Source organism: Hippopotamus amphibius, chromosome X (genome assembly GCF_030028045.1).
Source record: "Hippopotamus amphibius kiboko isolate mHipAmp2 chromosome X, mHipAmp2.hap2, whole genome shotgun sequence".
NCBI lineage: Eukaryota > Metazoa > Chordata > Mammalia > Artiodactyla > Hippopotamidae > Hippopotamus > Hippopotamus amphibius.
In genome coordinates, this window is record NC_080203.1 from 8804721 (window position 1) to 8876809 (window position 72089).

The 72089-nt window shown below is 37.0% G+C and overlaps 2 non-coding genes across 2 annotated transcripts; one reads left to right on the forward strand and one right to left on the reverse strand.

Annotated features, from left to right (window-relative positions):
• Window positions 1–26438: 26438 nt before the first annotated feature.
• On the reverse strand, window positions 26439–26510 carry TRNAA-UGC (transfer RNA alanine (anticodon UGC)). The gene has a single exon. It is a non-coding gene; the product is annotated as a tRNA-Ala (tRNA).
• Window positions 26511–47501: 20991 nt separating this feature from the next.
• Window positions 47502–47608, forward strand: LOC130842823 (U6 spliceosomal RNA). The gene has a single exon (XR_009050596.1). It is a non-coding gene; the product is annotated as a U6 spliceosomal RNA (small nuclear RNA).
• The last annotated feature ends 24481 nt before the right edge of the window (window positions 47609–72089 follow it).

Genomic DNA, 72089 nt, shown 5'->3' on the forward strand with positions numbered 1-72089 from the left:
ATTTCATTTTAAAATAGTAAGATGTCCATTTTCATAGCACTTTCGAGCTGAAGTTATTTTTGGCACTTATTTTCTTCTCATAAAAATCCTGTGATACACATAGGACAGCCCCACTTTTCAGCTGGGAAAACTGGGGCTCAAACAGTCAGGATCAGTCTTGCAAATCCAGTGATTTTTTTCATTTATTTCAAATTCAGACATCATAAATCCAGAATAAAGTAGGAGAATCATTCAATATAATGCTGGAACTTCTAGGCTGGGTATAGAGTGACAGGGTACCTAAAGCGCACATTATAGCGATAATAAATGCATCAGCAATAAATTAGTTTGTAATTTAATTTGCTTTGATCCAATAACATTAATACTATCATTTTTCAGAAATATTTGGTGAAAAATGGAAAAACAGATACAAAAAAGGTTAATACAGTGTGGAAGGATTTAACATCTCTCATATGCAGTAGCAGAAACGGACGGCAAAGCTGGCATGTGTCAGACTCACTGATTTCATTCTCATGGTAATGAAAAATGAAGAAATTAAATGCTTTCATTTGTTAATCTTCTACCTAAAGGTTAAGCATGTCCTCACAATTTATAGATAATAATAATATCCCACTGAGAAATTTCTATCTAAATCACATGTACCTATAACTTGATTTCCATCTCAAGAAAGCTCTTGGACATAGAGAACACACTTGTGGTTGCTAAGGGGGAGGGGGGTGGGGGAGAGAAGCATTGGGAGTTTGGATTAGCAGATGCAAACTAGTATATACAGGATGCATAAGCAACAAGCTCCTACTGTATAGTGCAGGGAACTATATTCAATATCCTGTGATAAACCAGCATGGAGAAGAATATGAAAAAGAATACATAAATTATATATATATATATATATATATATATATAACTATCACTTTGCTGTACAGCAGAAATTAATACAACATGGTAAATCAACTATACTTCAATAAACTTTTTTTTTTTTTTTGAGATCATCTGTCATTACACTTTTTTTTTTTTTTTTTGGGGGGGGTACACCAGGTTCAATCAACTGTTTTTATACACATATCCCCGTATTCCCTCCCTTCCTTGACGCCCCCCCTCGAGTCCCCCCCACCCTCCCTGCTCAATAAACTTTTTAAAAAAAATTTACAATAAAAAAAAATAAAGCTCTTGAAGTTAGATCCAAATCTATGTTGGCTTTTGCCTGACTGCAGGCAATAAAGAACTTTTTGAAATCCTGGCATTTTCTATGCAGTAGTTTTGTGTTACATTTTAAGCTATCTGTAATCATTCTTCACAGATTACTATTAACTAACTATGGTTAGAAGCACACTGTACCAGCATCTATACCTTTTTTTTTTTTTTTTGAAGTGCTGTAAAAATTTCTGAGAACAGTAGGAATCATTTCTAACCTAATTTTAGTCGGATCATATACACTAATAAAAAGGTCAACCAGAGCATTTGAGTAGATAGTGTACAAATGAGTGGGTTGACATTTTGTGGTACTATAGATATATCTATCATTTTGCACACTTCAATTTTTTGAATTCTGAGCATTTGGAGGGAAGGAACAAAGGTAATTCATAAACTTGGAAATAACTGAGGTAACTGGTCAAAGGCTTAAGAATTAACGCTTCAAGAGGTGAAATATTGATTTGGGTTCCTTCAATACTTAGCATTAGCTGAAAAGCATGTATGATGACAACTTGAACTGCCATTCATTCATACATCTACAGACTCGTTCGTGTATCTCATGAACATAACCCAAACACAAGGCACTTTGATGTGTGGCCAAATAATATGCTATAAATAAAATGTACTTTAAAACATAGTTAATACAATCAGAAATTCAAGCACATCTCTTGCAAAATCACTTAAATATTAATACACAAAGTAAGCAGGGCTACATCATTCCACGAGGGAAGATGTGAAAAGGAAAGCTGTGAAAAGAGAGACAGCCAGTTATTGTGGGAAGGATACCGCGGAAGGATATGGCAAGTGAAATTAGTCCAACCCTTGGTTCAAATGCTAACTCAATTGCCTTCAGTTGAAAACACATATTTGTCCCCTCTATCAAAATAAGGTTGTTATGAAGAAGAAAAATGGAAAAAATGTAGAATGAAGACATTCTATACACCATAAGTCAGTATATAAATCTCTATTAATGTGATGCTTTGGATAGTGCATTAAAAATAGGATATGTTAGTATCTTGACATCAGAAGCAAGATTATTAAAAAGGGATGATGAAACATGATCCATTGAAGTGGGATCAAGAAAGAAGACATATCTCCATCCAGTGTCTAATACCCTGGGTGCTGTGGAGCCAATGTTATGGCTCATAGTTTTCTACTAGGTTCAGATTCTCTATATTCTTATTATATAAATAATAATAGTAATACCTATTATTTTGTGATGTTTAGTGAATAAATTTGTGCAAGTAATATAAAAATATAGCATGAAAAATAAATCCAATTTGTTTAAATAGTGAAAAAGTAACAATTCAACAACGATTTAGGTCAATGGCTCAGTTTTGATTTTAAGAGGCACCAAAATGTCATGGTTAAGCACAAACTCAAGCCAGAGTGCCTGGGTTGAAATCTGACCTTCACTACTTAATTTCTCTCTCTGCCTTGATTTTCTCATCTGTTATGTAACAGATAAAAATAGCCCTACCCCTACTGGGTTATTATAAAGATTAAGTGAGTTACTGTTTGCAAATTGCTTAGAATAGTGCCAAACAATACTAAGTATTATGAAATGTTTAGCTATTATAATTTTATTATTTTCCAAAATCTTAGATATGATTTAAATCTGATGATAGTGGATAAATATACACATTCTTATTTAATATTATCAAAGAGAAAATATTCTACCTTCCAAGAGTAATAATTACTTTTGAGTTACTATATTAATTGACATATACAGGGAGCCACTGGTACCAACTAGGTGTAAAAAAAAATATTTCCATACCTCCAAGTATAGGTCAGGAGAAAATGGTGACATCACTGAAATCTTTCATACTTAGATAGAGTGCAATTAGACTGAGTTGTGGTATACAATACATACCACTGATTACTCTATGCACTTGTGCAAGGTATTCTCTGATGCCACCATCTGCAGTTTAATGAGTGGCCATCTGCCTCTATTCTAAAGTACTTGGTCACGTTTGAGAAAGTGAATTAGTTGCCTCTCTGCAGATTTTGAAAATGTTTGCAGAGTGTGTGTCCCTTTAGTAGACAGTATTTAGAAAACCCTGATGTAAGATTGTACCACACCTATAAACTCAACATATGTTTCTTTATTGTAATGTCCTGAATGAAATCAAGGATTTGATATATACTATAATTAAAAATAAAATGTTGTGACTGTCTCTAAAATATAGTTAATAGGCAGAACAACTAAACTCATATTTCCTTACCTTCCAAAGTTGTTTGAGAATTCACGTATATGCTGATAGTTAATTTTAAGTAGCACCATTCTCTAAGCAGAACTCCAAAATTAGGAACTAAGGGAATATCTTAACCCTCTACCACAGAAAGTGCATGTTCTCAATGCAAGCAGGAGATTCCGGTCAGCCTGGAGTAGACAAAAAGTAGTTCCTGTGACAAAAATACAGTGACAAGGAAGAAGTCACTTCTTTTGTGTGTGCAGATCATCCAAGCCTCTATTTAGACAGAATTTCTGCAATTTGAAGAAACTAAATTTTACAAGCACAATATTTCTATTTACATTGAAAAACAGAATTTTCAGACAAATCAGGACTTCACTTTGAGATGGCTTGCAAATTACTCAACCAACATACAGATGATATTATTTTTTGGTGAGCAGATTCTTCACCTGAAGAATGGTAATAAAAAAAGGGTGTCTTGACTAACTAATGATCATAGGCTGTAAAACCATGATATAGCAATAAAAAAGAGACATGATAGTCCAGAACGGACATCACTTGAATGAGTCTTAGAGGGGACCCAAGAAAACTTGTCTATCCTTTTTCCAAGTTTCAAACAATTTCTTTAGATATTCTAAGCTCACAGATAAGGCTCTAACCATAAACTTGTTTCTCCATAAACTTGCTTTCCCTGCTTCTAGTCCAGAAAGGATTTTGTAACAATGGTGACGTTTGCAGTGATTTCATGCATTGTGTGTTAACTGCAAATTAATTTCCTTTGACTTTTATATAAAGATGACAGTCAAGAAGTCCTCAATTCTCAGATGAAATATTTGTAGAATCACATAAAGATATCTAAAACTATACTAGAAATGCAAGTCAAGAATATTAATTGAGGTCCTGATAGATCCCCCAAAAATATTCCACAAATAAAACATGCATGGGGGACCCATACATAAATAATACAGGACAACAGATGACGAGAAGAGATTCCCATTTACAATCCACAAAGTACATATTCCATTGACTAAGGAAATTTGCACAAATAAGTAGGCAACTCCCTGATCTATACTATCAGAACTGCTTTCTGAAGAGGCATAAGGCATTTTTTCTCTTAGCTTCCATCATGACCATTAATATTTCCCCCTTTATGTTTTTCAAATGCAGTGAAATAGACAGCAGAACATATAGGATATAGCTTATAGCATTCTCAAATTAAAAGTTTCTTCTGCAAATGTGTTGACAAGACAAATTCTGGAGGAAGGGCAATCTGTGTTGTAGTTTGTCTTCCATGGCTTTCTTTGACGGAAAAATTATGGACTATTTCAAAGTATCCAGATATTAATATTCCTTTGTAGAATCAGATAGCTGCGGCTTAGAAGTTAATATCCCTTTGTAGAATCAGATAACCAGGCACTAGAGGGAAATAAGATACCTCCCCCTCAGTCTAGCAGTACCAAGCTATTAAAGTATACCAGACTTCAGAAATAATGGTAAACAGCTAAGTATCTCAAGCAAAACTCAAATGTAATATCAGAAAAGGATGCTAGGAGCTCGCAAGTAGAAGCTGAGGGTAATCAAAAGAGATAATCTCTATTGTTTAATGGAAAACCATAGATGTGAATGAAACTCATTATTTCAAAATTAATGAAAGAGAAACAACAATAATGAGCCTTTGAAAAGATTTCATGGTCAAGGGATAAAGAAAACACCTATGCTTGAGAAATACTTTTTTCTAATTAATAAGGAAATTTTAGAGATCATCTGCTTTGTATAATCACTATCAAGAAAAAAGGAACTTAGATAAGCAAGTGATAAAATGAAATAAATGCACAAGAGTCTAAGGTGGAAAACTCACGTCAATGTGCAGAGTATTAAAGAAAAATGGATAAGATATCAGAAGAGTATAAGCAAGCCAAATAAAAATGCTGGAATAAAAATTTGTATCCAAAACCAGAAAGAAGAAAAATGAGTCTATAGGTTGTCAAATCACTGATGTAACATTCAAATCTGAGAAAGTAACATTACTAATAAAGTATTTTGATTCAAAAAATGTTGATAAGAATTTAAAGTTGTATAGCATTTTGGAAGGCAATATGGCTATGTCTATTCAAGTCTTCTGCCCTTCTTTGATTGTGTTGTTTGTTTTTTGGTATTGAGTTGTATGAGTTGTTTATAGATCTTGCATATTAACCCTTTGCTGGTCATATCATTTGTAAATATTTTCTCCTATACCATAGACTGTCTTTTGTTGAAGATTTCCTTTGCCATGCAAAAGCTTTTAAGTTTAACTAGGTCCCATTAGCTTGAGATACTTTGCTTTTATTCCCATTGCCTTGGGAGACTGACCTAAGAAAACATTGGTAAAATTTATGTCAGAGAATGTTTTGCCTATGTGCTCTTATTTAAGTCTTTAAGCTGTTTTGAGTTTCTTTTTGTGTATGGTGTGAGGGAGTGTTCTAATAACTTCCTTGATTTACATGCAGCTCTCCAGCTTTCCCAACACCACTTGCTGAAGAGCCTGTCTTTTCTGCATTGTATATTCTTGCCTCCTTTGTCTCAGATTAATTGACTGTGTGTGAGTTTATTTCTAGGCTCTCTATTCTGTTCCATTGATCCATATGTCTGTTTTTGTGCTAATGCCACACTGTTTTGATTACTGCTCTGATCTTTATTATTTCTTTTCTTCTACTATCTTTGGGCTTTGTCCTTTTTCTAGTTCCTTTAAGTATAAGGTCCTTTCCTTTATAGTCTGTGTGTCTTAAGGTCTGAAGTGAGTCTCTTGTAGGCAATATATATATGGGTCTTGTTTTTATATCTTTTCAGCCACCCTGTGTCTTTTGATGGGAGCATTTATTCCATTTACATTTAAAGTAATTGATAAGTGTGTACTTAATTAACATGTAAAGTAATGATAGGTGTGTACTTATTGCCATTTTGTTCATTGTTTGGGGGTTTTGTGGGTCCTTTTTGTTCCTTTCTTCTTTTGCTCTTGTTCCTTTGTGATTTTTTTTTTCAACTTCAAATATCTCATTTTATTTTTTTTTCCCTTGTGATTTGATGACTGTCTTTAGTATTATGTTTGGATTCCCAAACAGGAGGTTGGAGCACTTTTTCTCTGGGGAAACTGACAGACCTAAGAAAGATACCTTGTTTATAGCCTGTGCTACTAGACAGGGTTTTCACCTGTGTTTGTTGTGCTAATTCAGTAATCTCTCCATCTTGCAAAATTTTTAACAATTAATTTTGGGGATCATGTTCTCACCCACATTGTCCATATTTTTGTATTTGAATATTTCTGTTCTTTTATTCTAATTTTAGTCGAACTTGGATAGGAGGAGAGTTAATAGTGATGCTTAATCTGTTATATTCAACTGCATTTTCTACTATAACCAGAAAAATCAAAGGTTAGGTACAATTTTTAACCCTCAGTGTTTCAGTGCCTTGTTAATGATATTCTTTATGTGGCTTAGTTAGTACCTTAATTTGCCTATATGGGTTATGACTTCCTTTTTTTCTGCTATGATGCAGAGAAGAGCCATGCTAACCATATTTTTCTGATTCCTGCCTCAGAGAGAGAAACAGTTAGCAGTACTGACCTGATAAGAAACATCACTGGGGGCTGCAGGTACTTTTAATGATTGTACTAAATTCTTTATAAAAATTATTTAGATTGTGCTGCTATTCATATGTTGGCTAATTTACAAAAACACATATATGTTGTTTTCCAATATAATTTGTGTTAATGGATTTTTTCTGTTCATGTGAGTACATTTTAACCTAGGCATCCAGATCAAAAAATTGTATCTGAAGGAACAAAACAACTAAGTTTCTCTACATGTTCAAAATGAAATCCTTAACTTCAAAAGAGGGGAACTGATAGACAATTGTAGTATGTTTCTGGTCCAATCTATTGTCCAATTTCCAACCTTTAATGTTACTGAGTGAATAATGAAATAAAGCTGAGATGACATCATTCCTTGATTATAAATAGCATGGGAGAAATATTGGAAGATATTAAACTGTATGAATGTTATTGTTTATATGAAATTTGATTGCTTTATAATTGTTCAGAGTCCTGATAGTACTTGAGAAAATGAAAGCCATGAAAGATTACATATCTTGCCCAAGATCACAAAAGTAGTATAATGGTAGATGCCAAACCAAAACCTTCTTTCCTAACTTCAAGTGTTTTATCCCATACCAATGTACTACATTCTAAACTGCTTTGCATCCAGACAAAGATAAGTCTCAATTCCAAGATTATATTTTATAGCTGTATGGCTGCAGGCATCTAACATTAATTTCAGTTCACTCATTTTAAAAAATGGAAAGAAAAATAACTACTTGAAAGCATTATGCTGAAGATAACATACTGTGAAGTACCACCCATAGTTGTTATAATATTTTAAGTGGTTCATTTAACACTTACTAAGACCCAGACACAATGCTAGATGTTGAGGCTTTAATGCTGAGCAAGACATATGTAGTATTCTGTCCACATAAAACTTAAAACCCAGTGAGAAAGAGGTAATAAAAACAATTCCTATGAAGAAGACAAATGGATTGCAGTAGTAGAGAATAATTGGGTGGGTGGGGGACAGCAGGGAATGGCTACTGATATAGAATGGTTCAAAGGAGTAACTGAAATAGTTGATGCTATAACATAGGCATGGGCTTATTGACCAGTCTAATTTGAAACCATTACAGTTTGCATTGGTATGTTGATAATGAGGATAGAGAATTGACAGATAGAGGTGAGTTTGGTAAATAGGACAAACATGATTTCTTGATGGACTGAAAGTGAGAATGAAGAACAGTGGATAAGTCCAATTTCTGGCTTTATTATGGGTAGATTTTTGAGATCCCTATAAAATGTGCAAGTGGAGACCTTTGAGAAGCCTTTTGTATTTGAATGTGTAACTCAGTGAAGAGATAAAGCACAGAGATAACTTTAGACACCCATTAACATACAGATGGTATCTGAAGCAACGGAGATGGATAAGATCACGTAAGGATGGAGAGCATAAAGTATGAAGAGGGCTCAAGATGTAGCCCTGGAGCATTTGAATTATGAGACAGAAAAAGAAAGAAAATCAGTGAAAGACAAATAAAGATTTGATGAGGTTGACATCACTTTAACCAGGAGAAGATCACTTCTAGAGGAGGTGGTTCTCTGTATTTAATGATCTTCAATGTTTTTAATCATAGTGAAAACAACGTTTGAAACTTATGTTTATTTTCTTCTTGCCAGGACAGTTGGCTAGGTCTCTTCCTCATGGGCTCCATTTGTCTATTTGGCCATTAGTTAAGGAAACAAAGCGCCCACCAATGATTTGAGAGTGAGTGATATGGGGAAAAGTTTCCATTCCTCCATAAAAATGGCTTCTTTCACTGCATTTTTTTTTATTGTGGTAAAAACACATAAATTTACCCTTTTGACAACTTCTAGTTGTGCGTTAAAAACTGTTAACTATGCACGTTATTGTATAATAGATCGAGAATTTTCATCTTGCATGACTGAAACTCTGTATCTGTTGAACAATTCCCTATTTCCCCCTCTCCCAAGCCTCTGGGAGCCACCAGTCTACTTTGCTTCCGTGAATTTGACTACTTTAGATGCCTTGTAAGTAGATTCATACGGCATGTGCCTTTTGTGACTGGTTTATTTCACTTAGCATAGTGTTTTAAAGGTTCACCCATGTTGTGGCATGTGACAAGCTTTCTTTAAAGCTGAGTAACATCCCAGTCTTTGTATACATACCACATTTTCTTTACGCCACATTTTCTTTATACATTTATCTAGTGATGTTTCAGAGTTGTCTGGGTCATCTCATGGTAATTTTAATTCTACTTCCCTGATGCTTAGTGATGTTGAGCATACTTTTATGTGCCTTTGGTCATTTGTATATCTTCCTTAGAGATATGTCTATTCAAGCCCTTTCCCTGGTTTTTAATTTGGTTATTTGATTTGTTAGAGTTGTAGGGGTTCTTTATATATTCTGGATATTAATCTCTTATCAGACATATGGTTTTCAAATATTTTCTCCCATTCTGTAGGTTGCCTTTTCGCTCTAGATTTTTTTCCTATGCTAAGTTTTTAAGGTTGATGTAGTTCTACTTAATTTATTTCACTTTTGTTACCTGTACTTTTGATGTCATATCAAAGTTTTACTAATCAGTTTTTAATCTATTAATATTTCGCTAAGTTTTTGTTTTTACTATATAGAAAATGAGGACACAAGTGTTAAGTTGACATGTTCAATGTACTTTTCATCTCTATTGAGCAATCGCAATAAGATTTTAGAGTTTGTGTACAGTACAGGGTTTCAGAAATCCTTGGCCATAAACCCAGGCCTGTCTGGCTTACTCTAGCACACCATATGGCCTGCTTAATTAATGGCCACTCTGTGGTGACATCAATAACATGTGCTCTACAATTCAGTGACTTCACTGACCAACAAGATTTTACTGAGATCAAGGGATCAAGGACTGATTAAAATTGAAGTATGAAAAATGAATTAGAAAAAACTCTGAACTAATATCACTTGTAGATGATAGGATTTGTCTTTCAGCAAATCCAAAGAATAAACTAAATCTACTACAACAAAAGTGTCCATCAAGGTGACTGTCTTCTTAACCAGCACACAGAAATCAATAGTTTTTCAATCGATAAGCAATAACTAGCTTAAAAATTAAATAAACCTCCAATTTCCAACAGCCACAAAATGTGAAGCACATAGAAGTAAACTCAGTATGAAATGCACAGATACTGTATGAAGAAAGCTATAAAACGTAGGTAAGAGACACAAAAGAAGACATGAGTAAATAGAGAAACATACTTTGCTTTTAGATAGGAAGATACAATATAGTAATAGTGCCAATTCTTCCAAATCAAACTATAAATTTTATGCAATAGCACTTGAAATTTAAACCATTTGGGGACTTGATAAAATGACAGTAAAATTTATGTGGAAAATAAACATTAGAGATTACCCAACAAAATTCTGAGAAAGGAGAGTAATCGGGCATAGCAGCCCTACTAGATATTAAAATTTATTACAAAGCTGCAATAATTAAGGCAGTATGTTACTGGCTCAAGAATAGACTGACAGATTGTTGTAACTGAAGAGAGTACAGAAATAGGCTTTGCTTTAAGTATAGAATTATTTAAAAATAAAAACTTGGGTTTTACCTGAAATTAAACCTCTTAGAGACTCGAGGAAGACTGAATTAAAAACCTAACTTCTTGGTTGGCTAATAGCCCAAAACTTAATTAAGGCAACCCTTAATATTAAGTGGCAATCCCTACCAAAGTACTTATAATCCCTCCCACCCAATACAATTTTTATTCCCATGGGCTTACATCTAGTTTTCACCCATATGCTCTGTTTATATATATTTTTTACACAGTTGCAAGAATGTAAAAAGTATGTTCAACAACATTTCACGAACACTTTCCTGTTTTTCTATATAACCTTGATAATGAATAATTTAACAATGTTCTTTATCATTCTGGAGTGAAAATGCTTTTAAAATTTAGTTTGTTGTATATTTAATTTTTGTTCACTTTATTGTATAAACAGCATAGACCTATTAGTCCATCTTTTCAATTATTCTCTTGTAATATATTCTATAACAAATGTTTTCGTAGATATAAATTGCCTTCTTAAAGATGGTATGAATGAACATTGCAGTAACTGTTTAACTACGTTCTTGTGATGTATTTACTTTTTCCATTTCCATAGTGAAAAGATCTTCATTATATCTTAATCTGAGCTGCACAAATTGATGGTGATGCTGACGATTTTTGTGTGTATTATATGTATGTACATAATTGTTTTAATTGATGATTCCCTTACCCACATATGCATTTGCTTCTCTGTATATCAGAAATTAAGTACAAATCATTCACTGTTAATCCAGAAACTCTAGCCATGTTATATCTTATAGCAAACTTTTCCATTAACCAGTGATGAGCCCAATATAAATTAAGTAACTTTATAGACAGTAAGTATTAATGGAAATTAGATATTTCCAATAAATATGCAAAGGCTTTTTTTAAAGATCAAACAACAAAGCTAAAAATACCTGAGAGATGCTAACATAGGAGGAAAACAGGAAGAGAAAAAGGAGCTTAGGTAAAGGGTTCTCAGGAGTAGCCCTGATAGTTTGTCTTTATAACAAAGGGACATCTAGGAAAGAGGAGCAAGAGAGCAAGCTGTTTTGTAGAAAAAGATGAATTACCAACACTGACTCAAGGAGAAATAGAAAACCATGAGACGTATAATCATTGAAAATTTTCATTAGTATTCAAGGATCTATAATAAAGCACCAGGTTATTGTTAACAAACATCCTAAGGATAAATAATTAGTATAGGATAGAGTTTAAGAGGGGAGACCATGAAGAGCTGCCATTTTGTGAAGCCAATTCAACCTCCATACAAAACCAGGGAAGGATAATCTAAGAAAGGCAAATCATAGGCAAATTTCACACTAATTGAACATTTTTGCAGAAACCTAATATGCAGAATACCCAGTAACACATTTATGTAAATTTTGGCCATAAACCAAATATAGGAGTATTTGTTCTATGTATAAATGCTTATATAATACATATATTTTAAAATGTGTATAAGGAGGCACATCCTAGCTTCAGGAGAGTGGTCCAATTTGGATAACAGATGGAGAAAGGGATCAGGGAGGGTAATAAAGTAGGTTTCAACTGTGTATCTATTTTTTTAATATATAAAAATCTAAAGCAAAAACTGCAGATATTAACATTTGTTCATTGTGAGTTTAGTCACGTATGTGTATTATTCCCCGAGCTTTTCTACAAGTTTGAAAACTTTCATGATGAGAACTGTGAATACAGACAGATACGTACAATTGGTCTCCATAGCAGGAGCAACTTCCAGTGATTTCTCTCCAGAACCCATTCCAGTCAGGTTAAGAGGAAGAGAAATTGGAGATGGCAAGTATAAATAATGATTTCAAAAAGTTTTAATCTAAGAGGGGGAACAGAGCAATGTGGAAATAGCTGGAGGGAGATATAGGGTCTCAAAGAAGGTTTTGGAAACATGACAGATATTATAGCATATTTTATGCTCAAGGGAAATATGTAATAGTGAGAAAGGTAATTCAAGGGGGAAGAGTTTCTGCAAGTATGTTCTCAACTAGGTGAAGGGGAATGGGACTTACTTTAGTAGACAGGTTCAACTTTAGTAACCAGAGAAAACAGTATAGAGTCTCAGATGTGGGTAGTTTGCTAACGATGTTGCGGGCTTGTAAAAGTTGTCTTCTGATTGCTTGTCTTTTCTTGGTGAAGTAGGAATATGTAGAGGAACTTGGCATATGGAAAGATGGTAGTCCTTCCAGGCAGCATTAAAGGTTCCCTTGAGGATAGGTGTTATGAATTTTAACTGAGATCCGTTGGTATGGTGAAGTGTTTTCCACCAGCCACGTTCAGCTGTATGAGTGTAGGCGGGGAATAGCCTAAGTTAAGGACTTTGTTTTTTCCTGGATGGCTAGAAAGGGTGAGGGGAACAAAGAAGTTGAGAGTATAAGCAAGTAACTGATTATAATGACAGACCTTGGAATTGAAGCTGAGTCATGAGGGAAATAAGAACATGAGGGGGTGAAGGATAAGGAAAAGGTAGCAGGATCAGTGGATTAGAGGTTCCAACGAGGGCTAACTGCAGGTAAAAGTGTGTAGTCAAGAGGGTGTCCTGAAAAGACAGAGGTTGTTAGTCACAGATTGAGATTTAGGAAATGGAGTTTATGGAGGGGTGGCAGTTTACTGGCAATGATACTCTCTAGGATAGCATTATGGGAGTGAGTGGCAAAGGCGGGGTGATGGACGAGATCCTTTGGTGAAGACATTAAGAAACTCAGGCCTGGGACTTCCCTGGTAGCACAGTGATTAAGAATCCACCTGCCAATGCAGAGGATAACGGATTCGATCCCTGGTCCAGGAAGATCCCACATGCTGAAGAGCAACGAAGCCCCTGCACCACAACTACTGAGCCCCTGTGCTGCAACTACTGAAGCCTGTGCACCTAGAACCCATGCTCCATAACACAGAAGCCACCACAATGAGAAGCCCTCACACTGCAACAAAGAGTAGCTCCCGCTCACTGCAAGTAGAGAAATTCTGTGCACAGCAACGAAGACCCAACACAGCCTAAATAAATAAATAAATTTATATATATATATAAAAAAGAAACTCAGGCCTGGGCATTGGGAATATCACCCATGGGGATATTAAAATCAAGGATTATGACAGGAGCCGTGACAGACTTCTGGTCCTAGACAAGATGAAAGATCCCCATATTCCAGGTCTCCTCTCTGACAACTAAAAAAATCCCACAACAAAAGGAAAATAGAAGGCTTTAAAAGACTGAAAAAAGAATGCATAGAGGCCTTGAGATTTGAGGAATGACACGGCAGTGTGTTCCCTCAGTTTCCTACTGTTTCCATGTATCCTGAACAGCGTACTTAAAAAGTCTTCAACCCAAACCAACCACGGGCACAGATAAAAATGATTTTTCAAAAGCCTGTTCCCCCGAGCCAAAGGATTTGAAAAATAATGGCTTAAGAACAGAAAATCTTTTTGACAATACCCATCTGGCTCCAGCCAGACACCAGTGGCACATGCACACCCTCTCTCTGGTTTCATCTTGCCTAGGCAGGAAGCTGATATTCCCAACATTTCCCCCCAACCCCACAGAAACAGCCAGTGAGTGTCCTGGTTCCCCCAGTGGTGTAGTGTTGGTGTAACCCAGAGGAGATCTGATCATCCAGCCCGTGCTTAGAGGCAGGTGATGGTCTGATTGCCCGGCTAAGTTAGTGTACTTTCAGCTGAGCAAGGACCTGATCGTCTATCCCCTACTCAGGAGAATCAGGTGATACTCTGTCAGCAAGATTCAGCAAGCTGAGCTTCAACTCCCACTTAACAGCAAGGAGACCTCATGAGGATGTGTGAGTCAGAGCGAATCTGCACTCTTCTTCCCTCCCGCCTATCCCAGGTATCAACAGGACCCAGAAGGTAGCTGAACCTCCACCTTCAATAGGCAGCAACACGATGCAACAAGGTGGTGTGAGTGGAGTGGACATGATAATTTCCCCCACTGCTGGTGTCAGTGGGGCCCAATGGGGAACTTAACATCCACACCCAACTGGCGGCAACAGACTGAACAACATGGTATGAGGCAGTGCTAGTGGGTAGGAGACTGGGTATCCACACCCAAGCAGCATCAATGAGGTATAAGGAGGTGTTGCAAGATGGGTTAACTTTACTTCCCCCTTCCCTCAGTGGCAGTGAGCCCAGTATGGAGCTGAGCTTACACCACAAAGAACAAGGCATTATGACCCCAACTTCTGTGAAGGGGTCAAGGCCAAGGGGTAAGCTGAACTTCTCACTCCACCCATGTGTAATGAGGCTGTATGAGTCATGACCCCACTTTTGCTGGAGAGGTGTGGGTGAGGCCCAGGGGGAAGCTGAACTCACGCACCCACCAGAACCTTGCACAACACCTTAACAGGGGAATTCCCTGCTAAGAGCGAATATTAAATATGATTCATAGTATTAGAATTCGACATCTTTCTTAGTCTGTTCAGACTGCTATGACAGGAGACCATAGATTAGCTGGCTTATAAACAATAAGAATTTCTCACCATTCTGGAGGCCAGGAAGTCCAAGATCAAGGTGCCAACAGATCTGGTGTCTGGTAAGGGCCTGCTTACCGGGGTCGTAGACAGCAGTCTTTTTGCTGTGGTCTCACGTGGAGGAGGGGGCGAGTGATCCCTCTGGGGCCTCTTAATAAGGGCATATATCTTGTTCATGAGGGCTCTGCCCTTATGTCCTAATCACCGCCCAAAGGCCTCACCTCCAAGTACCATCACATAGGGGATTAGGTTTCAACATATGAACTTCCAGGGGATACAAACATTCAGTTTATAGCAACATACCAAAAAGCCAGGCTACAAAAATAAAAATTATCCACCATACCAAGAACCAGGAAGAAAAACAAAAAAATCACAACACAAATCAGAAAAAGCAATCAACAGATCCGAGAGACATACAGTGTGTATTCTCCAACCACAGTGGAATCAAACTAGAAGTCAAAGACAACTGAAAAATCTCTAAGGACTTGAAAATTAAGCAACACTTCTAAATAATCCCTGGGTCAAAAAATAAATCTTAAGGAAAATAGAAATACATAGAGCTCAGTGATAACAAAAATACAATATATCAAATTACACAGGAGGCAGCTTAAGCAATGCACAGAAGTAAATTTACAACATTAAATGCTTGGATTAGAAAGGAAGAAACACTCAAATCAGCAATTTGCTATGTCAAATTAGGAAAGAGCAAAATAAATTCTATGCAAGTAGCAGAAAGTAAACAAAAGTTGCAAAAATTAAGAAATTGAAAATAAAGAGCTATAAAGAAAAGTCAATGAAACAAAAAAGCTGTTTTTTTAAAAACATCAGTAAAATTGACAAACCTCTAAAGAGACCAACAATTTTCAAAAAAAAGAATTCCGACATCAAGAATGGGAAAAGCTCACTACAGATCCTGCAGTCATAATAAGGATAGTAATAAGGATAGTAAGGGAATGTTATAAACAATTCTACACACCCACATAAATTGGAAACTGAGGAGAAATGGACAAATTTCTTGCAAACCACAAACTCACAAACTACTGAAATTCAACCGAGATGAAATAGGCAATTTGAGTAGTCCTCTAACCATTAAAGAAGCTGAATTTGCAATTAAAGAACTCCTGCAAAGATCTCTAGGCCCAAATGGTTCACAGGAGAATTCTATCAAATATTTAAAGAGGAATTGACTCCAAATTTACACAATTTCTTCCAGAAAGTTGAAGAAGAATCACTCCCCAACTCACCTTGTGAAGCTAGTGTTACCCTGATACCAAAACCAGACAAAAGCAGAAAGGAAAAAAGGAAAAGGAAAAAAAAAACTGTAGGTCAGTATCTCAAACAAAGCTGCCAAATTCATCAACAAACTACTTGAAAATCGAACTTGGCAAAGAATAATTACCACGAGCAAGTTGCTTTTATTCTAGGTATACAAAAGTAGTCCAGCATTTGAAATGTCAATTAATGTAATCCACCATGTCAACAAGGTTAAGAAAAACCACATGATCATAGTAATTGTAGAACAAACATCTGAGAAAATCCAACACCTATCATGATTTAAAAAAACAAAACTCAGCCAACCAGGAATAGAGCTTTCTCCATTGTCACACATAGCCCCCTACATCTCAGAACCAGCAATGGTGCATCAAATCCTTCTCACTTTTGGAATATTTCTGACTTACCCTTCTGCTGCACTGCTCCTGCCTCTTTGTTTGACGCACCTCTGACTTTCTTTGGCCTTGCTCTCCTACTTATATCAGATGATTACGTGTAGCCCACCTGGATGATTCAGGCTCTGCTCCTAATTTAAGGTCACCTGATGACTAACCTAATTACATCTGCATGTCCCTTCACAGCAGTACCTAGTTTAGTACTTGATTGAATAACGAGGTGATGAGAATCTTGGAGATTTAGACTTATGCCTAAAAAATGGCAATAAGTGTCAAATTCAGACAAATCTCCATATGGACAGGGATAGGAAGTCTTAATGGATGAATTCAAGTTTCTTCCTTTCTTTCTATTCCAATATTTACTAAGTATTTACCGAATGAATGATAAGTACTCAGACTGTGCTACGTGAAAGGGATAAAGAAGCGAATAAGAAACAGTCCCTGCCCTCGTGGATCTGGTATTCTTGTGGCAAATACCAAGAGGTAGAATTTGGTGGTGAATCCCAAGAAGTGAAAAGATGGAATGCAGGAAGAAGAGTACATTGGGACGGGTGCTGTGATCGCTAAAAAGAGGGGCACCTGAACCAGACTAAGGGAGAACAAAGTTTACAATCTACAGTTCTCCAATGCAGGGGGAGCTGATGACCCCCACAATCATTTCAGACCTAAGGTTACACCTAAGAAATGGTGTTACCAAGTCCAAGCTTGCTCTGCTCGCTGCCCGACAGGCCAATGAATCGGAGACAAGGTGTTGAGGCAAGGAATACGACTTTATTCAGAAAGCTGGCAGACCGAGAAGATGGCAGACTAGTGTCTCCTAAAAACCTTCTTATCGTGGTCTGGTTGCCAGTCTGTTTTATAGGATCAGAGAGGGAGAGGCTGTGAGAAAGTAAAGGTAAAGGACCATCAGTCTTGCAAAACATCTCAGGGAATGAGGGAATGACTAACCTCAGTGAGGGGATGTGTTAATTTCAGCCATTCACACAGGTGGGCAGGGCAGATTGTCTGCCTGTGAGCTAATCGGAGGCACTTTAACATTCAGGCAGAGGGGCAGTGTTTTCTGAGGCAGGCCATCACGTATGATTATACTAACAAAAGCAGCAAAAAGCAAAGGTTAAAGTCAAAGAAACAGATCTAACATGGAATCAGATTTAGCTCTTCCCGGTTACAATGGTAAGCAGGTATAGAAACCTTAAGGCAGGGTATATGAAGGCTGGTGAGAGATCACACGGATTTCCAAATACTTAAAGAGTATAGCTTTATAGGAGAGGCTTTGATGGGAGGTTGGAAAGGGACCCATAATACTCCAGGTTTCTGGTCCTCAGTAACCATCCTTGCTGTGTTTCTTATTGGAAATATATAAGATAAACATTTGTATTTCACAAGCAATAACTTTCAAAATTATTCTGAGAATAACATGGCAAGAATTGTTGATAAATTTCTTTCTTTCTTTTTTCTTTTGTTCTTTCATTCTTCCTTCTTTTAATTGTTGAAGGAAGAGGGGGATGTTGAAGGTTAGGTAACATTTAGTTGTACAAACAAAACAAATCATTTCCCTATGACCTCCGGGCACTTATGTAAGTGTCCATCATTTACAGGAAAGACTGCAGTGCCCACTTCTACACAGTTCACACTATTGGGATCTTATTTTTCCTCCTAATATGACCTCAATAACCACTTTCCTTTTTATTTTTAACTTCCTTAGGAGGAACAGCTTGGGATGAAGAGACATTTCACTGTGGTGCCAAGTGAAAGGCTCCTGAAGGAAACAGTGGGAGTGACTATTTTGACATTGACCATACTGCCGTAAAATAAGTTTTCGATGGAAAAAAAAATGGCCCATGAAAAGAAGCTCCAGGCCAGCACCAAACATCCTGGTGCCATCTCAGGGAGCCATTGTACTTCGTGCACATATAACCTCACTGGCTATACTCAAAAGGTGCTAGAGAGATTGCTTTAGGCATAATGTGAGTCATAATTACTTTCAAAATGACTTAAGGCTTAGTCACACTTAAGTAGTGCAAAATGAGACAAGATTAGACAGAGACCATCTGAATACTCAATTCAAGTTTTGCCTCTTCCCTGACCTTGCTCCCTTTCAGCTGTTAAAGCTGAGTTAGGCGTTTCTTCCTTTGTCTTACCATAAGGCCCTGTGCTTCTGTCTATTGTAGCATGTGTCTCCTGAAAGTTGGAGAATGCTGATAGTTTCAGATGGACTTCAGCTTCAGGGGATGATGCTCATTTTGTGGCAGGTCAATAGATGTTGCCCAATGCTTGGCATAGACTAAGTATTTAGTAAATAGCTGCTCACTGTCATAAGTGGGCACAGAATAAGGCCCTGAGTTTCTTGACAGGGAAGGAAATAAAGGAGCCATAATTCGAGGACGCTTTTCTGTCTCTTCTTACTTGATCTTTCAGACCCAGACACACAGGAAATCACATCCCCTTTTTGGAAACACACTCCTCTCTCAACCTCTTTGACAATGTACTGTCTTGGTTTTCCCCCACCTCACTGCTTACTCTTTTTCAGCATCGGTTATTTTTTCTTCCTCCTTATAAAGGCTGGAATTCCTCTCAACTCTTTGGCCACATTTCCTTCTCTCTATATTTTTTCCATAAGTGATCTCATTTATTCCCATGGCTTTAAGCATCAGTTACATTCACACATCTCAAAGGTATATGTATGTCCACATCTCTCTTTTGAATTACAAACCCAAATATTCCATTGCCTACCTATATCACTAACTGAATATCTAATATGTATCTAAAAAGTAATATTCAAAATTCAACATAGGACTGCTTATTTCCTTTTCATCCTACCAAGTCTTTTCTCCATCGCCCCAACCTTCTCAATAATAGCAGCCATGAGAATGCTCCTCCCAGACATCTAATTACAATGAACGGAACTGACCAAGTGCTCAGACGTTGAGCTCCGAAATCCATCCATGACCTTGCTCAACATTCCCTGCGCTGCACTGTCTGACATGCTTCCACTCAAACTTCCTTTCTTCCTTCTTTCCTCCACTCTAGGGCAAACATACACTGGTATCTCCCAGCCTTTCTTAGTTTCCTCCTCATTTCTTCTCACAAGTGTTTAATAAAATCCATGCATGTTTAATGCTATCTTGGACTCGGCCTTTTAGAGGACCCAGATTAATAAAAGTGGCACCAAAAATAGGGTGGTCTGAGAAACAGACAAGAAGATGAGGTGTTTTGGTATTGGCTTATCCATTGCCCAACAGATGAAAAGGTGGGGCCTATTCGGTAGGTAAGGCACACGTAGTCTCCAGCACAAGTTGATGACTCAATTGCTAAAGATTTCTCAGCAGGTGATCTGGAAAAATATCCCAGTGGAGAAGACTTTTATGACAGTGTAATGATGTAGGCATTTGAAGAAATGGGAAGTACAATGCCCACAAAAGAGCAGCTGGCTAGTTAGTGTTAAGTTGTATCCATACACTGCAGAAGAACAGTGAGAAACTGAAAGATATTAACAACCAGGTAATAGCTTAGTATGAGAGCCAGAGGCCCTCGTTGATAGATGGTAGCATATAAAGTGGCCCTTATCACCTATAGTGCAAGAGCAGACATAGGTAAACATCAGGTTGAAGACCCAAGTGTGAGAGTACCAAAAGACCCAGAGACGTTTCAGTGGTTAGCCAAGGAAGGTCAGTTATGCAAAGATCAGAGTCCTGGAGTCTTGACACATGGCATGAAGACATACCCTGAGGTATGCAACTACTTGACACCTAGAATTTCTATGCTTGCAAAGGTAGCTCATACCTACCCTAAAAAGAGCTAGTACAGCTGCCACGTTGCAAGATTCACAAGGCAACTGGTACCTCCCTCAGGATCTGCTCCCACCTCCTCTCTTGGCTGCTAGTCCCATAACTAGACTTAAATCCCAGTATAACCTTACTGCAGACATGCTAGGTCTATAAGGAAGGGAAGATGTATATGTGAAGAATTACAATAATCAGCTGGTAAGTACTGGCAGGAGCCAGAGTCATGCCCCTAAAACTGGATTTTGAAGGTACTTGATCCAGGGGAGCAGAATGTGAGACTGGATAGGCAATGATTTGTTACCTTGAGGATACTTATTTGGACATGGGACACCCTAGCCAGGTCCCAGAAGATGGAGCAAACTTGCTGTTGGGGTGGCTATTGGAAGCCAGGAAAAAGCTATGGTCAATACTTAATGGAAATACCTGATTAGCACCGGAAAACAGTAGAGGAAGGAAAAAAGACTGTAAGAACTGGGCATGTGAATCTGGAAGACCAGAGTCTTATGATCCAGGGAAGGCCCGAGTGGACATACTATTGGCCAAGGCCATCAGGAATGTGCTGTGAGAGGGGCTCCAGCATCACTAAGGAATTCAATGCTTATTTTCTTTTGTAGGCCAGGAATGATGGTAGAAAAGGCAGTCATGGAGCTGAGCTTGTTAATATCTATGAGGATGATGGGGCCTCAAATCAAGAGACCACCTAATGCCAGAATCCATGAAACCACAAACACCCTAATGACCAACAAATTCTTAGGGGCAGCCAAGGGGGCTTGGGCCACAGGGAGTCATAGAAATAAGTTGAGCACAGCATCCCTAGAAGCAAAGTAGAGAAGCAACCAACAAAGGTGCCGCTTAACATCTATAAGCAAAAATTTTAAAAAATAAGATGGAGAAGCAAGAGGCTGAGGGTGGTTGACTCAATAAAAAGTCATGATCTCTTGCTTAGACTGGAATTAGTTTTCAGATCTGGAGTCCAATGACTGAAGGGATGGACAGGTCCCTGGGAAGAAGACCCCTAAACACCATGGCATATATATTCCATGATGATTCTCAAAGTCCTTCCCCCAAAGGACCAAGGGTCATTGACTTAGATGACTGTACAGTGAGGACAGGGGAATAATAAGACATTTATAAGATTATCAATCACAGTAGACATTAATACATGGAGACCCTTGATATCATCACACTCTATTCTCCCACTAGACTGGTACCATAGAAGCCAAGTAACAAATGCAGTACTGGCTAAAGCATAGCTCACATTGGGCTCAACAGGTCTAAAAACATACCAGTGGTCATTTTTCCAGTCCCCACATGCACAAATGAAATTGATATAATTGAAAGTTGGAGTAAACCCTACATTGGGCTCCTGGTGTGTGAAGTAAGAACTATCAATATTAGGGAAGACCAAATGGAAACCCCTAAAATCACTGAAAATGATACTAAATGAAAACAATATCTTATCATCATGACAGAGGGTATGGTTGAGATCAGTGACACAATTAAAGATCTAGATAAAGAAGATGTGGTACATATATACAATGGAATACTACTCAACCATAAAACAGCAACATGGATGAACCTAGAGATTATCATACTGAGTGAAGGCAGACAAAGACAAATATCATATGATATCAATTTTATGTGGAATCTACTCATATTCTGTAATGGCCTATATGGGAAAAGGATCTAAAAAAGAATGGACATATGTATACATAGAACTGATTCACTTTGCTGAACACCTGAAACTAACACAACATTGTAAATCAACTATACTCCAATAAAAGTTTTAACAATAATAAAAAAAAAAGGATACAGGAGTGGTAGCCTTTATATCTCTGTTGAATTTTCCAATCTGGACACTGCAGAAAACGGATGGATCCTGAAGAATGACTGTATACAACCACAAGCAGTAATCCTGATTGCAGGTACTGCTCTGGACATGATAGCTTTTCTAGGGCATATTAATAAGCCCTCCGATGCACTGCATGCCTCTGTTGATATAATGGATATATTCTTTTATATTCTAATTATCAGAAATAATTTTCATTTACGTGGAATTAACAGTATTCATTTATAATGTGTCATGGCTATGGTAACTTTCTTGCACTGTGTTATAATATAGTCTGAAGAAATCTGGACCACCTGGACATCCCATAGAACATCACACTGATCCACTGCATTGATAACATCATGCTGATTGGACAGGGCAGGCAAGAAGTGACAATAGACTGGAGGCCTTGTTAAGGCACATGGACTCCAGAGGGTAGGAGATAATCCCTATTAAGTTTTAGGGACCTGCAATTTCAGTGAAATTTTTAGGTTTCCAGTGTTAAGGGACATACTAAGATGTCCCCTCCAAAGTAAAGGACACATTGCTGTATCCATCTTGAATTCCCCAAAACAAAGAAGGAAGCACAGCATTTTGTAGCCAGCTTTGGATTCTGGAGGCCTAGAATTCCATACCTGAGAGTATTGCTCTACCCTATACACCTTCTGACATGGAAATCCACCAACAATGAGTCAGGCCCAAGGACAAAAAGGCAGTGGAGCAGGTCTAAACCACAATGCCATTATCCATGTCACTTGAGCCACAAAATTAAATAAACTCTATAGGGTTGAAGATGTAAGTACTGGGAAAGGATGCAATTTGGAGCATATGCTCCAGCGGGATATTCACAATATAAGCCCTTGGGATTCTGGAACAAGGCTATGCCATTCTTAGAGAAGAATATGACTTTCTTAAGAAACAAATCCTGGAGTATTACTGGGCTCTGAGAGAAACAGAACACTTGATTATGGGTCACCAAGTAGAGATGCATTCAGAGCCGTCCCTTCTGTTGGACTCAACAAGTCATACACTCAGAGATGCCTAGCAGCAGTCCATCATGAAATGGAAATGTACATCCTGTATTAAACCCAAGCAAGACAAGAGCGCACAAGTAAGCCACATGAGCTGGTAGCCCAGAACTTTTGTTACCCAAAAGAGTTACACCAGAGCCCTTCCTTCACTTGCAACTATGGACATGTAGGGACTCCTGCAAGACTGACTGAACTTGTTTTATGGATGGGTCAGCATGCTATGGGAATGCAAGGCAAAAATGGACAGTGGCTGCATTATAGCCACATTCAGGGCTAAGCTTATAAGATAATGGACAGCAAAATCTTCCCAAATGTAAGAGCTGCAAGCACTGCACCTGATTCTCGACTTTGGTAGAGGGAGAAGGGGCCTAAGGTGAAAATATATAGATTCCTGGATAGTGGTCAGTGGCCTAACCTTCTAATCTGGGGCTTGGAAAGACAAAGACTGGAAGACAAAGAAGTTTAAGCAAGAAGCATGTGGATAGACATACGGGAATGGGTATGAAGTATGAAAACATTTATCTCACACATTAGTGCTCACCAGAAAGTATTCATCACAGAGAGGCACTGAAAACCATTTTGATGAAATGACTCAATCAGCTGACATTACTGGCCTTTCGCATCAGCCATCCCAGAAGTAGCATAATGGGCATTTGAAAGGACTGTCCATGGTGGCAGAGATGGACGTACATGTGAACCCAACAGCATGGACTTCCACTGACATAGCTATTGCTATCTCTGAATGTCCAACCTGTCAACAACGTAGACCATTGCTGAGCTCCTGGTATGACTATTCCGCAAGGAGACCAACTGGCCACGTGGTGGCAAGGTGATGACATTGGGCCTGTATATTCTCGAAGGGCCAGCATTTCATTTTCATAAGAATAGGTACTTATCCCGACATGAGTTTGCCTTTCTTCTTACAGAATTCCTGGTCCATAGGCCTGGTATCCCACATACAACATAGCATCTAACCAGAGCATCCACTTTACAGAAAAGGAGATGTAGGTGTGGGCCCATGACCATGCGTTCCATTGGCAACGTCACATACCACACCATCCAGAAACAGCTGGCTGCAAAGAACACTGGAACTACCTTCTAAAGATGCAAGTAAAGTGCCAGGTTGAAAGAAATCCTCTGAAAGGATGAGATGTCATCCTTTGCAATGCAGTGTATTAGAGGGCATTTATTAAATCAGGGCCCTCTATATGGTACTGTGTCTTCCTTATGAAGGTACATGTGTCTGGGAACCAAGGGTTTGGCAGCAAGGTTGGCCCCACACCGCCACTCGCAATGACCCACTGGGGAATTGTGTGCTCCCTGTCCTCATCATTCAGGGCTCTGTGGGGTTGAAGGGTCTAGTTCACAAAGGGGTCACACTCTTGCCAGGGGACATAAGTAATGGCAACCTACTGCTGCCACCAGGGCCCTTTGTATTCATTATTTCCAAGGACCAGCAAGTAAGAGGAAGAGTCGCCACACTGGCATGTATAACTGGTCCTGATCATCAGGTTAAGGCAGGGCTTCTTTGTCCCCGCCAGAGCCGAGAGGATTATTGTGGATCCTAGGTGTTCTCCTGGTACTCTCTTGCCCCACTGTAACTGAATAAACAAGTGCAGCATTCCCAAACTTAGGTCTCAGGGCACTCAAGAATGAAGATTTGATCTATATCACCAGGTAAGTCACCAAGACCTGCTAAGAAGAAACCTCAGGGCAACTTTGTACTTCTCTGGTGGTCCAGTGGCTAAGACCACACTCCCAATGCAGGGGGCCTGGGTTTGATCCCTGGTCAGGGAACTAGATACCACATGCCGCAACTAAGAGTTCGCATGCTGCAACTAAAGATTCCACATGCTACAACTAAAGATCCCGTGTGCCACAACTAAGACCTGGTGCAGCCTAAATAAATAAATTAAAATATTTTTTAAAAAAGATATTTCTATAAAGAAAAAAGATAGCTCAGGGCAACTTCTCCCCCAAGCCCACCACCTCTGGCTCAAATTACTTCCAATCTGTCAACAGACACTGTTGTATTTCTCTCCAAAAATATGCCTTAAAACCATCTACTTCTCTCATTTCTACTCCTCTATGTCAGTCTAAGCTGTAATCATATCACATTTGGGTCACTTGAAGAGCCTCCTAAATTGTTTCCTTTCTCTTATCCTGCTACAATTCACTTACCCTACAACAGACAAAGTGACTTAAAAGAATACATCAAATTTTTTCTATGTGTTTAAAAACGTTCAGTGCTTCCCTACCAATTTTAACAAAAAACTCCTAACGTGTACTACAAGATCCTGCATGATCTGGCCCTTACCTCTCATTCCAACCATATCTGTACACTCTTCGCCATAGCTCATCAACCATTCCAACCTTGGATTCCTTGAAAGTGTTGGAATATGCAATCACTTGTTTACCTCAGGGTCTTTAGCAGTTCTTTTTGCCTGCAAAGGTCTGTTTTCAGATCTCTGCGTGGCAGACTTCTATTTCTCATGCTATTCTCGGTACAAATACCACACATTCACTGATGCCTTTCCTGGCAACTCAGTGTAAAGTACTAAAGTAGGTTTCCCCTACCTCTACAACTCATGGTTATTCTTTCTGAACACCTTTTTATTATTTATTTATTCTTGTGTTTTTTTCTTATTACCTATCTCCTCAAATAGGCTTTAAAATTGATTATATCAAGAAATAATTATACCTTGTTCACCATTAAATGCCAGTGCCAAATATAGTACAAGCAACATGGTAGATGCTCAAAAATTATTTTTCTTTCAGTTTTATTGAGATATAATTGACCTAAAGCACTGTCTAAGTTTAAGGTGTACAGCACAATGGTTTGACTTACATATATCATGAAATGATTATCACTTTAAGTTTAGTGAACACCCATCACCTCATATAGATACAACATTAAAGAAATAGAAAAAAATATTTTTCCTTGGATGTACTCTGTTAACTTTCATGTATAATGAACAGCAGTGTTAATCATACTTATATTGATATAATATTGTTTTAAACGCAGATCTGCACTTGTACTAGCCATGTTTTCCAAGAATTAAACAGAAACCAAGTGGAGATGCTGGGAATTGAACCCAGGACCTCATACATGCAAAGCACGTGCTCTACCACTGAGCTACATCCCCAGGTTGATATAACATTTCTTAATAAACTTTGTCAGTATATAACCAAAGAAACTTGCCTGAATCAAACCATTTTATCTTAAATAAAAAGGCACTATTATGTCATGTGGATGTAATTTTGATAAAGGAAATTGGAGAATATCATAGATAGTAGTTCAACTATGGCTTTATAAGAGATGTGATACTTTATCCTCCATACAGGCAATAAATCCACAATTCACAAAACGTTTTCATAGGAAAAGTGACAGCAGATTATATGCAGAAAACAAAGACAGACGTATGATGGTCCAGGAATCAATTCCCTGATGAGGATCCAATTAAATTATGTCTTATTTATATGTTTGATTATAAAAATTATACAAGCTCATTATTGATACTTTAGAATTTATGTTTATACGATCAGATATAATAACTTTTCCACGTAGGGTCACTAATTTTCCAGTCTTTCTTTTACAGTAAATTGGATATACAGTTCTATATTCTGCTTTATTCTGATTTACATTATGTAACCAACAATTTGCCACATTTTTCCAAATAAAATTTAAAGGCCTGCATTCTACATGATTACATGAATGTGTTGTAATTTATTTGATCCCCTTCCCTACAGTTAAATGTTTAAATTTTTCTATTGTTTTCTTATTATACAATAACTCCAGGAGGGCCACCATTATTTATTAATATACATCTGTATTTATGATTATTTCCTTATAATATAGTCTCCAAAGTATAACTTCTGTCATAATGCTTGAGAATTTTTGAAGGTTGCTATAGATTGCTGTTTCTTTCCATAAGTTTATAAGATTTGTACTAATTTATAGTTCCACCAGTAATATTGGTGCTTGTTTCATAAAACTTTGTCATCCTTGGGTATCAGTATCTTTTATAATTTAATAGGTAACAAATGGTATGTATAACTATTCAGGTTTGTATTTGATTACAATTTTTGATGTTTATTTCATAATTTTAACTTCTAATTTTTGATGTATATGGCCATGACTTTAGTTCCTACTTTTTAAATCAGCATCTTGGTTATCTTATAGCTTTAATTACAAAATAAAAGATGCTTTTAAAATTTCCAACCATTATATAAAGCAAAAAACCCTCTTTCCCCATACGTATCTATTGCTAACACTTTTCTTGATAGTACAATTTTATTTTATTTCACAGAACATTTTTTGAGCAGTAATCAACAATGAATTGACAAGCCAGGGTTCTCATTGCAGACTCCACCATATCTTTTTGTGTGACCTTGAAAATGTAGACAACAGATTTTATTCTAATGCAGAGACAGCAGGTGCCCACCCATTCATCCATTCACTCATTTATTCATTCTTAAGTCTATTATTTTAATGAGTACCCCATGGAGAGAAGTTGGAAATTTTCCATCCCGACGTCTCTCCCAAAGCTGCTGGATGCCTGAAATTTAATGATTAGAGACTCATTTTAGGGACTATTGATCTGGGGACAGAGCTATCAAGAGGTTTAACTATAAAAAGTCAAGCAACAGGCAAATAGCTGCCTCCTTCTATGCATTCCATCCCATTCTTCCACTGCCCTCCAATACACCAAGCAGGGCTTTGGGGAAAATTCCTTCCCTAGAGTTTTTCATTCTTTCTTCTCATTTCACAGCTTTTGATTTATATTGAGAGGATCATGGTGAGGTTTCATGAGATTTATTTGGGGGTAAAGGAGGATTGCTTTCCTGACCAGCTGTAGATAAGAAGCTCAGGGTACAATTTATTTCATGCCTAGTCATCTCATGAGGGATTGGGTTAGGAGTCCCATGACCTTTCTCCTGAATAAGACTATCTTCCTCTTCCGGGTTTTAGGTGGGTTTGGGGCCTAGATGCATCTGTCTCAGGGCCAGGACAGGGGTGACAGGATCGGACAGAGCCTGGGTTAGGATGAAGGAAGTGACTGAGTTATTCAAGTGTAGGGTTGGATCCTATATTTATTTAAAATTTTGTCCATCATAGATTTTTTCATTGATTTAGAATTTTTGAAATATTACATTCAAACAATGTGCATTAAAAAAAAACCGATGTGCATTTTGATTTACTGACTTTTCTGCTTTTGACCACACCATATGTGGGATCCTAGTTCCCCAACCAGGGGTCTAACCTGTGCCCCTGCAGTAGAAGCCTGGAGTCCTAACCACTGCACCACCAGGGAATTCTGATTTACTGATCGAGTGCCTCAGTTGCTTGATCCCGATCCTGGCCCTGATTTTATTTCCTAAAGATGGAGGGGGCTTATCATCACCTGTAAGCTCGATATTAACCAAAGCTGGGTGATGCCCAAATCCATCCCCAGCTGTCACTTTTGGAGAAAGTTTTGGCTTCCTTCCATATCCATCTGCTTTAGCACTGGGTGTATTCCATATGTTTGAGTCTATGTCCTGGTCTGTCTACAACCTGTAACAACTCAGCAATTATTTCTCATTTGGCATTCATCTTGGCTGAACAATAAAACAATAGCAAAAGATACCGTGCACTTCGGAGACCTCCACAGACTTCTTTGTTTCAGGAACTTGGGGTAGGTGGAGTTGGGGATGCTGGGGAGCAGGACATGTTCTTTCAAGACTCAGAAGTGGCGGGGCCTGCAGAAGGTACGCTATTACAGGGATTCTCAACCCTGGCTACATACTACATTCACCTGAAGAGCTTTCAAAAATACCTATGTCTGGGTTCTACTCTAGCTTTTCATTTAACTGGCCTGGGGTAGAGCTGAAACAATGGGTTTTTTTTTAAAGCTCCTCAGATGATATTAATGTGAAACCAAACTGGAAAATCACTATGTCTTTCATCACTCAGGGGCCAGCTGAGGCTTTGAAGGGAATGGGAAGCAGATTGTCATGGATCTGAAGAATCAAGCGAAAAGTTTCTAAGGGTTTTGGTGAAGAAATGTCTTGTACAGCTAAAACTGGTAGCCATGAGAGGGAAGCTGGGGAGAAAGTTTCAGTATTTCCCTAAGATTTGGACAGTGCTATGTCGCAATTCATTGTTGATGCTGGGAGCTGAATAGTCTTTTTCCCATTGACTGCCCAAACTTTTGTTGAGTTTTGTTTTTGACGTATAAGCCTGGTCTGTGCTTACAATCAGATTTGAAGCAGGAGAATCTCACCAATTGAGTTTCTAAATGTATTTTAAACATTTGCCAAGGAGCTTCTTCCAAAATATGTATTCTCTTGGGAGCATACCTGTTGGGTATTTTGGTGGTGTTTTGAACACCTTGAGAGACATGTTTCTGCTGCAAGTTTTAGGGTAGAGTGTGAAATTTCTAGTAGACATCAATCTCAATTTCAAAGCCATCACCCCTTGCCTTCAGAATGTCCCCTCCATTTTAGAGTTGGAAATAAGAGAGCACCGATGTGGAGAGGGGCTGATATTGCTTCTCAGGTCATCAATGACCATAATGACGTGAAGAACTGGAATAGTTTCTATCTTCATTACCCTAATAGGACTTCGAGGACTATTAGGGTAATGAAGATTAATAGTTCCATTACTCTTTCACTCTCGTGCCAAACCAAAGCCACAGATCATTGAGGAGACAAAGGTATCCCAAATATTAGATGCTTGTCATTGACTGAGTACAACAAGGCACTCCATTTGGTTCCTTGCGCTAAGTTTGGTTTCAGTCTTTGCTGGGTAACCAGAACTTTGTGTGGTCTAGATGATACTGCTGAAAATGGTCACCATATTCTCCTCTAGCCTGAGGTTTATTACAAGCAGCTGTTGAGATGTCTTGAGCGTGGTGGAGGGATGGGATGCCAGGGCTGTTTCTCTCTCCTACATTTTAGAATTCTTGATAGAATAATTTTCTGAAATTTTGCATTAAGGTCAAAGGACTTCCACTGGAAAGTTTTGAGTCATGGTAATTACCTAGAGAAATATCAATGTAGTATATTTTTTGTCTTGTTCACAACAGCATAATGGGAATTTACCTGGTTACTTTTCCTAAGCTGCTGCATGAATTGAGGGAGGTCACTTCCCTTCCTGGGGCCTTAGTTTTCATGGCAACACACTGGAGTTGAACTGCATGGTCTCAAATCTCCCATCCTGCTCAAATATTTTATGATTTGGTAATTTCTAACTAAAATTGGGTGAATTAATACATGCAGTTTTTACTTTGCATCTAGGAAGACAAAATAATTTTTCTGACAACAAATTCATCATATCAATGCTGTAATGTTGCTATCTTTATACTTTTTAAACTATTTTTTCTAAAGAGCTTAAAGCACTTTGACATTTCTTAGACTTTATTATCTCTGAAGCTGAGTCTAGGCTTTATTTCATTAATTCTCACCATGTTTGTTTGAACAAAGGTGATAGTAAGGTTATTATCCTTCCTTCACAGATGAAAAAACAAGGCAAGTTAAATTATATTCTTCAAGGTATTGGGGGATAAAAAGGAAAATAGAGACTAGGACTCAGCCTGCATGGTGAAGGGAATAGGGAAAGAAAAAGAGACTGCTGGTAACTGAATTTGGGTATCGGATGTAGGGACAGAGCCTATATGGAGCCTGTTGCCAGGAAGCTACTTGAAAAATAAAGGGTAAGAGGTAGTAGGCAGTAGTGGTCAGATTGGTCATGATTCTGTTTGCCCAGCCCAGACTCTATGAACTTTTCTAAGATTAGATGCAAATAAATAAATAAATGTGAAAGTGGACCTAGCGGGTTTCTAACCTAGTGTTTTACCCAATACCTAATTTTCCTCTAAAAGCAACAATTATTGCTAAGTCTTACACTGCTTGGTATGTCATATGCATTATCTTAGTTAAATATTCATGGGCAGGTACTATTATTATGTCCATTATACAGCTAAAGAAGCTTGAGTCTTGGTCTAGGTCACAGCCTTTAAGTGGTAAAACTAGCACCTGAGTCTGGATCTGTCCCAACTCAAATCTATGCTTTACAGAACTGCACTCTAATGCTTCTCCAATAACTGTTGTTCTAAAAGTTTAAAGTAACATAATTTTTGCCTGCGTACTATATTGTTTTATAAAAATACATTTCAATTTCTTCATGAAAATTTTGAGACCCCTCTCACTTCTACCTAGTTGGAAAATCCTTTGTTTTCTTTCTATGAAAAACATAAGCAATAAAGATGGTGATATTGTAAAAAAAACTACAAACAAATGGTATGCAATGTCTCAGAACGCTACTGAAATTCATTTCAACAAGTATGTAGGAAAGCCTTATTTGTACCACATCATATGCAGAGAAATATGAATATGAAGATATATAATACAGTCTCTATCTTCAAAGAATTTACAGTAATTGAAAAGGCCCATTTCTTGTGCACAGCAACATGGGGGACTGCATTATATCCCACTCGTTTGGAGTGATGGCATGGACGCTGCATCTTAATATTTTTTGTGTCTATGCTAGGAATCCTGTGAGAGGTATCTACAGAGCAGCTTCCTTCTACGGAGGATTTTCTTGGGCAGCCTTCACTGATTGTTTCCCCAGGGCCACAACCACTTTCTGTGGTGGTTGTGGGGAAACATGGAATAAATAATCAGTTGGCAAAGCCCTGTATCAGTGCAGAGAAAGGAGTATGTATGGATGGATGGATGGATGGATTCCAGACATGTGAAATAATATTAGAAACGATTAAGTCCTCAATGGTACATAGTTTCAAGGTTGGCAAGAAGTGGCTACTGATGGGGAGAAAAGTACAGGTGGAGAGAGCAAAGCAATTCTATGGAAATATAAGGAGATATGATGAGAGCAGATTTCTTAAGTTGCGGAATGCCATGCAAAGGCACTTAAATTTTGATATGAACAAAATGGAAAGACAGACATTAATCATTGCAGTTCTGAAATCTGGGATCAGTGCATAGATAGTAGTTTTCTCTAATCCAGTGGTTTCCAAAATGAATCACATTTGGAGCACTTGACTTTTATGGAGTCCTCTCATTAGCCACCCCTGTAGTGTTAATATTTATAAAGTCAGTTCTATCTAGGGTTAAAATAATGTACACATGGAGCTAAGAGCATTTCATAACCAAACACACACAAGGGTTTGATAAATAAAAAGGTAAGATAAATTATTCAAAAGTTACAGGAATTAAAAGCTTCTTATGCAATTTACTTAAACTTTAAATAATTTTTAAAAGCATGGATTATGGATGTCAAATAACATTTCCATCGTTGCCTAAAGGTATATTGTTAAGAGCTGCAAAGCATTCTTTGTTTCAAAAGTCTGTGGCAACAGACAAGATTGATATCAAACTGAATAATTCATCAGCTAAACTTTGCTCATAGCCATTAGCAGCAATTCTGATGGAGATGCATACAGAGAACTAGTTCAAACTTTTCTCCTAATTTTAGCATTGAACTTGAACTGTTCCTGATTCAAATTCCACGTTTGTCAGGATTTTTAATCTCCTCATTAAAAAAAAATCTAAGAAGGATTCATACACTTGAAAAGACACCCAATATTTCTTTTTCCATATGAAATATATATGGATTAAAAATGTTTGGTACTATATTTAACATAAATTTATCAGATCCTTTTAGTAAAAGTACATCTTGAATCCCCAAATTTTAATACCTAATTTCTGGCCCATGGAAAAAGCTTAAGAAATATGTACTACTGAATATTTATAGGTTTACATTATCTGTCTATATCCTATCTCAGTCTTCGCCACACAATATTCCTTAGAAGCAGAGAAATAAGAAGTGTTAGTTGCCTCATTTTTGGATGAAGGTATTAAGACTCCAAGAGTTTAAATGATTATCCTAACTTCACATGAATAATTTAGTGTTAAAACCAGCATGGCATGCAGGTTACCGAATCCAGGTTCAATGCTCTTATGTCAAATCAGAATGTGTTATATGACTCATATTATCAGTTCTTCAAAAATACTTTGAGGCATCTTATAATGGAAGCTACTTATAAACAAATATAACAGAAATAGAAAAAGAATAAGATAATAAATATACATGAACTCATAAGCTAATCTATATCCTGTGGTCAAGAATTTACTGTGGATCTAACTTTCCTTGCAGCAAAATAAAAAGTTAGGTAATTTGCATCATTTGCCAAGTAGAAAAATACAGGCAATGTGATATCATGTCACAACCATGCTAAAAACTCTCCCAATGGCTTTTAATTGCACTTACAGATAATTCAAACTTCACATGCAGCCTACAAGGCACAACCTCCTCTGGCTCCCATTATTTTTCTAGTCTCATCAAGTATTACTTTCCCCACTGCTAACCACATTTTAATTGCTCTCTTCCTTAATATGTCACACTTATTCCCATCTTCAAGTCTTTGGACACACTACTGAATCCACTGGCAATGCTATTCACGCAGATATTCACATGACCAGCTCTTTCTTATTATCCAGTTTCTAGGTCAAAAGTCTTCGCTTCTCCTTATTCAAGCCTCAAACAAATCATAACTGACCATCCCATTTAAATTAGTCATTTCCCCAGCTACTCCCTAATTAATTACCATGGCCTATTTACTTCATAGCACTTGAGCCTCTCTGAAGTCTTCATATTTATCCTAATTTTTGTTTATTTCTCTTCCCCTCCAAGTTGAGTGAAAATATCACAAGAGTCAAACACTCATGTATCTTTTCTTCCCCACTGTTGGATATCCAGCACCAAGGACAGAGCCAATTGGGCACTCAATTGCTAATGAATAAAGTCACTGAGAGAGATGAACTTTTCTTAAAACTTAACCCTAAAACCTCATACATTCTTAAGAAGACTTTGAAAATATGATGTGATGTGGCTTTAGCATCTACTTTTATAATATGAAGCCACCATCAGTAGAGATGGGGTAGAATGAAGAGAGAGTTTATGGCAGAACTTTGAGTAAAACTAATATGTAATTGAAGGCCAACTAAATAAGAGCCTGTGAAGGAGATTAACATGAAATGTCCAGAGACAGGAAAAAAACAGCAAGGTTAGTGTTACAAAATCAAAGTGGCAGGAAGATTTTTAAAGCAAGTCATGAATAGTGTAAATGTCTGAAAAGTAGTCAATGAATTTTTCAACAAAACTCCTAGTGCTAACCTTGGCAAAAGCAAAATCGGGGGAACAGCCATGGTGATGATGAAAGGCATATTGCAGTGGATTCAGGGACAAATATAACATGGAATTTCAACATGAAAAATTAATGGCATGATTTTGTGCTAGACATTTTTAGAGTATATTTGTACTGATCTGATTTGACCTCTTAAAGAATCTCAATTTACCTCTCTGCTCAAGTGTCTGCATTAGAGGAGCACTGCCTTCTCATGAGATACTGAATTGGATATTTGCAAATAAATTGGATTTTTCCCACCAGTCAGGCTTTTAAATATTTGAATACTTACATATTGTATACCTTAAATCTTCTCTTCTGTAGGCTAAATATTTATAGATTCTCCAACCATTCCCCCTTATGACCTGATTTCAGACCCTTTTCTTACATCCATGTAGGCCTTTGACCACTCTAGTTTGCCAATGTCATCTTACAATGTGGTTTCTAGAAATATTTAAGGACACCACTCACCTTTCCAAATACTTGTAATAGTTCCCCATTACCCCATTCATTCTGACTTATAAGACCTTCAACATTGACTTTAGCAAATATTCTTAGTCATTATTTCCCTTTCCCCTCCATTACTTACAATACACAGTCTAGACCAGAGGTCAGCAAACTTAAAAAGGTCCAGATAGTAAATAGGTTTGCTTTGTAGACCATATGGTCTCTGTTGCAGCTACACAACATGTTATAAACAATACAATAGATAGTATCTATACAATAGACAAATACATTGATGACTGACTGACTGTGTTTCAATAACACTTTACTGGAGAAAAAAATAGTCAGCAAGTTGAATATGGCTCACAAGCCATAGTTTGCCAACCTGTGCCCTAGACAAGCAAAGTGCCTTGACATTTCCTTGTTACACCTAAGTTACTTCTGTGGCTTTGTTCATGCCCCCACCCCACATCATTAAAGTAAAGGCTATGCTGATATAACCAAATGACTCAAACAGAGCAGTTTACATGAGAGGAAAGGTTTTCCTTCTTACATACCAGTCTGGCATGAGTGGAACAGATTAGTTCACAGCTCTATTCTATAAGATCATTTCGTACCTGGGCTCCTTGCTACACGTAGCAAGTACTTATTAACTCAAGAGTAATACAGTGACACTAGCACTCTGTCACACGATGATCACTTCCCCTATATATATAGACCTATATATCTTTGTTTTAACTTAAAAAGTACTGGAAAAGATAGTTTTGCAAATGCTTTGACCCTACACAATGTGTGTGTGGGGGGTCCTACTTTCCCAGCCTGGTACATCTTTTCCTATCCATGAAGCCAATGACGCATACTTTAGATTTTTGTTACAGTAGATCCTCTCTTCTGATACCAATTTCTACCTTAGAGGAAGGTAGTGTGTGTTAAATGAACCAGAATATGTAAAAGAAACCAAAGAAGCCCTGTGGCTTAACATATTACAGGTTCATTTCTCATGTATGTAACTGCCAAGGGTGGTTTGGGGTTGTTGAGGGAGATTCTGCTCCACAGGCATTAATGGACCCAGCCTGATGGCCACTCTGCCATACACAACATGTGGCTTAAAAATGCATCGAGGTGGTTGTCAGAAGTTTGCTGGAAGAGGGAAAGAACAAGGAAGAACTCATAAAAAAATCTTTATGGTCCAGGACATCATTTTCTCTCACATTACAGTGGCTATAATTCTGTCATATGGCCACACCTAACTGCAAGTGCAACTGAGAAATGCATTTCAGCTACGTGCCTAGGAGGAAAACAAAAATTATGGTAAACAGCCACTAGTTTCTGTACACCATCTGTCAAAACTCTGCAGCATTGCTTTATTTGTGCTTTCTTCTGAGTCTCCTTTTTCTTTGTATGAATCTCCACAGTTTTGTTTGTACACTTTTCAAGGTACACAAGTTTCTCTACTTGAACTGCAAATACTGGTCGGCTTAACTTTGATGATGATTAAAGGCAGGATCTGTGGAATTCTGCGTTCTGGCTATAGCACAGGAACCTGGAAATGCAGCCTATGGCCTGATGGCAAGGCACAGAAGGGCAGGTAAGCTTTTGTGTGTCTAACTTATCTTTGTATCATTTATTCCTAGCATAGGACATTATAATAAATGGAGACCCAGTTAGTGCACTTGAAATCATGCCTTATCATTTCCCAGTTCCCTTGGCCTTAACCGAAATCTTATTATTTTACTTCAAAACTGCAGTACACTCTTCTATGGGTAAACAACTTTCTTCCCTTGGAAAAATCTTAACACAGAGAGGAAACCAGCATTAATGATTAAATGAACTTTGAATCTGTAACCGTAGCTGAATGATCCATAGACTAAATCTCTACAGCAGGGGTCCCCAAGCCCTGGGCTATGGACTGGTACTGGTCTTTGGCCTGTTAGGAACGAGGCCGCATAGCAGGAGGTGAGCAGAGGTTGAGTGAGCAAAGTTTCATCGGCCGCTCCCCATCACTCACATCACTGCCTGAACCATCCCCTCCTGCTCTCCCCACCATCTGTGGAAAAACTGTCTTCCACGAAACCGATCCCTGGTGCCAAAAAGGTTGGGGACCACTGCTGTACAGAGCATTTAAAAACATTGAAACAGAGCCTGGGAGACTTCAGAGTCAAATTGTGTCAACGTCAGAATGTTAGGGAGAAGATTCACAATTTTCTGCTGTTGACGTCCCAGATCCACTATGATTCCAGCCATTCCTGAGTCTTCCTTATTAAAATCTTTCATTGAAACTATAAGACACAACAGTACCTTTTCAGTGTACTTAACATCTTGCTAAAACACTAAAATCAGTTTCCTCTGTTTGATACTAAAAGAAACTTGCTATTCCCTTGTCACTATTAGATTTTTACTGTTCTGGGGAAGAGGGAAGTACAATAGTATTCAAGTCATTATTTTTTCTCTTAAGCATATGTTGACATCACACCCATGCCACAAGCTATTGGCCTAAGTCATTTTATCTTGTTCTTGCACTAAGCCCTCCTTATTGTAACTTTCTTTGAATCTGATATTTGTGTAACTGGATTTTAGAACCCTAATATTTTTGTTAAATTTGCTATTATTATTAATTTTTTATTTCATTCATTATTCCAGGCTATTAAATTCATGTTTAGTCCTGACAGAGACACACCTCTTATACATGAAACTGCTTCTATACTACATTTCTTAGGGCGTTTGCAGTTAGGTAGTTGAGTTTTGGCCAATGGCATGTGGGGAAATATGAAGTGTGTCAATCATAGACCTGACCTGTCTAACCTCATTTGCAATTCTTCACACTCTCTTACCTTGTCTCCTGGCCAAATACAAATGAGCCATTGAAGGACTCTAAAGCCCTAAAAAACTGTGGAACAAACAGATAGAAAGAACTTGCATCCTTGGACTTCCTAGGTGGCACAGTGGTAAAGAATGCGCCTGCCAATGCAGGGGACACGGGTTCAAGCCCTGCCCTGGGAGGATTCCACATGCCGCGGAGCAACTAAGCCCGTGCGCCACAATTATTGAGCCTGTGCTCTAGAGCCCATGAGCCACAACTACTGAGCCCATGTGCCACAACTATTGAAGCCCACGCGCCTAGGGCCTGTGCTCCACAACAAGAGAAGCCACTACAATGAGGAGCCTGCGCACCACAATGAAGAGTAGCCCCCACTCACAGCAACTAGAGAAAGCCCGCCTGCAGCAATGAAGACCCAACGCAGCGAATAAAATAAATAAATTAATTAATTAAAAAAAAAAAGAACTTGCATCCTTGAAAGACTGCATGAGATAGATCACTGGTCTGTGATGTGTAAGCAAAAATTAAATTTAGGGATTGTTTGTGGCAGCTGTCAAACAGAAACAAATCCGTACTTAAGTAAGGAAAGACTGTATTAAAAAAGACTACTGCAATCAGGAAAACAAGCTGACCTCAGGATCTGCAAGTGTGTCAAAATCAAACAGTAAAAGATTTTTTTTTAAATAGGAAGGAGTAAGAGAGCTAGCCAGAAGTTTATGGGGGAGGGAGGCAAGCGGTGGGGGTGAGAAGGGAGAAAAATCCAGGACTCCAACAACAAAAAATGTTTCTGCAGTCAGCCAATTCATAGAATGTGTCATGAAGAAGGATGTCTGCATCTTACTGCTTGCTTAAACAAGAGAGAACCAAAGTTCAGGGGACTTGTATGGAGGAGAAAAGCCTTACTAAAGTTTGGTCAAGTCAGTGGTTAGGTAGTGGGAAATCATGAGCATTTGGTCACAGACTATCCTGATTAAGACAATCTCTCTCCTCAGTTTGGTCTATCCTATGAACTAAGTCAACATGCAGTTGGGCACTTGTTAAACTCCATATTGTACCTATTCTGCTCAGGCTCAGTCCCCTTTAACGGCAGCAAGAGGATAGAGGGAGCTACTGTAGCAGCAGGCTTAGAAACCCAAGCCTTTTTGTGAAAGCCTCTCTAAAGAATGAATTCTTCCATCTCCCATTTCAGGGTTGCCTCCTCATTATAATGCTAAGAGATAAAAGAAATAGGCTAACCTAGTTCACAACCACTTGAGAGAAGGGGCAAACAGAAGGTACAGAAGAAAATATTCTTAAGCTCACAACTGAGTCCGTTCTTCCCATATGATTTATATAAAAGTCTCCCAAATTCTACCATACTTCTTCCTCTTGGCAGAACAACCTACCACATTTGTTATTCTACCCTAAATGCTATAACCTTTATTAACATGCTATTGATTCATTATAGTGTCATAAGCATGAGGAAGGATCCCAGGAACCATGGCAATTAAGAGGAGTACTTGCAGTCTGTTAACTAAGAATTTGCTCCATTTAATCCTATTCCTACTCATTTGGCCACAAGGCTTTGTAGCTCATTTTTGGGATTCCCAAAAATGCAAAATGTATACAATCTCTTCCTAGTTATATTGCCTGTATTTCCGTGAATCTTACTGACCAAGACTGAGTCTTTATTACAAATTCATGTTCATCTAATCCCACTAATTTAGTACTTTTATCTCTAATATTTTATTTATTTTTTCCCAGATCTTTATTGCAGTATAATTGCTTTACACTCTTGTGCTAGTTTCCGCTATACAACAAAGTGAATCAGCTATATTTATACATACATCCTCATATCCCCTCCCTCCCGTGACTCCCTCCCACCCTCCCTATCCCACCCCTCCAAGTCTTCACCAATCATCGAGATGATCTTCCTGTGTTATGCAGTTGCTTTCCACTAGCCATCTATTTTACATTTGGTAGTGTATATATGTCAATGCTACTCTCTCACTTTGATAAATGTATGAGGATACCTTCCTGTTTATTTTATATAATGTACAACCAAACATAGTGTATAAACTTTTACTTAATATAATAAAATTTCCTATTTCAGCACAATGTTTCTCTTCAGGTAAATATGACCCACCATTTTCCTACCAATTACATCTGTCTTTCACAATTTATTTCCTTATAAAAAGAAGCTTATTTCTATATTTTCCCATGCCCTTCACTTCTTGGATGCTCTCATGCTTATATTTAAATGATATTATTAGGCTAAAATTGTAATAGGGAAGAAGCTTTGTTTTCTATTACAAGGTGATCTCTAAAGCGATGTTGCCTATGAGCTTAAATTATACATAATGGCCCATCTGTGGGAATCCCTCCTCCCAAGTAATGGGTGTTAAGCTAAAATACTTTTAACTCACCAGAAACATCTTGACCATGCCCATCTGTGAGGCACTGCAAAAAGGAAGAAATTAAGACATCCTCTCCAGAGGCTGACTTGAAATAGGAAATGTTTGATTTTACTTCTTCCTCTTTTAGTAAAAAAGAAGCCTGAATTCTAATTCAAGGAAGATGGTTCTTTGGGACATGAGTCCACCATCTTTTCAGTCTGCTAGCTTTCTAAATAAAGTCTCTATTCCTTGCCCCAACACTTCGTCTCTGCATTTATTGGCCTGTTGCGCAGTGAGCAGTAAGAGCTTGGGCTTGGTAACAAAATGTATATTAGGTTTGTTTTGTAGAAAAAGATTGAGACAGTTTGAATAATTTTACTGATAACAAAGCCATGTGCTGACATACTGGGTTCTAATTTAACTTTACTAATTTCTTTATTCCAATATGAGAACTTTCAATCACTTATAAAGTCTCTTTTAAAGATATGCATATGTCTCTTTTTTAACTTTTCAATTTAACTACTCTAATGTGCCATATTCAGAATTAGCAATTAACACTTTGAAATTGGAATTGGCTTAAATGGAATTGGCCCAGATAATCCTTCCTGTCAATATCATCTTAACACAGCATCAACTGCCTAAAAACAAAAAGATATTGCAACTACTGCTGACCTCCTACATTCAAAGCCAGAGAAGGACTCCAGCAACATAAGAAATTTAAGGAACCTAGTATGCAAGAGAGTCTATGCTAGTTCACAAGAGACTTGAATTGAAATTTTGTTTTTAGTGGTACCACTAAGCAATTCCTTTGTCTCAAGTCAAGATGATACCTGAACCACCATAACTTTAGAAGTCATTTGGTTACACATATATCCATTGCCTAAATGTTAAACCACTCTAATTCTGCAAAACTAGTTTAGAATGTCAAAAATTCAGTTAAATTAGAAAAGTAATCATTAGAGCAGTAGTTCCATTTTATAACTCTAGACCAGAAACCACAAATAAAATTATTTCTATTATCTAGTCATGGCTACTAAGAACCAGTTCATAAAAGACACAAACTGACTTGGAATAAACCCTCATTTTCACATTATATTTGGAAACAACTCCCCAAATATCATAATAAATAAATCATATTTTCAATATAGCCCAAGATTTTTTTTCAAATAAGACAAAATATTTCAGAAAGTTGACACAACATAAATTTATGCAGTAATTTAGATTTAGTTCAAAGAAGCAACATTTTAAACAAATTAAAACATGTTGCTTAGAAGGCAGTTAAAGATGGAAGAGTAAGAAGTTTCTGAACTCACCTCCAACAATGGGCACAAGAAATCTATAGCTACATATGAAAAAATCCCCTCTGAAAAGAACCTGAGAACTAGCTGAACAGTTATTCCACAACAAAGGATAAAAGGGCCACATCAAGACAAGTAGGAGAAGCAGAGTCATGGTCTCACCATAAACTCCACCCCCACTGCAGTGACCCACACTCATGAAGGATCTCATGAATACAGAACTTCTGCTTGAGAAGCAAGAGACTTGTGGCTCACATCAGGCACGCCAACCCTTGGGACCTGCATTAGGGAGACAAGTTCTCAAAATATTTGGCTTTGAAAACCAATGAGGCTTAAGTCTGGGAGGGGCATAGGGCTGTAGAGAATGTAGGTTCCACGTACAGACTCACTCTCTCCAGGATCCAGCACAAAAGCAGCAGCTAGAAATGAACCTAAATGAACCTAGAACGTAGACCATATGTAAAAGATATTCATGTGCTAACCTTAAAGTGTCTGACCGAGGGGCAAAACTACTGGGACTTTATCCAGGGATGAAGGCACTGATAGTCACCAGTTTTAAGTTCTCCCCCTACCTTGCTAGCACTGCTACTGGCAGGCATCATTTTTGCACTCTCACTCTAACCTGCTAGCATCCCTGCCTCAGCACTCTTGCCACACAGATCCACCAGAAGCAGCAGATAAGCATCCCACACACCTGTGCTGCTCCCAAAGCCCCACCAGAGATGACAAGTGAAAGCTCCATCATCCCTATGGTCAATGGGTACACACAGTCTACACAGAGGGCACCCCTTGACTGCAGGGCTCTGGAGGTCAAGGGAGATTGCATTTCTGGGCCCCATGGGTCTGAAACAATCAGAGAGACTACTATGAAGAGTTACACACCAAAAAATTGGTAAACTTAGAAGAAACAGACAAATTTCTAGAAACATACAATCTTCCAAGACTGAAACATGAAGAAGTATAAAATCTGAATAGACCAATTACAAATAAGGAGACTGAAACATTAATCAAAAATATTCCAACAAACAAAATCCCAGGACCAGATGGCTTCATGGTGAATTCTAGCAAACATTCAAAGAAGATTGAATGCCTATCCCTCTCAAACTCTTCCAAAAAACTGAAGGCCAGGAAGTGCTCCCAAACTCATTTTATGAGGCCAGCATTACCATGATACCGTAAACATGTAAGGATACCACACACAAAAGAGAAAATTACAGGCCAATATCCCTAATGAACATAGATGCAGAAATCCTCAACAAAATATTAGCAAACCAATTCAACAATATACTAAAAGGATCAGACACCACGGTCAAGTGGGATTTATTTCAGGAAGGCAAGGAAGGTTCAACATCCACAAAATCAATGTGACACACAACATTAACATAATAAAGGATAAAAATCATATGATGATCTCAAAAGATGCAGAAGAAGCATTTGGCAAAATTAAACATCCATTTATGATTTAAAAAATCTCAAATAAGTGGGTATAGACTAAATGTTCTTCCACATAATAAAGAACATATATGACAATCCTACAGGTGATATCATACTCAAGAGCAAAAAGCTGAGAACTTTTCCCTTATGATTAAGGAACAAGACAAGGATACCCACTCTTGCCACTTTTATTCAACATAAAACTGGAAGTCCTAGCCACAGCAATTAGGCAGCAAAAAACAAATAATAGGCATCCAAATTGGAAAGAAAGAAATAAAATCATCACTACTTGCTGATGACATAATTTTATATATAGGAAAACCTAAAGATGCCACCCCAAAACTGTTAGAACTAATAAAGGAATTCAGTAAAGTTGCAGGGTACAAAATCAATGTATAAAAATATGTGGTGTATTCATACACTAACAATGAAATATCAGAAATAGAAATTTAAAAAACAGTGCCAGTTACAATGCATCAAAAAGAATAAAATACATAGGAATAAGTTTAACCAAAGAGGTGAAAGACCTGTACACTGAAAACTATAAGACATTGTTGAAAGAAATCGAAGAAGACACAAATAAGTGGAAAGATGTTTTGTCCTCATGGATTGGAATAATTAATATTATAGTAATGTCCACATGACCCAAAGGAATCTACAGATTCAAGTCAATCCCTATCAAAATTCCAATGGGATTTTTCACAGAAATAGAACCAAAAAATCCTTAATGCTGTATTGAATCACAAATGATCCTGGACAGCCAAAGTAATCATCAGAAAAAAAGAACAAAGCTTGAGGTATCGCACTCCCTGATTTCAAATAATATTTCAATCCTATAGCAATCAAAACAGCATGGTAGAAGATAGGATTAAGATGGCAGAGTAGGAGGATGTGCGCTCACTTCCTCTTGCAAGAACACTGGAATTACAACTAAATGCTGAACAATCATCGACAGAAAGACACTGGAAGTCACCAAAAAAGACACCCCACATCCAGAGACAAAGGAGAAGCCACAATGAGATGGTAGGAGGGGTGCAATCGTGTTAAAATCAAATCCCATAAATGCCAGGTGGGTGACTCAGAAGCTGGAGAACAGTTGTACCGCAGAAGTCCTGAGGGTTCTGAGCCCCACATCAGTCTTCCCAACCTGGGAGTCCAGCAACGGGAGAAGGAATCCCCAGAGAATCAGACTTTGAAAGCCAGCAGGATTTGATTGCAGGACCTCCACAGAACTGGGGGAAACAGAGAATCCACTCTTGGAGGGCACACAAAAAAGTGTGCTCACCAGGACCCAGGGGGAAGGAGCAGTGACCCCATAGGAGACTGAACCAGACCTACCTCCTGGGGTTGGAGGGTTGCCTGAAGAGGTGGGGGGCAACTGTGGCTCACTGAGGAGACAGGGGCACTGGCAGCAGGGGTTCTGGGAAGTGTTCATTGGCATGAACCCTCCCAGCCTGTAAGCTCCAGTGCTAAGTAGCCTCAGGCCAAACAACCAACAAGGTGGGAACACAGCCCCATCCATCAGCACACAAGCAGATTAAAGTTTTACTGAGCTCCGCCCACCCAGCCCAACCCACCACCAGTCCCTCCCATCAGGAAGCATGCAGGAGCCTCCTGGATAGCTTCCTCCACAAGAGGACAGACAGCATTATCAAGCAGTATCAGCAGTATTTCATCTTGTGGAACTGAAAACCACAACCACAGAAAGATAGAGAAAATGAAAAAGCAGAGGACTTTGTACCAGACAAAGGGACAGGATAAAACCCCAGAAAAACAACTAAATGAAGAGGAGATAGGCACCCTTCCAGAAAAAGAATTCAGAATAATGATGGTGAAGATGATCCAGGACTTTGAAAAAAGACTGGATGCAAAGATTGAAAAGTTTACCAAAGACCTGGAAGAATTAAAGAGCAAACAAACAGAGATATGCAACACAATAACAGAAATGAAAAATACACTAGAAGGAACCAATAGCAGATGAACGGAGGCAGAAGGACGAATAAGTGACCTGGAAGACAGAATGGTGATAATCATTGATGTGGAAAAGAATAAGGAAAAAAGAGTGAAAAGAACTGAAGACAGCCTAAGAGACTTCTGGGACAATGTTAAACGCACCAACATTCGCATTATAGGGGTCCCAGAAGGAGAAGAGAGAAAGGCCCTGAGAAAATATTGGAAGAGATTATAGTTGAAAACTTCCCTAACATGGGAAAGGAAATAGCTACCCAAGTCCAGGAAGCACAGAGAGTCCCAGGCAGGATAAACCCAAGGAGAAACACACCAAGACATATCGTAGTCAAATTGAGAAAAATTAAAGACAGAGAAATGTTATTAAAAGCAACAAGGGAAAAACAACAAATAACATACAAGGGAACTCCCATCAGGGTAACAGCTGATTTCTCAGCAGAAACTCTGCAAGCCAGAAGGGAGTGGCATGATATATTTAAAGTGATGAAAGGGAAGAACCTACAACCAAGAATACTCTACCCAGCAAGGATCTCATTCAGATTTGACAGAGAAATCAAAAGCTTTCCAGACAAGCAACAGCTAAGAGAATTGAGAACCCCCAAACCAGCCCTACAACAAATGCTAAAGGAACTTCTCTAAGTGGGAAACATAAGAGAAGAAAAGGACCTACAAAAACAAAAACAAGGATGCACCTACACTGACACATCATAATCACTCCAAGTCCACTGTTTACCTTAGGGTTCATTCTTGGTGTCGTACATCCTATGGGTTAGAAGAAATGTATAATGACATATATCCATCATTATAATATTGTATAGAGTATTTTCAATACCCTGAATATCCTTTGTGCTCTACCTGGCAACCACTGATCTTTTTATTGTCTCCAAAGTTTTGCCTTTTCCAAAATGTGTTATAGTTGGAAACAAACAGAGTGTAGCCTTTTCACTAGGCTACAATAGGCTTCTTCAGTTAGTAATACGCATTTAGGTTTCCTCTATATCTTTTCATAGCTTGATAGCTCATTTCTTTTTAGCACTGAATAATATTCTATTGCCTGGGTGGACCATAGTTCATTTATCCATTCACCTTCTGAAGGACATCTTGGATGTTTCCAGATTTTGGCAAAATATGAATGAACATATTTTGCCAAACATCCATATGCAGGGTTTTGTGTGGGTATAAGTCTTCAGCTCCTTTGGATAAACATCAAGGAGCACGATTGCTGGAATGTGTGGTAAGAGTGTGTTTAGTTTTATAAGAAACTACCAAATCTTCTTCCAAAGTGGGTGCACTATTTTGCAATCCCACCAGCAATGAATGAGAGTTCCTGCTGATCTACAGTCTTGCCAGCATTTGGAGTATCCAGAGGATGTCTAGACCACTGATTTTTCAGTCAGCCCTGTTCAAAAATAGAGGTTCCAAGATGTATTAGTTATCAACTGGTACATATCAAATACCCACAAACGTAGTGGTCTAAAACAATACCCATTTATTAGTTCACAGTTCTGTAGGTCAGATATTCAGGCACAGTGTGTCTGGGTTCTCTGCGCAGGGTCTCACAAGGCTGTAATGAAGGTGTTGGCCCGGCTGCATTCCTTTCTGGATGTTCTGCTGAAGAATTCACTTCCAAGCTCATTCAGGTTGTTGGAAAAATTCAATTCCTTGAAGCTATAGGGCCAAAGTCTGTTTTCTCGCTGACTATTATGTGGAGGTTTCTCTCAACATCTGGAGCAGGCCTGCAAGTCCTTGCCATGTGGTCTCCATATGCAGTTCACAACAAGGTTGTTTGCTTTTTTCCAGTCTAGCAGGAGTTTGTCCCTCTGACAGCTCTCTCTCTGACCAAAAAGATCCAGATACAAAGGGCTAATGTGATTAGGATGGACCCATCTAGATGACTTCCCTTACTTCTAGTTAACTGTGCCATATAACATAACCTAAATATAGGGCTGGCATCCCATCACGTTCAAAGTCCCAGAGATGCTATAGGGCAGGTATTATATCGGGGATGGCAATCTTGGAAGACATCTTAGAATTCTGCCTATCACACTAGAGCAGATACCAGAAACCCTAGAGTTCCTCAGATCCCAGTTTGAAAATCTTTGCCTTACTTGCTCATGGATGATTTTTGGCAAGGGTACTAATTTATCAGGGATAATAAATGTTACTTTTCTCTAAAGTCTACTTGTTCACCCTCGGTTGTCATTATCTGCTATTAATCCTCAAGAGTAGCAAGTTTAGTTAGACAACATATTCTTCCAGGATTCCTAAAAGTTAAAATTTCCGCTTGGTTTACTGAAATCAGCATCTTCTCTATTCTGTTACATTTTTCATCACTAGAAATACTTACAGAAAATTGAACACCCTGAATATGTTAAAAATAACTCTAGAATTTAGATGTTCTCTTTTCTGTAGATAGAATAAATACACTCACTTAAAACAATGTATATTAAAGGTACACTTTTTCTCTTTCCATTCAATTTTCTTTCTCTACTTCATTTATGCATTCATTTAAATTTTTCTAGGCTAAAGATACAGAGTCTTGAGATATTGAACAAGTGGATAATAGCATAAGGATAATGTATACAGTAAAAGACTCAAGAATGGAACTCATGTGCTCACTTCAGCAGCACATATACTAAAATTGGAACAATACAGAGAAGATTAGCATGGCCCCTGTACAAGCATGACACACAAATTTGTGAAGCGGTCCATATTTTTTCAGCAAAATGGATGGACCTAGTGATTATCACACTAAGTGAAATAAGTCAGAGACAGACAAATATGATATGATGTCACATATGTGGAATCAAATAAAAATGATACAAATGAACTTATTTACCAAACAAAAATAGACTCACAGACATAGAAAACAAACTTATAGTTTCCATGGGGTAAAGAGGGGGAGGGATAAATTGGAGATTGGGATTGACATATACACACTACTATATATAAAATAGATAACTAATAAGGACCTACTGTATAGCACAGGGAGCTCTACTATACTCTGTAATGCCCTATATGGGAAAAGGATCTAAAAAAGAGTGAATATATGTATATGTATAGCTGATTCATTTTTGCTATACACCTGAAACTAACACAATAGTGTAAATCAACTATACTTTGATTAAAATTTTTTTAGTTAACATAAAGAATGGAACTCAGGGTTGCAACAACATTTAAGAAGAGACTGAAGAAAAGGGGTCACACACAAGCTCATGCTGAGTAGTGGCCGGGAACAAGTGAAAGGTCAAATATCAACATCATCAAGTACAGCAGGGAGGTCAAGTAAGTGGAACTCCATCTACCAGCAGTCACAGCTAGAAGGGTAATAGTGTCTTTGAAGAATCTGCCGGAGTTCAGTCATGAGAACACTAGCTCTCCTAGGTATTCTGAGCAAAAAGTGCTTTAATACAGGGAACTGGAGGCTTATGCAACTATTGAAAGCCTGGGGGAGAAAAGAGGGCCATAGCTGATTTATCAGAAAATCTGAAAGAAGAGGGGTTAAAGGGACCCCATTACCAATAACTTCAGTTGCCTTCAACCCTGCAGAATATGATCCGTAGGCTGCCAATTCCTAAACCTCTGTCCACGTATGCCACCAGAGGATAATGACTTTTCTTTCTCATCCACCTCCCAGACCTCATGGGAGCAGCTAGAAGAAGGAGAATATAATCCAGAATCATGGAAGCAGGTAATTCTGGAAAAGGAAGGTGATGGAGAGAGAAATCAGAAGGGGGTGGCCAAGTTGCCCAGTGGCAAAAGACATTCCAGGAAACTCATCAAGAGGCAATTATTAACATTTTTGAGTCCCTTACATGCTGGCATTCCCTTACATACTTTATATGCCTTATTTCCTTTAATGTGAGGTAGGTATTATTACTCTTGTTGCACAGATAGCAAATCTGAGACCAGGGGGTCAAGGTTGCTCAAGGTTACATGGTTAATAAATGCAAGAATGGTGATAGGAATCCAAGTCTGTCTCCAAAACTCCTGCATATTCCAACTAATTACCTACATTATATCCAATAAGGTAAAAGACAACTGACAAAGTTACATAAAATGATGAAAATTTCCACTATCAAAATTTTAATATTGTATAATGGTCAAAGATATCTTGAGCAATAACATGCACTCCATTCTGTATATTTATATTCTTGATAACTACAAACTTGAACATAAATCCTTGTAAATGACAAGTGTACTCCGACAGGCCTTGCCTCTTCAGCCTACCCCACAGCTGGGACCATTACAATCATGTGACTTCTTCAGAAGGGCAGACCCTCTAAGGTTACCCCAGACCCTGCTTTACTGTAAAATCCTGGATCTCAGTAAGCTTCTTTAAAAGGGTGTTTTCATGATGGTACATATTTTGGTATAACTTGTTATTAAATCAGCTGCCAAAAAATTAGGATGGAGTTCAGTCTTGAAAAATCTGTATTGTAACTTTACCAAGATAAATGCATGTGTCATTTACCCGATTAGGCTGAATATATAGATTGGAACATGCTGTGTATCTGCAACATGGCCACATTACATTAATTAGACAGTAGGTCCATGATCCCTTATTGAATTTTCTGGCTTATATTATTAACACAGAAACACAATGTTACTTTTGCTGTTGTAATTCTCAAAGCATCAATTTGCATATCATTATTATTTTGATAATTTAATGGCTTGCTTTTTAATGCATTTTTAATGGAAACTTTTCATCCCAATATAAGTTATGGAAATCACAGCTAGAACTGTCTTTTAGTCAGATTGTGATATTGTTTTTCCTAAAAACTGTTTAATTTTCACAAGATTAGAACTATGGTTATATTTAGATTCCTCACTAGCTCTTTCAAAGTATATATTTCTATTGATAACTGCAATTTAACCTTATAATTTTAAGGAATATTTAAATTCTCTCAATTTATATAGGAGATAAAGTTACAAACTAATTCAAACTGAATTTTAATGATTGAAGAGATTATTGGGATCAGAAAAACCCTTGAATTAAAACTAAAAGACACTGACATTGAATTAGACCTATTGGTAGAAACCCCACACAATGAGGTGAGAACCTGAGCAGTTACATAAATTTAATTGCAAGATATAATATTTATCTATATAAAATAAATCATCATACCATAAAAGTACATTAGGTTTCACTTGATAATTATACACAATTGTACTTCATTTAATTTTCAAACTGATTTTGTAAATTTTGACTTAATTCTACTTTATATGTATGACAAACCTTCAGTATCTCCTTTATTTAGGCTAATCCAGTGTGTCTTTGCTGCCTAAGAAATCCGACAGCTCTATAGAGAAAAAAAGTGTGCATCAAATTCCTAATGAGTGCAATTTACATTATAAGGAGGAACAATCACATTCAGCACTTTCTTTCTAAGGAAATGACTTGGGAATTCCTTAGAAAGATCCAGTGGTTTCTAAAACATGCAATGCATCACTATCTAGGCTTGTAAAGAAATAAAAGTAAGAGAGCTCCCAGTTATTCTGCAACCTCAGCTCCAGTAAAATCCCAGGTTATATTTAACCCTGAGATTTAAAATTCCTATAAGTATTAGTAACCTTTAAATATCTCTTTTCTATGTATTATTACTGATATAAAAATAACTTATGTGATAATTGGAAAGAAATTGCACATATGATGACTGAGTTTCATTTATGAGAATCTTTCACATTCTTTTAATTTGTTTTGACATGAATTATTGTCTTGACAAAGTCTTCAATCAAAGGATGACAATTTGCGTCTTGCATTCTCTCCATCAAAAATAATTATTAAGATGTGTGATTTTTTTATACAGACAGTTCGTATAACTCAATATCAAAAAAACAAGCAACCCAGTCGATAAATGGGCAGAAGACCTAAACAGATATTTCTCCAAAGACATCCAGATGGCCAAGAGGCACATGAGAAGATGCTTCACATCACTAATTATTAGAGAAATGCAAGTCCAAACTACAATGAGGTATCATCTCACACCAGTGAGAATTTCCATCATCAAAAAGTATACAAATAACAAACACTGGAGAGGGTGTGGAGAAAAGGGAACCCTCCTACACTGTTGGTGGGAATGTAAATTGGTACAGCCATTATGCAAAACAGTCTAAAGGCTCCTTAAAAAACTGAAAACAGAGTTACTATATGACCCAGCAATCCCACTCCTGGGTACATACCCAGAAAAGACGAAAACGCTAATCCAAAAGGAAATACACACACCAATGTTCATAGCAGCATTATTTACAGTAGGCAAGATATGGAAGCAATGTAAATGTCCACCAACACCTAAATGGATAAAGAAGATGTGGTATATATATACAATGGACTATTACTCAGCCATAAAAAGAATGAAATAATGGCATTTGCAGCAACGCGGATGGACCTAGAGATTATCATACTAAGTGAAGTAAGTCAGGCAGAGAAAGATAAGTACCATATGATATCATTTATATATGGAATCTAAAATATAATACAAATGAACTTATTTGCAAAACAGAAACATATTCACAGATATAGAAAATAAACATATGGTTACTAAAGGGGAAACTAGGGGGAAGGATAAATTAGGACTATGGGATGAAAAGATACATACCACTATATATAAAATAAACAAAAAGTATCTACTAAATAGCACATGGAGCTATATTCAATATCTTATAATAACCTATAATAGAAAAGAATGTGAAGCTGTATACCTGAGACTAACACAATATTGTAAATTGACTATAGTTATATGAAAACAAATTTCTAAAGTATGACATTTTTATTTTATTTCATTAGTTTGTTGACTTCTCTGATATTATGTACAATCCCTGTTATTTTTTCCTTCTTGAGTTCTTCATTCCCAATTACTCTAACAAAATTCTCATGTATATGTAACTGTGTTAGAATCACAGCCCACTCTCCACACTTAGTTTCAACAGTAATTATTAATACTCAACAAAAAAATTAGTCAATAGTTGATCTAAGAAAGAAATGGAAAATTTTATTTGAGCCAACCTGAGGATTATAACCTAGGAGACAGTTTTGCAGAAAGCTCTGAGGACTGTTCTGCCCATTACAGGTCAAAGCAGTTATATAAGTTTTTGAGACAAAAGGTTATACATCAAATGATGTATTATTGACCGTTTACACAATCAACATCTACATGTACAAAGTGAGTAGTGGGTCATGGGTCATCATGGCCCCTTACAAGATTAAGAAGGAAGGTTATCTTCTAAGGAGTTGTGACCCTTGATGAGATTAAGAAGGAATGGCGTCTCCTAAGGAGGTCTGGTATAATGCAGGTGCCCAAATACACATTAAATGGGAGGGAGGGGATCCAAAGGGCAAAGAAAAATTTTATGTTTAAATTCTTCTTATTGTGCCATAAAAGATGAATTTTACTTCATCATTTGGATATGTAAACAAACTTCCTTTATGACCAAATCTGCAGTCAGTCTTTACTTTTCATGCATTGTATGAGGCTATCCATTAAAGAAGAACTTAAAGACAATTCAGTATTACCATTTCTGAACATACCAGGCATGTGCTTACCTCCAGGTTTTTGACTTGTCTATTCACTATGCATAGAAGGTGCTTCTCCTAGATTACTCCACGGTTTATGCCTTTACCTCTTTCAAGTCTTTGCTTAAATGTAACTTTCTCAGCAAGGCCTACACTGGCAACCTTACCTAATACTCCAGCTCCCCCTTCTCAATAAACCCAAAATTCCTTACCCTGCTTTATTTGTTTTTCTTCTCTAACATATACACACACAAAGGCAGAGATTTTTGTCCATATCATTCATCAATGCATCATTGACACCTAAAACAGTATCTGACACATAATATTTGCTCAATAAGTATTTTTTATGAAATGATTGATTTTTGCACTGAAAAGTGTGGCCTGAAACGTCTATGAACAAAAAAAATCCACATCTCATTTAATAATTCCTAGTGGTCAAAAATGATTACAATTTGCAACTACACAAGATCTGTAATTTAGTCAACTCTTTTCTATTCTAGATAAATAAAAAATTAACTTTGTGCCATTTCTTATGCTATTATCCAAGCTTAATAATATTAATTATTCCTCCATCTCTATCAGTCAACCAGTTACTTTTGGTTTACTTTTCAAGCAATTTACTTTAGAAATTTAAACCGTAAGTCCTAAGAAAACAATTCATTAAAATTGAGAAACAGAGGAAATGATATTATGTATATTAATCATTTGCCTTTTATTTCCGTAAGCCTAATACATTGATGATAATATGACAATAACTCCCCTTTGGTAACTACTATGTAATATAAATGCACAGATCTGACATAATGACCAAAAAAGGTAACCACTATGTAATATAAATGCACAGATCTGACATAATGACCAAAAAAGGTAACCTGAAAATCCTTTCATGACAGAAATCCAGAAATACTAAACAGAATAAGACAATTTTATAAGCAAAGCATTGCTGAATTTACAAGAAATGGAAATTTCCTGTTCGTTATAAAAACGAATTGGGGATTAAAAACCCAGAAGGAGCTGAGTCCATCCAAGAGAACAGAAACTATTATTGAAAAGAAAGGTAATTTAATTAGGAAATTGGTTACATAAGGTATGAAAGAGCTGAAAGACAAGTAGGGTACAGTGAATAAACCAAGAGATTAGCTACATCAGGAAACCACACGCATCCTAATTTTATGGCTGAGGTAACGGAGGAATCAAGAAGTGAATTGACTGAGTTCTCACGGTAAACGGGTGGAAACAGTTTGGCTACAGAATCTGTGCTTGTACCCACTGTAATACAGAATCTCACTGAAGAATAATAGGCAGTTAAGGAAAACAATCAAATCGATCTTTTAAATGGGAAAAATATTAATAATAAAAATTAAAAACTTATCAAACATAGATAAACAAAAAACACCAAATGGGAAACTACATATGATTCAGTTACCCAGGATACATAATGGAGAGAAAACAAGTAAACTAAGAAGAGATATAAAGGAGAGAATCAGAAAATAAACATATTTCTAATCAAATGCCAGAAACAGACACTAGAAAGAATGAACGATTTTTCTTTCCTGAATTGATAAGATAAATGATATTTTGGGAAGGAAGAAAAACAATAGGTAGACCCAGTAGGATAAATAAAAATAAATCCACATTTAACGTAATGTAGCATGCCAGAAACCAGTAGAAAAATTGAAAAGCAACTGGAAATAAGAGTTTATCTACAAAGGAGTGATAAACCAATGGCACTAACAGTGTCCGAGAACCATGGTTGACAATCAGGACTAAATCTTTAAGGAGATGAGAGGAAATAACTGGCTTCCAAGAACTCTACACCCAGCTGAGATTTTCGCAAGAATGAAGGTAAAAAGAACATTTTCAGGACAATGCACACACACAACTTTCCTATTAATTACATTTTTAGCATTATAAGTTGTCCTTCTTTGGCCAATGTTTAGAAGGCTTGAATTACACTGAATTTAATATTAAGATACTGAAGTATGCAGTCTTACTCACTGGACTGCTGGGGAAGTACCCCTGACCTCTTATTTTTTTAACTGTAGTCTTCTAATAGGAAGTTATGTATTATCTTAAGGATTATCTTTAGTATAATTATACATATATATAATCTATAATTAAATCTTATATAACATCTTACTATACTAATTTATTAAGAGAGAGGACTGAATATCATAATTATGTCACTCCTGCTTAGAGGATTGTTAATAAATATGATTGTAATATTCATATAGAAACTTAAAACAACAGTAAAATCCTGAAAAGGGAGATCAATGAGGGGAAATTAACTCTACTAGATAATAAAATATTAAATAATGCCTCATTGATGAAAAATAATATAGAGAACACACAAACAAAATAACATAACAGAATGAAGGTTTCAGAAACACACAAAGGTATATATGGAAATGGCATCACATATCAGTTTGAAAAATAACTTTTCAGTAAATGATTTTGAAATAGCTATGCATCCATATGAAGAAAAAAAATTAAATCCACTTCTTTTACCAAATGCTTTCATCAACTCTACATGTGACAAATATTTAAAAGAAAACAATGAGAACATAAAAGAAGAAAAAAATGGCAATTTTCTTTACAACCTTAAAGGGGAGAAAGCCTTCCTAATGACTCTGAATCCAGAAGTCATCAAAGATCAACGAAGTAGACTATTAAAACACCTGTTAACCATATGACCCAGCAATCCCACTGCTGGGCATATACCCAGAGAACACCATCATTCAAAAAGACACATGCACCTCAATGTCCACTGCAGCACTATTTACAATAGCCGGGTCATGGAAGAAACCTAGATGCCCATCAACACACGAATGGATGAAGAAGATGTGGTACATCTATACAATGGAATATTACTCAACCATAAAAAAGGACGAAATAATGCCATTTGCGGCAACATGAGTGGACCTAGAGATTCTCATACTAAGTGAAGTAAGTCATACAGAGAAAGACAAATATCGTGTATTAACGCATGTATGTGGGATCTAGAAAAATGGTACAGATGAACCTGTTTGCAAGGCAGAAATAGACACACAGATGTAGAGAACAAATGTATGGACACCAAGGGGGGAAAGTGGAGGGTGGGATGAATTGGGAGATTGGATTGACATATATACACTAATATGTATAAAATAGATAACTAATGAGAACCTGCTGTATACCACAGGGAACTCTCCTTCACTTCGCTGTACATAGAAACTAACACAACATCGTAAAACAACTATACCCGAAATAAAAATAAAACACCTGTTAACGTCTGAATATAAAAAAATTATTAATATCAAACGATAATGACATATTTGGAAATAACTTGAAAATTATATTATACAAAGGTTTTACCTCCTTAAAGTAGTATTAAAGAGACTGATAATCCAATAAAAATGAGGAAACTATATGAACAAACAGGTTATAGAAATTACAAATTGCCATTAAACATATAAAAGGTGGTCAGTGTCACTGAAAATAAGATAAATAAAAATTAGGAATTAAAATTGTGTTGCAGTAATATATTTTACCTAACAGATTGCCAAATAATCTAAAAGTTTGACAACTCTATTGTCAAATCTGAGGGAAACATGCATTCTCCCATGCATTGCTGATGGTAAAATTCCCCTGAAGGGCAATTTGTAAATATCTATTCAAATTACAAATGCATTTACCCTTTGATGAAGTGATCCTTCCTCTGCATGCAGGAATTAAACATCAAAAAATGTTTATTCACTGCTACCTTATTTACAATGTGGAAAACAAGAAACAATCCAAGTGTTCATCCATAGGGAATAATTAAATAAATTGTGGTACAATCATACAATGGAGTACTCTTCAGCAATTCAATGAGGGAGCTCTCTGTCTGCTTATACAGAAGGCTCTTCAGTATACCATGTGAGATTCAAAAAGAAAAGGCAATGTTCAACAGTATAGTATAATATGTAAAGTGTATGCTATTTTCCATAATAGAAAGTGAGAAAAATAAGAACATATATTCACAGTTGGTTATTTTTGCATTAATAAAACTCTGGAACGATGGAAAAGAAACTGATAAAAAGAAGTGACCTATGTGTATGTATAGGAGAGGAATGAGAGTTTTTACTGAATCACTTTACTATTGTTTTGTTAACTATACGAATGTATTACTTATTCAAAAGTAAAACTTCTTTTTTTTTTTTTTTTTGGCCACACAGTGCCACATGTGGGATCTTAGTTCCCTGACTAGGGATGGAAGCTGCGCCCCCTGCATTGGAAGGCAGAGTCTTAACCACTGCACTGCTGGGGAAGTCCCCAAAACTATTCTTTAAAGGTGAAAAGATATAAACATACAACAGAAGGGAGAGGAGGTCACAAAATTTTGAAAGTTGGGAAGCATATGGAATGGGAATAGATGATTTAAGCTATCAGCAATACAAAAAGCCAAGAAGCCAGTTAATTTGGACCACAGAATCCCAGAATGATTCAGGACTAAAAGTAAGAGTAAATGGGTGGGACTGAAAACTGAAAGTTAACTAAAAGTCAGTAAAAACAAGTGAGTCCATATACCTATCTCACAGAAAGTAGGTGACTAAACCTCCATCATCCTGGCAGAAGACTATAGTCTCTAGAGATGCTAAAGCAAAGAGACTGTGTAATACTGGCACAACTGATAGTAGGCACACTATACTAAAAATAGGGAAAGAGAAGAGGGAGTGATGATGGGAAGAAGAAAAAGAAAGAGGCAAAGAGGTGGCGAAGAACTAATAGACATTGAGCAATTATTATGTGCCAGAGGCTATTATAGCATTTTAATTGTGTCAGCTCATTTAATCTTCACAACCACTTCATGAGTTATGAACTATAATATTCTCCGTATCACATGTGAAGAAATTGTGATATAGTAAGTTTAAGTCATTTGACCAAGATGCAAATCTACTAGGTGACAAAGCTGGGAATTAAGAAGACAGTCTGCTTCCAGAGCCCATAAGTTTAAACACTACGCATAAGGTAAAAATGACAGGCCACTCGCCATCTTGGTTCTTAGAAAAGTCACAGCTGAGAATATATGCCCCTAACCCACCCACCTATCGCCATTGCTATTGGTATGACTGCCAACATTCCTCTAGAATTCTAGAATACGATCAACCAAAGAAGCATATATTCTAGCAATTGTGAGTCTTGCAGTGAACCACGTCAGCCCCATGCATGCACACAGAGGAAACTCCTCCAACTCATTTTATGAGGCTAGAACAACCCTGATATCAAAACAAAGACTATATGAGGAACAAAAATTATAAGTAAATCGCAATTATAATTATAGATAGACCTAAAACACTAAATCCTAGCAAAGTGATTCCATCAATGTATAAAAAATAATATATCCTGGCCAAATATATTTGAGCCCAGGAATAGAAAGATAACAACAGAAACTCTATTAATTTAGTTCAATACCTTTCCATATTAAAGAAAAAAATCTTTGAATTGTATTGATAGATAAATGATTTAAAAAATAACATCAAACTGGGAATGGAAAGAACATCCTAAATATGATAAAGGGTATCTACCAAAAATCTGTAGTAAACATCATACTTAATGGTGAAACTATAGGAACACTCCCTTCTAAATCAGAAACAAGAGAAGAAGGCCTAATATTATCATTACCAACATAATACTGGAGATCCTTGATAACATAAGAAAGGAAAATAAAAAAGAAATACAGTCATCCCTCCATATCAGCAGATGCAAAACCCACAGACATGGAAGGTTGACTGTATTAGATTTAGAAAAGAAGCAACGAAGGTATCATCATTCACAGGTAAGTTTCTACAAGAGAATCTACAAAAAAGCATTTTGTATTAAAAATATAAAAAGAGCTTCAAAATTTCCTAGATACTGGATCAATCGCTTCATTCATTCATTCAACAAATATTTATTAAACACAAACTATGTGCCAGGCATGGTTCTAGACATTTAGGACACAGCAGTGAACAAGAAAATTTCTTCCCTCATGAAATTTACATTCTATTAAATAGACAGGAATCAGTAGTACTCCTGTACATCGATAAAAGGTAAAATGAATCTATTTTAAATATGACATTACATTAGCAGCAAGACAATAAGATACCTAGGAATGAATATTAAAAAGTTCAAGTCCCTTATGAACAAAATCATACATTTTATTGAAAAAAATGAGAAGACATAAATATCTATGTTCTAGAATGAGAATAAAGACATGCCAATTCTCCTCAAATTAAACAATAAATTCAATCTCTAAATGCCAATCAAAACACCCAACAGGTTTTCTCACAGGCTGAAAATCTGATCCAACAATTTGTGTGGAAAAGCGGGGCAGACTACTCATGGCTTTATTCACAGGTATGCTCAGCCATGTTTTCCTTTGTCTGCTTTCTCAGTAGAGAATGGAAAATCCAAACACCCCCTTTCCCAGACTCCCCTGCAGCAAGGGTTGAACATGAGATTCTGTTTTGGCCAATGGTATAGAGAGAAAAATCTAACAAGGGCTTCTGGTAAGGCTTTTGATTTCCAAATGAGACACATCACAGGGGACAACCCTCTCTTCTTCTCCTTGTCTTGAAAATGATACTGGAAGCTGTGGGCAGACATCTTCCACCCTTGAGGAAAAGACCAACTGACTCATAGAGGCACCCGCTCTGACACTGCCGAGCTATTGAGACAATGCCAGCAACTATCTACATCCAGAATTCTGGTTATATGTGAACAGTATGCTTAAATCATGTACATTTATCTCCTCCAATGCTTGCAGGTGAAATTTTTCTAATTCTTCAAAGAGTAAAGGGCAAAAAATAGCGTACATAATTTCAGAGAAGAAAAAGGAGAATTTTCCCGACTAAAATTTGAGACATTATAAAGCTATAGCAATTTAATCTGTGAGATATTCATTCAAAAATAGGGAAACAAAGACAAATGGAATGAAATAATGAAGGGAGAAATAGATCTGCATGTACACTTGGAAATTTGTGTATTACTGAGTCCTTCAAAACAATAGTAAAAGCAAGGACCGTTCAATAATGACTTTTGGATAATTTGTTATCCATATGGGAGAAGATAAAATTAGATCACTACTTCACATCATACATGAAGATAAACTCTAAATAGATTAAAGACATATGAAAATAAAAACTGTGAAACTCAGAAGAAAATATAGGAGAATATCTTCATACTTATTATTTCATGGTAGAGAAGAATTTCTTAAACAAGATACTAAAAAAATCATAAAAAAGGAAATGTTGATACATAACACCACATAAAAATATGAGACTTCTGTTTATGGATAGATGCCATTAAAAAGTGACAAATCACAGGGCTTCCCTGGTGGCACAGTGGTTAAGAATCCACCTGCCAATGCAGGGGACAAGAGTTCGAGCCCTGGTCCAGGAAGATCCCACATGCCACGGAACAACTAAGCCCATGCACCACAGCTACTGAGCCTGCACTCTAGAGCCTTCGAGCCGCAACTACTGAGCCCACGTGCCACAACCACTAAAGCCTGCACACCTAGAACCCAAGCTCCCCAACAAGAGAAGCCACTGCAATGAGAAGCCCGGGCATCGCAGCATAGTAGCCCCTGCTCTCTGCAACTAGAGAGAGCCCACATGCAGCAACGAAGACCCAATGCTGCCAAAAATAAAATAATTTTTTTTAAAAAGTGACAGATCAGGAGACTAAATCTGCAAATGATATAAACAGCAAGAGATTACTATGTAAAATATACAAAGCATTCCAAAAATAAATAAGAAAAAAAACAAACATCCCATTAAAAACAGGTCAAAGTGTATGATAAAAAAAAAGTCACTATACATAAAATAGATACCAAATAAGGACCTGCTGTATAGCAGAGGGAACTCTACTCAATACTCTGTAATGACCTACATGGGAAAAGAATCTAAAAAAGAGTGGATATATGTACAGTAAGTCCCCTACATACGAATGAATTCTGTTCCAAGAGCGTGTTCATAAGTCCAATTTGTTCTTAAGTCCAACAAAGTTAGCCTAGGTACCCAACTAACACAACTGGCTACATAGTACTGTAATATAACAGGTTTATAATACCTTTCACACAAATAATACACAAAAACAAACACAAAAAATAAAGAAAGCATTTTTAAGCTTACAGTACAGTACCTTGAAAAATACAATAGCACAGTACAACAGCTGGCATCCTGGGGCTGGCATCACGTGAACAGGCAAGAAGAGTTACTGACTGGAGGAGGGAGAGGAGATGGGAGATTGGTAGAGCTGAAGGATGGTCAGCAGTAGCAGACGGAGGGCAGGCTGCAATCTCACTCATGCCTGACGTGGATGGCACAGGTTCTGGTAGATTCAATTCTATCTACCCTCTTGAAAAAATGATCCAGTGATGTCTGGGTAGTGGCTCTTTTTTTCTCATCATAGATGACATGGTAGCAGTGGATTGCTACATCACCGGTACTTTTACACTTGCTTCTGGACATCCTGTGCTTGAAATAAAGATAGTATACTCTACACAACACTGTAAAGTTCACAAAAGCACAACCACTTGCAGAGGATGCACGCACATGACAATGTACACCAGACACCTGAACTAACCTTATGTGATTGGACATGAGAACGCACGTTCTCATCTTTGAAAGTTCGCAACTTGAAGATTTGTGTGTAGGGACTTACTGTATATGTATAACTGATTCACTTTGCTGTACAGCAGAAACTAACACAGCGTTGTAAATCAACTTTACTCCAATAAAAATTAAAGAAAGTCACAAAAAATTTCTGAATGGCCATTAAAAAATTATAATATGTTCAAAGCCTTATTATTCAGAAACATACAAAACTGAAATACTAAGATACAATTTTTCACCTATCAGATTGACAAAGGTTAAAAGGTCTTACAATAACAATTTAAGGTACAAATGTGAAAATGAGATTCATGTTTTAATGAGGCTGAATATCCAAAAAGAGGGAAAAATCTAAGAAGTCTATCAATAGAGGAATGAGTAAATTAACTGTGATATTGGTATATATTGACCAATACATGGCACTGAAAATCAATGAACTAGATTTACTTGAATCAACATGGATAAGTCCTAAAATCATGTTGAGTAAATACGATGTTACAAAATTATCTATAAAGGCTAATGTTGTTTTTATTAGCCTTGTGTTTTTATTAGGTTTATTAGCTTTTTTCAAGGTTATATAAGTTTTAAAATAACATAAAATAGTACACATATTATTTATAAGCACACATAAATATATAGTAAAATTTTAAAACTTAGCATGGGGATGCTATACAACTTCTCCATGGGGAAAAAAGGAAAACTTATTTGGATTAGTACATTATTTACTTTTAAAAATCTGATGCAAATAAGGCAAAAACTGCTATCTGTTAAATATGAATGGAGCTCATATTTGTTTTTTATGTTTGTTGTGCATCTGAAATATTTTGTAAATTAAGATGAAAAAAGAGATAAAATTAAAATGGGAACCATTTGTATAGTATATAATGTTTAGTAGTGGATCGACTGGTTAAAATGCACTTTCATGCCACCCGAGCGCAATTTCGATTACTGTTGCTCTTGGGCGTTAATACCGTGTATATGTGACACTAAAACATCCCAGTCAATTCGGTTGACTTAGTCTAAGATTAGTCAATAGAGGAGGAAAAATAAACATAAAACAAAGCATTAGTTGGAGAATTGATTGCTTTTTGACTAGTTGATTCAGTCAAAATTATTAAATGGATATCATGGGGCAGGATTGTGCAGATTTTAATAAGCTATAAGTAATACTTCAAGAGCAGCCTCATTAGAATAGCTTTGGAAAAATTTTCCATTAGAATAAAGGGTTTATCGATGGTCATCTTTCATAAGGTGAAAGGGAGGGAAAAAAACGGGCAGATTCTTCCCCACCTAAAATACTGCTTTATAAAATGGTTTTAACTTTTAGCATAACAATATGACCATAATGGAAAAGAAGACAAATGCAGGCAAATGCAGCTTGATCCCATAAAATGACCAAGTACCCTTGCAACTACAAAGGAACTCAGGATCCTAAAAATTATGTCATTTTAGTATGCTTTAGCCAGTGAAACATCCTGATGACACAGAAAGACCAAGAAGAGAGCAGTAATAACACTATCTTCTTCATATGAATTGATAATATTAAGTGTGTCTGGTGGACTGGAAAAGATTCAGAAGGGGCCTTTTTTTCCAATGAGTCACATTCCCAAAGTTTCCTCTGACAGGGAAGTTGATACTTAAAAATCACCATTGCTTTTTAGAGATGCTCTACGTCTATGGACATCCATTCATTCATTTAAAAGAAAACATTTACTGGTTGCCAACTCCTGCTAATAAGTCAGACACATTGGCTTATTGATTAGTTATCTATTGCTGCTTAACAACACCAAGCCTTAGTGGCTTAAAATGACAGTAAGTTTTATCTCTTACTGTTTCTCTGGGTCAGAAATTCCAGTATTACCTCACTGAGCAGTTGTGGTTCCATGTTTTTCAATCAATCAGATGTCAATCATCTGAAGGCTTCACTGTGGCTGGGAGCTAAGTTTCCAAGGTTGCTCACTTATGTGGCTGGCAAATTGGTGCTGGCTGAGAGCAGGAGAGCACTGTTCCTCTCTACATGATCCTCACCACAGGGCTACCTGAGTGTTCTTCTTACACGGTAGCTGGCTTTTCCCACTGTGAATGATACGAGAGCAATGTGGAAGCCATATTGCTTTTTATGACAGCCTTGGAAGTCATAAGCTGCCACTTCTGCCATATCCTATTGGTTATAGAGAGTCAGCCCTGATTCACTATGGGAGAGGATAACATAGGGGCATCAATGCAAGACACAAGGATCATTGGAAGCCATATTGAAGGTTAGTTTCCATACCTTCTTTCCAAACAGCTCACATCATGTAATTCCAATACAAGTGCTATGGCATACAATTTTTAATCCTTAGATTCGACTATCCCTACAGAAAACTAAACTTTTCCAAATATTCTTCTCCAAAGACCTAAGATACAACAGGGAGATAAAACCCCAAATCACTGACCCTATCCTAATTTTACTTTTGGATAAAGCTGACAAAACTTAAGAGTTGTTGTTTACAAATGTTTTTATCACTTTTACAAGAAGGAAGTTAAATTTTTAATATCAATCTTGGAAAAGATGACATTTGAGGTTAACACTGAAAAAGTCAAACACAATGCTTGAGGCAAGCCTATATATCAAAACTGGCAGATTAAAACAGGAATGATGCTTTCGAAATCAGATTTTAAACTTAACCTGGTTTTCAGTTTTGCTTCCTGAAAATAATATTCCAATTTAAAATAGGTTTTATATTTGTCCTTTAGAGGATTAAGTTCATAGCTGTTGAGAAACAATTATTATTATCCCCAAATGCTGTACTATTCAAATATTATGTTTTGAGCTGAAAGTATAACAATTTCTCCCAAAGACCTCTTCTAATTGGACCAAACTCTACAAGTGGACAAAGGAAGAAAAGGGAGCGTGGTTTCACCTGTTTTTCCCTCTCCAGGTTAATTACTAGGCTCATAGTGGCTGAGAATGACAGATATTAAGGGCACTACGTAATTAGGTAAAGAGAGTTCAAATGGGAAAGCAGGTCGTAATTATTAAGGGGTAAGTTCTTGAATGTGCTTTGAAAAACTTAGCTGGAAAGGAAGACTATGAAATTTAAAAGCCAAAATGCCAGAGCTTTGCCCCCAATACAATAAAGACCCTTTTAGTGCTTTCATGCTCCTTTGTAATAAAGTTTTCATATCAAAACCAAGTTACAGTTCTGATCTAACTTAACCTAACCTCTTGCTATTCAGTTTTTGTATCTGCTGTGGACAACTGCTGGAGTCCCAAGAGAGCTAGCAAGTAGACTCTACCTCTGACTTTCAGTATGAACCACTTATCTTTCCATACAATCTCTACTGGTATTCTGAGATTAGAACACACGTTGCGAAGTTTGCCATTTGGTTATAGCCATAGTCCTAACACACTGTTCACAAAAACCTGCTAACTTATAGGAAGTGCATTCCTATTTGCCTCTTTCTTCCCAATTTGGATTGAGTTCCTATCTTGTGTCCTATGTCTGCTTACTTTGTACATATGCTAATATCCTTTATAGATTGGTTCTCCTCATGCTTATCTTTACTTTCTTAAAGCAACTTGCTTCATGGCATGACCAATTCCTATCGACATAACATACTAGGACTTAAAATCATGTCTTTACTCTCTATACTTGTCATTTGTTACTTTTTTTAGTTTGTTTTCAGCTGTCATCTGAACACACGAAAGCAAACCCTAGTCTCCTTTTTTCCTATGTATTATATATATTTTGAGGCTGCTTCTCCAACCCTCTGTCAATTCTGTGACATAACTGATAGCCTTTCAATGCCTTTGACATTTTTGCTGAAGTCAACTAGAGTTGGTTTCTGCTGTTTGCAACCAAGAACACGAACTGATACTGAGAGCAGTACAGTGAGTGTGTTGCATGCCGCAGCTCCCCAGGGATATAGGAAAAGTGAGGATTGATTTTCTCGCTCGGTGTGGACCAAATACAGTGAAAGATCCTATTAATATTTGCAGACAATCATCCAGTAGCCATGGCATACAATGACAAAGCAGATTACTAAATCACGCATCTAGGCATCTAGAATGTGGTAATCGTTGAAAGTAAAACTGGGGTGGGGCGGGGTTTGGTTGTCACTTTTGCATATGTCAGCATACGCAGAATCTCAAGGACCGTGGGGTGGAGGTGGCTGCTTCCAATAGCTCTGTACACCTTATGGGAAAAGAACAAGATCTTCAAACCCCTAAATTCTAGGATCAAGTTAAGGATTTATATGACCATGATGCTAAATGAATATATTGTCTTTGCATATACAGGGTTGAGTAAGAGGAAAAGCCAGTACTTAATGTGACCCCGTGAGTTACCAAATCACAATTTCAGTTAAATACCCAGCCTCACCAATTCTCTATTGGGGAACTTATGGCACTGAACAGAAACAAGTTGGATATAGATGAGAGGAAGGATAATATCAGTGGATACAGAGGTCTCAGAGTATTCCCAAACCCAAAACCCCACAGCCAAAATAGCACTGCCTTTCTTAGCAAATATGAGTATTATGTATATACTGTTGCTTCCAGTTACTAACTATCCTTGAGGAGTTAGCTCTTGAATACAAGCCAATATTCCTCTTACCTCTAACCCTGTCCATCATTGTCTCCCGGCCTAATAATAGAGACTGATCCCAGTATTCTCTGGGGAGATTAATTTAAAACCTTAATGCTAGAGCAGAAGACATATAGAACATGGATTACGGGACTTTTCTAATTTGCATCCAAATAAATCTAGACATTAATTATGAGGATGGTTTCTGAATATGTTCACCCAAGCAAAGAAAAGGATTTTCATATTGGGTTAAAAATAAAATTAGATGGGCTAGAAGGAAGTTAAGACTGTTTCTGTCTGCTCCATTAGTTGACTAAACTTCTCAGTAACGGTAGTCATACTAAATATAATTGAAATGCTAGAAATTCCTTTGTAAAACATGGAGGAATGAACCCAATGAGCCCAGTTTGCTTTCTGTGCCCTTCCCATGTGTACCTACTCTGCAACCCCAGAGGGAGCTCAGGAGGCATTCTCTTTATCACAACCTTGAAATATATATTCATAATTGCATCTTTATAAAGATTTTTACAAGACTGTTCTTTCTGGAAATACATTAGATAACTTAAAAATCACTCCAGTATAAAATGGCTATATAGGCCAGAGCAAATATCAAACACAACTTCTTAATGTATATCTGATTTTACAAGATATTAATGAAGAATTGAAGTAGCTGAGAACCAGTCTATGAAACAGATGCCAAAGCCATATCTGTCATTGCTCTCTGCAGGTGTTGGTCCATCTGGGTAACCAAGACGCTTTTTATTAACCAGCAAAGTGAAGGAAAGTATTCAAGCCTTGAGCCCCATAAGTAAGGAATTCAAACTAAAATCCTATGCATAAATTTGGTATTCTCAAAAGGCTACACCTTGAGTAAGAAGATGGACCGGGGGCAATCCACAAGATGGTAAAGGAAGATAATAAAGAAAATTGTGTCTCATGTTGGAGTCCAGGTGAAAGAGAAGTCTCCTATGAAAAGTCATAACATTAGCACAATCCTTACACAGATGAAGGGGTTTGAATTTACATTCCCTCTGTGATATGTGGGAAAAAGGCAAGAACTTAACATCAAGTGTTCTCAGTTGAGTAGCAGTCTGATATTCTTGGAAGAGAAAAATGCTAACCTTTCCTGGAGATACGGGTCCTCAACCCAGACTATCTAGGATCTCCACAGAAAGAACTGGATTCTACATGAGTTTTCAATCCCCCAATACATCATAGAACAGAAAATAACCCACCTCCAACCAGAATCAGCAGAAATAATAATCTCTACAAACAGCCCAGAATCTGTACCTAATATAATTGTCTAATACAAAATATAAAATTTAGTGTACTTATATGTAAGTAAATAAAAGATAAAAATGAAATACATTAAACAGAAGATATTCTTTTTAAAAAGATTATTGGGATTCATAAAAGAGCCACACAGAACTTTGAAATTTTAAAAGAAAAAACCCTAATAATTAAAAAGATATTAAAGGTATTTCTTTTTGTAGAAACTGTGGGCTAGGTTATTCAGTACAACATTTCAGCAACTAAAGAAGCTGGATCTATACACACAGGCCATATTTCCTGCCACCATGCCTCCTTTCCTCCCCAGATTTACAGATGTATTATTGACATATAACGTATGTATGTTTAAGGTGTACAAAGTAATAACTTGATAATATATATTGTGAAATAAAATGTCCCATACTTTTTTTTTTTTTTTGCCGCACCATGTGGCTTGTGGGAGTTCTCCAACCAGGGATTGAACCTGCACCCTCAGCAGTGAAAGAGCCGAGTTCTAAGCAATGGACCACCAGGGAATTCCCCACCTGGTGATTTTGGAAAATTTAATTTGAACTTTTATTTTGAGGACATCACTGGTCTAAATAAAACAAAGATCAAAATTTAAATAATGAAAAATTATAAAACATTTAAAACTGAATGTTAAAAAAATACTGCATATTAAAATTGGGGTTTAAGTATAATTAAAGTTTATTATTTCAAATGCATATATTGGAAAAAAATACTTCAACCAAAGTGACATATTGCAAATAGACTGAGTACAGAAAAACATATGTGAACCCAATTGGCTGCTCTTGAGACATTAAAAGCTATTTGCAAAATGTAAAAGAATGCCACTCGTCCCACTATTTTTTGTTTTGAAAATATACTTACATTCCACTAAAATGTTATTATACCATGTTATGGGTTTATTATTTTCAACTGAAATGAAATAAATATCTATTTCTCAGTTTTACTGTCTAATCTGGCGTATATATGTGTGTATATGTGTGCTGTGTGTATACGTCGCTTTGGGGTCCTCAATTATTTTTAAGAATGTAAAGAAATCCTAAGACCAATGTTTGAGAACTGTTACCCTAGAAGAGACTCTTGAACCAAGGGTACATGTTAAACTATGTCTAAAGCAACAATACTTATAACAGTTCCACCAGAAAAATGAATATAAACAGATTAAAAATTTTGATATATTTTGTCCCACTGTCCCCCCAAAAACTTATACAAATTTACATTTCCCTTAGCAATGTATAAAAGGACCCATTTTCTCACACCCATGTCAACTCTGGGTATTATTTTTCTTTATTTTTTCAGATGTTTCAAATGTGATAACTGTTGCTTTAATTTTTATTCCAGTGATAATTAATGAGGTTGAACATTTTACATATTCTTTGTTTGTATTTCTCCCTTTCTGAATTGTTTGGTCATGTCATTTACCATTATTCCAATCAGAGTGTTTTTTTACTGCATGAAAAAAGACCCATGGATACAGAATAAATGACCCATGGATACAGAATCATGATTTTCAGACAATTAACCTCAAATGCTTTACCCACCACATAGAGAGAACACCACAGAGTTGTTCACCATTACCAAGTGCCATCGAGATTTATAGTTAGTCTTCAAACTTAAATTTAAATTGTTTATAAAACTCTATGTCAATGTAAAAATAATTATTAAAGAGACATATAATGGAAAAACATAATTATTTGATAGTAATAAGAATACTGATAGCTATATCACCTTAATATGGTCTAAGAAATCCAGAGGTTGATGGGAGGGGAAAAAAGGCATATACTATTTCTTCCACATGGGACAAAAACTTAGACAAATAATTATAGAAATAGAATGCCTTGAAACAGAGCAGCTGGAATCTCTGTTCAGGTCTTTAGCCTCCTAGTTGCTAACTTCTGCTTGGTTCTTTGAAGTCTTGCCCTACTTTTGCACAGGTCTGGAGCGAGCGACTATGTCTTTTATGAGAAACACATACTGGGAGAGTCCCCATTCTATAGTTCTCCTCTCTGAAGATTTTCCCCCTCAGTATCCATTCACTCTGACATCCACAAACTCTGACGTCTAGCAAATTTGTCCAGTAAGGCTGCCACTTGTTTTCAGCCAACTGGGAAGTGTTTTCAGCCAACTACAAAGGTAACAGTGAGGCTGTTATGCATGCTTCCACTCTTTCAAGGATCATATCCGGTAAGAGACTTTCCTTTTCTCCTTCTTTTCCAGAACAATTCAGTCCTAAAGATATTAGATGACCCAAGCAAGGCAGGTTCCCATGCCTAGAGTCTGGAAGAAGCTATGGTGGTACAGAGAAAAGTGTCCAAGCCTGACTAATGTGAGGTGGGCAACACCATGAAAGGGAGGCCCAGCATAGGGTAGGAGAAAGCAAGTGGAAGAATGAGGGTAGCTTCAAAAGAAGGATGCCCAGTGCAATCTGTCAGAACACAAGCAGAGAGAGGATGGCATCGAAAGGGCATTATCAACATGGTATAGTAGAAGACCTTAGAAACAAGAGATCTGCATTGGATCCCTGGCTCTGTTGCATCATCTTTGACCTTGCCAACATCACTTAATATCTTGGCTACTTTATTAGTAACATTGAACTGAATATATATCGACCTTATCTAGCTCTGATGGTTGATATGAGTTTAAAATGAAATTGAGGTCATATAAGTATTTATCCTATGTGTATAGTATATATGGTAGTATAAAAAAAGTACTTTGAGAATGGTAATGCATTATATAGATAAGTTGTCTATTGGTAATAACAATTTTTTTCAGAATAATCAGAAAACATCTTGCAAAACACATTACCTATCATTATTGAGTTCTTTTTCAAAAGTTTGTATAACTTCACAGCAGACAGGTCACAGGCTTTGAAATTTGTATCCCAGCTCTGCAAGCTACATGATATTAAGCAAGTTACCTAACTTTCTGAGCTTTGGTTTTGACATCCAAAGTAATTGCATAGCTTCATTATGAGAAGTAAATGGTATAATACACACACTCAGGAGTAAAGGGAAAATTATTACCAACTTAGGAAAGCTAATATCAATTTCTAAGAACCTAACAGTACCATTGGGAAATGTAGGTACTAATTCATTTTTATGGAGGTTTTCAACTTGCTAATTAATATTTGAATATTTGCTTATGTGACATTTTCTTATATTTGGAAATGATCACCGTTTCTAAAACATCATAAGAAACTAAAACATTATTTCATGTCCTTAAGATTGAGAATTTGTGGGAGAATGTTAGAAAAAGGATATCTATAATTGATTAATCCCAATTCAAATTAAGTAGAGCATAGGAACAGAGCCAAACTAATAGCAAGGAAATAATGTTTTTCATATCTATTTTTAAAATGCCATTTGTGGAAAATAACATGAGACCACCGCTATCTGTTTGGCCACCTCATCATTTTGGTAACTGCAAGTCTATTCATTTAAAATGTGAAGGGCGACATTTTTAGTCAATAGTTTGAAATGTTAATGTTGTGTTAATCTGGGAGCAAATCATTTCCTATTTAAATGGATCGATTTTGTCCAGGAAAGAGTTGTAATCTCTAATGATGTGGTAAGTCATTTAGAAATAATTTGAATAGCTGTGGAACCAAAGGGTCTGTCACTGAAAGAGACCAGGCAATAGTTTCAGAGAAAAGTTTAAAAGAAAATACATGTCAATTGGTGAACATTTATTGTCCTTGGTTATAAATAATATGTTTATGCTAATAACATGGTTCTAAATAAATGTAAACAACCATGGCAAGGAAAATGGTAAAGATTAGTATACTTGACTGACATTCCAATAAAATTTCTCTTTCTCCCAGAAATTGCAATTATTCTTGGCAGGAAGCTCTTAAATTATTAGAATATCAGAAGGAGAAATGAGAAGCAGTCCTTATAAGAGACGTATACTTAGTCTGATGTTGCAGCCTTTAAACACTTTACCTGCCACAACATCTGTTTGGCTTATCTGATTTTGTTTTAATTGCTTCCGACTCTCATAAAATACCATAAAGGTATCAAGCTTAAGCACAAAGGAAACACAACTAATTGTTTTTTTATATTATAACAACCCTCCCCCACATAACCTATACAACTAGGCTATCTGCTACCAGGAGCAGAGGCAGACACAGCAAGTGAACTAACTCAGGACATGGCTGCCAACACATAAATATAAGAATGTTCCATGGAAATATTTGAGACATACTAATACAAAAAAAAAAAAAAAATCACGGTTTACCTGAAATCCAAACGCAACATATCATCCGATTTTCTTTTTTGTTTGTCATTGTTGCTGCTGTTGTGGCCTTTATTTTATTTTGCTTTTTGGCTAAATCTGCCAACCTTAACTCGGAAACCTCAGTTCTGTTCTATTGTTGGCTCTGTTGCTTATGAACAGTATGATCTTGATTGAACGACTTTCCCTTGCATTTCCAAATGCTTCAGCTAAACTAATGATTCCCACTTTCCATTTTTATATTTCTACTTTGAGGAAAATCTCCACACTTAGTGAATTGTTTCCAGGTCATTCATGGATGACTGCTGAACAATCCATCGATTATCTGAAGAAATATTACAATTTGGTAACTGAGGAGAAAATTAACCATTGTGGCTTTAGTTATTTATAGGAGGCCAATGACATCAGATAATAGTCAACATTCTGTCTTTGTAATGACCTTGGAAATGGCCAAGCCCCCTCCCACTCAAACTATCTATAAAACGTTTTCATTCTATTCTCCTTCTCCCCTCCCTAAATCTCCTTGCTTTGAAGATCATATTATCAGACTAAAACACTCCCCGTTGCATCCATTTGTAGACTCCAGTGTCACTCTCCACCATTCCTGGAGGTTTTATCTCTTGGCTAACTGTCACTCTCTCCAATACTACTCCAACCATGATTCTTGGTAATTTCATTATCCACATGGATGACGCTTCAAACACCCTGAAAGTTCATTTATTTGACTTCATCTTCTCAAATGTTCTTGTCTTCCACCGTGTCTTATCCCCTTCCTCCCACAGGTATACCCAAGACCCTGTCAGAACCAAAGATGTAACCACTCCATAAATTCAATTTCAAACATCCCATTCTGTCTACACATCCTATATTTGCAGGTCACTTCTTCCAGTTCCCCAACTGCAATTATCCCCTCCCCACCAAGGCCCATCACCCTTAGTAACTTCTCACTATACCTTGTCCTCTCATGTCCTCAT